The 72089-nt window shown below is 42.1% G+C and overlaps 1 protein-coding gene across 1 annotated transcript; it reads right to left on the reverse strand.

Annotated features, from left to right (window-relative positions):
* Positions 1–21671: 21671 nt before the first annotated feature.
* On the reverse strand, positions 21672–45138 carry SPTSSA (serine palmitoyltransferase small subunit A). Its single transcript, XM_059371249.1, has 2 exons — positions 44950–45138; positions 21672–22819 (listed from the first exon to the last, which is right to left on the reverse strand). Exons 1-2 carry the CDS (start codon positions 45050–45052, stop codon positions 22716–22718), a joined length of 207 nt encoding a protein of 68 aa, XP_059227232.1. The 5' UTR covers positions 45053–45138; the 3' UTR covers positions 21672–22715.
* Positions 45139–72089: the final 26951 nt, after the last annotated feature.

The following is a 72089-nucleotide window of genomic DNA, read 5'->3' on the forward strand; positions in this document are numbered from 1 at the left end:
CTCAGTGGTCACATTCAGCCCATGTGAGGACAAGACCAGTTCATTAACCTTATTCCACAGACTGGATCATAAAAATGCACCTTCAACATCATAAGAACTTAAGTTGGCCAATGCGACTGAAGGTCAATTTAGTAAGTCATGCACTCGTTCAGTTACTCCTCCATGGGGGTCATTTGTGAGCTGTAATTAACATGCAACAGTGAGACAGAGGACTCCCCAACCAAGAGAAGGCAGTGTGATGGAAAGTATACCAACCAGGAGTCAGACGGGTTAGCTCTGTGACTTCAAGCAAGAATGTTAAATTATCTAGTATCTGTCTTCTCTTCTCTAAAATGGTGAGTGTCATGTGTAACATTCAGGAAGAGATTGTGTAAAGAAAGGACGTCCCCTGGAACTAGGACACGTTAGTTGCTCAATAACAGTGGTGGTGGTGATAGTAGTGATGATAATGATTATAGTATAAACAATACTTTGGTTGTCTTTCTTTTTTTTCTATCTGCTCAATATGATTTTCCTCCATATTCTAGTAGTGGCACCCATCTTCTTTGGGTAACTGCCCCTCCAATTCTTTATGCTTCTGGATGAATGCCAGATCACAGTATCTCACACCCTTGACCATAGGGATTAGCTTCTGATCCAGGCCTTTGTAATCAAAGTTCCCCTTCTTCTTGGCCCCATGAATTACAGGCAAGGGAGTGAATTAAAACAAGGACAAATTAGTAAAGCAAAACCAATCAGAGCCTTTCTCTCTTTCTACTTTTTCCTTAAGTAGGCTTCAAGCCCAACATGGAGCCCAATGCAGAGTCCAACGTGAAGACTTAAACTCATGAACCTGACTCAGGATCCTCAAGCATGGAGCACAATGTAGAGTCCAACTCAAGGCTTGAACTCTTGACCCTCAAGACCTGAGCTGAGATCAAGAGTTCAGATGCTTAGGAGGGAGGAGCAAGATGGCGGAGGAGTAGGAGACATAAATATCATCAGGTCCCAGGAGTTCAGCAAGATAGTTATGAAACCATTCTGAACACCTACAAATTCAACAGGAGATAGAAGAGAAGAAGAGCAGCAATTCTAGGAACAGAAAATCAACCACTTCCCGGAAGGTAGGACATGTGGAGATGTGAATCCAAGGTGACATACAGGAAGATAGACGGCAGTGGGGAGGGGCCGGCTCCCAGGAAGTGAAAGAGCAGCAAAGCACGAAATCAGAACTTTTAGAAGTCTGCACCACTGAGGGATGTGGCTCCAGAGGCTAAGCAGGGGGTGGAGCCCTTGCGGGGACAGTGTGATCTCAGGACCCACAGGGTCACAGGAAGACTCAGGGTGTCTGAGTGTGGCAGAGATCCCAGGTATCAGAACAGGGAGGCCGGCTGCAGAGAGGGAGCCGAGGATCGAGCTCTCAGCTCAGGGTTACCTTGAACTGGGATCCAAGGCAGTCAGGTCATTGCTCTTCGAGCAGGGACACTACAAGTGGAAGATCCAAGGACAACCCTTACTTCTTCCTCTGGGAGGAGGTACGGGAGCACACTACAGGAATCAGCTGGGTTTGGAGACTCCAAACAGGGTGGTGCACCAGAGATAGAAACACTTGGTCACAGGCAAGGTGAACACGGAGTGCAGCTGGAGACCAGGGAGACAGGAGTGACTGAGCGCTTCTCTCCGAGGGCACACTGAGGAGTGGGGCCCCAAGCTCTCAGCTCCTCTGGCCAGAAATTGGGAGGCTGCCATTTTCATTCCCATCCTCCAGAGCTCTACAGAAAGCAGAAAGCATTCAGGGAACAAAAGCTCCCAAGAGGGAACCCAAGCAGATTACTTAGCCTGGCCCCTGGCAAGGGTGGGGCAATTCTGCCTCAGGAAAAGACACTTGAGAATCACAACAGGCCCCCAGATCAGTGAGAACATCCCGCCAAGACCAAGCTCACTGACCAAGGAGAAGAGCGGAATACCAGAGGAGGGGAAAGCAAAGCATGGAATTCATGGCTTTCTCCCCATGATTCTTTAGACTTGCAAAGTTAAATTTTTTAATTTTATTTTTTTCTTATTCTAATTTTTTAAACATTTACTCTTTCTTCTTTTAATGTTTTTTAACTACTTTATCTTAACAATACCTTTCTTTAAAATAAATCTTTTAAACCTTCATTATTATAGTCTTTTTTTTAGCCTTTTTTTTTTAAGATTTTATTTATTTATTTGACAGACAGAGATCACAAGTAGGCAGAGAGGCAGGCAGAGAAAGGGGCGGGGGGGGGGGGGGGGGGAGCAGGCTCTCTGCTTAGCACAGAGCCCGATGCAGAGCTCTATCCCAGGACCATGGGATCATGACCTGAGCGGAAGACAGAGGCTTTAACCCACTGAGCCACCCAGGTGCCCCTATTATAGCCATATTTTATCCTTCATTGTATCTAACTTTATTTCTTGTATACATACAGTGTTTTTTCTCCTAAAAATTTTTGGGATACAACTCCTCCTAATAAAACCAAATATACCCTAAATCTAGCATAGGCCTTTGTTCTAGTCTCCAGCCTGAGCAAATTCTCTCCACTTTCTTTTTCTTTCTTTTCCCAACCAACTTATCTTATCGACTCCGTTTTTAGAATTTTTTTTAAATTTTCATCTTTACAGTCATATTCCATCCCTTCATCATGCTTACCCTTATTTGTGTGTGTGTGTATATACTTATCTATCCATAGATAGATAGATATGTTTTTTCTTTCCTTAAACTTTTGGTAGGTAGTTTATCCTAAGAGACCAAAATACACCCAAAATCAAGTGGGTGGCTCTGTCTATTCACCAGTCTAAAACATATATATATATAATTTTTTTAATTCTTTTTTTTTTAACTTCCTCTTACCCTCTTTCTTCTCCCCACAATTTGGGGTCTCTTCTGATTTGGTTAATGTACATTTTTCTGGGGTCTTTGCCACCCTTTTAGTATTTTATTCTATCATTCATATATTCTTATCTGGATAAAATGACAAGGCTGAAAAACTCACCACAAAAAAAAAGAGCAAGAGGCAGAACCAAAATCTAGGGGCATAATCAATATGGACATTTTAATGTCAGGTCTAGAGTTCAGAATGATGATTCTCAAGGTGCTAGCTGGGCTTGAAAAAAGCATGGAACATATTAGAGAAACCTGTCTGGATAAATAAAAGCCCTTTCTGGAGAAATGAAAGAACTAAAATCTAACCAAGCTGAAATCAAAAAAGCTATCAGTGATGTGCAATTGAAAATGGAGGCTCTTGGGGACGCCTGGGTGGCTCAGTTGGTTAAGCAGCTGCCTTCGGCTCAGGTCATGATCCCAGCGTCCTGGGATCGAGTCCCACATCGGGCTCCTTGCTCGGCAGGGAGCCTGCTTCTCCCTCTGCCTCTAGCCTGCCACTCTGTCTGCCTGTGCTTGCGCTCTGTATCTCTCTCTCTCTCTCTAACAAATAAATTTAAAAAAAAAATCTTTAAAAAATAATAAAAAAATAAAAAAAAAATGGAGGCTCTTGGGCGCCTGGGTGGCTCAGTGGGTTAAGCCACTGCCTTCGGCTCAGGTCATGATCTCAGGGTCCTGGGATCGAGGCCCGCATCGGGCTCTCTGCTCAGCAGGGAGCCTGCTTCTCTCTCTCTCTGCCTGCCTCTCCATCTACTTGTGATTTCTCTCTGTCAAATAAATAAATAAAATCTTTAAAAAAAAAAAAAAGAAAAAGAAAATGGAGGCTCTTACTGCTAGGATAAATGAGGTAGAAGAGAGAATTAGTGATATAGAAGACCAAATGACAGAGAATAAAGAAGCTGAGCAAAATAGAGACAAACAACTACTGGACCATGAGGGGAGAATTCGAGAGATAAGTGATACTATAAGATGAAACAATATTAGAATAATTGGGATTCCAGAAAAAGAAAGAGAGAGGGGGGCAGAAGATATATTGGAGCGAATTATTGTAGAGAATTTCCCTACACTGGCAAAGGGAACAAGCATCAAAACCCAAGAGGCACAGAGAACCCAACTCAAAATCAGTAAGAATAGGTCCAAAACCCATCACCTAATAGTAAAACTTACAAGTCTTAGTGACACAGAGAAAATCCTGAAAGTCTATAATATAGGACAAAAGTCTGTAATATACCATGGTCTGGGAAAAAAGTCTATAATATACCATGGTAAAAATATTAGATTGGCAGCAGACTTATCAACAGAGACCTGGAAGGCCAGAAAGAACTGGCATGATATATGCGGAGCACCAAATGAGAAAAGCATGTAGCCAAGAATACCGTATCCCAACCAGGCAATCACTGAAAATAGAAGGAGAGATAAAAAGCTTCCAGGACAAACAAAAACTAAAAAAATTTGAAAACACCAAACCAGCCCTACAGGAAATATTGAAAGGGGTCCTCTAAGCAAAGACAGATCCTAAAAGTAGTAGACCAGAAAGGAACAGAGACAACATACAGTAACAGTCATCTTAGAGACAATACAATGGCACTAAATTCATATCTCTCAATAGTTACCCTGAATGTAAATGGGCTAAATGCCCCAATCAAAAGATACAGGGTATCAGAATGGATAAAAAACCAAGACCCATTAATATGCTGTCTACAAGAAATTCATTTTAGACCCGAAGACACCTCCAGATTTAAAGTGAGGGGGTGGAAAACAATTTACTATGCTAATGGAATCAAAAGAAAGCTGGGGTGGCAATCCTTGTATCACATAAATTAGATTTTAAGCCTAAGACTATAATAAAAGATGAGGAAGAACACTATATCATACTGAAAAGGTCTGTCCAACAAGAAGATCTAACAATTTTAAATATCTATACCCCAAACATGAGAGCAGCCAACTATATAAACCAATTAATAACAAAATCAAAGAAACACATTGACAATAATACAATAATAGTGGGGGACTTTAACATCCCCCCTCACTGAAATGGACAGATCATCCAAGCAAAAGATCAACAAGGAAATAAAGGCCTTAAATGACACACTGGACTAGATGGACATCACAGATATACTCAGAACATTCCATCACAAAGCAACAGAATACACATTCTTCTCTACTGCACATGGAGCATTCTCCAGATGATATCACATCCTGGGTCACAAATCAGGTCTCAACTGGTACCAAAAGATTGGGATCATTCTCTGCATATTTTCAGACCACAATGAGCCAGAACTCAATCACAAGAGGAAAGCTGGAAAAAATCCAAATATATGGAGGCTAAAGAGCATCCTACTAAAGAATGAATGGGTCAACCAGGAAATTAAAGAAGAATTGAAAAATTTCATGGAAACAAATAATAATGAAAACACAACTGTTCAAAATCTGTGGGACATAGCAAAGGCAGTCCTGAGAGGAAAATATATAGATATACAAGCCTTTCTCAAGAAACAAGAAAGGTCTCAAGTACACAACATAACCCTACACCTAAAGGAGCTAGAGAAAGAACAGCAAAGAAAGCCTAAACCCAGCAGGAGAAGAGAAATAATAAAGATCAGAGTAGAAATCAATGAAATAGAAACAAACAAACAAACAAAAAAAAAACAGTAGAACAAATCAATGAAACTAGGAGCTGGTTCTTTGAAAGAATTAAAAAGATCAATAAACCCCTGGCCAGACTGATCAAAAAGAAAAGAGAAAGGACCCAAATAAATAAAATCATGAATGAAAGAGGAGAGATCACAACCAACACCAAAGAAATACAAACAATTATAAGAACATATTATAAGCAACTATACGCCAGCAAATTGGACAATCTGGAAGAAATGGATGCATTCCTAGAGACAAATAAACTACCACAATTGAACCAGGAAGAAATAGAAAACCTGAACAGACCCATAACCAGTACGGAGATTGAAACAGTCATCAAAAATCTCCAAACAAACAAGAGCCCAGGGCCAGACGGCTTCCCAGGGGAACTCTACCAAGCATTTAATGAAGAATTAATTCCTATTCTCCTGAAACTGTTCCAAAAAATAGAAACAGAAGGAAAACTTCCAAACCTATTTTATGAGGCCAGCATTACCTTGATCTCAAAACCAGATAAAGACCCCATCAAAGAAGAGAATTACAGACCAATATCTTTGTTTAACACTGATGCAAAAATTCTCACCAAAATACTAGTCAATAGGATCCAACAGTACATTAAAAGGATTATTCACCACGACCAAGTGGGATTTATTCCTGGGCTGCAAGTTTGGTTCAACATCTGCAAATCAATCAATGTGATACAATACATTAATAAAAGAAAGAATAAGAACCATACAATACTCTCAATAATACTGAAAATGCATTTGACAAAGTATAGGATCCTTTCTTGATCAAAACTCTTCAAAGTGTAGGGATAGAGGGTACATATCTCAATACCATCAAAGCCATCTATGAAAAACCCACAGCGAATATCATTCTCCATGGAGAAAAACTGAGAACTTTTCCACTAAGATCAGGAACATGGCAGGGATGTCCATTATCACCACTGCTATTCAACACAGTACTAGAAGTCCTAGCCTCAGCAATCAGACAACAAAAAGAAATTGAAGGCATCCAAATCAGCAAAGAAGTCAAACCCTCACTCTTTGTAGATGACATGATACTTTATGTGGAAAACCCAAAAGACTCCACTCCAAATCTGCTAGAACTTGTACAGGAATTCTGTAAAGTGTCAGGATATAAAATCAATGCACAGAAATCAGTTGCATTTCTATACACCAACAAGATAGAAGAAAGAGAAATTAAGGAGTCCATCCCATTTACAATTGCAGCCAAAACCACAAGATACCTAGGAATAAACCTAACCAAAGAGGCAAAGAATCTGTACTCAGAAAACTATAAAGTACTCATGAAAGAAAATGAGGAAAGACAAAAGACAACTGACAGAATGGGAGAAGATATTTGCAAATGACATATCAGATAAAGGGTTAGTATCCAAAATCTATAAAAAACTTAACACCCAAAGTACAAAGTACAAAACTCAACACCCAAAGTACAAATAATCCAATCAAGAAATGGGCAGAGGACATGAACAGATATTTCTGCAAAGAAGACATCCAGATGGCCAACAGACACGGGAGAAAGTGCTCCACATCACTCGCTGTCAGGGAAATACAAATCAAAACCACAATGAGATACCACCTCACACCAGTCAGAATGGTTAAAATTAACAGGAAATGTTAATTACAGGATTAACAGGAAATTAACAGGAAATGACAGATGCTGGAGAGGATGCAGAGAAAGGGGAACCTCCTACAATGTTGGTGGGAAGGCAGGCTGGTGCAGCCACTCTGGAAAACAGCATGGAGGTTCCTCAAAAAGTTGAGAATAGAGCTACTCTATGACCCAGCAATCGCACTACTGGGTATTTACCCTAAAGATACAAATGTAGTGATCCAAAGGAGCACATGCACCTGAACGTTTATAGCAGCAGTGTCCACAGTAGCCAAACTATGGAAAGAACCTAGATGTCCATCAACAGATAGAGAGATAAAGAAGATGTGGTATATATATACAATGGAAATGTATTCAAAAGAAATGAAATCTTGACATTTTCGACGTTGTGGTTAGAACTAGAGGGGATTATGCTGAGCGCAAGAAGTCAATCAGAGAAAGACAATTATCATATGATCTCTCTGATATGAGGAATTTGAGGGCAGGGTGGGGGTCATGGGGCGTAGGGAAGGAAAAAATGAAACAAGATGAGATCAGGAGGGAGATAAACCATAAGAGACTCTTAATCTCACAAAACAAACTAAGGGTTGCCAGTGGGAGGGGTTAGGGAGAGGGCGATGGGGTTATGGACCTTGAGGAAGGTACTTGCTATGAAGTGTATAAACCTGGTGATTCACAGACCTGTACCCCTGGGGCTAAAAATAAATTATATGTTAATAAAAAATTAAAAATTTAAAAAATAAAAACTGAAGTACCTTCCGAGGGGGAAAAGATTATGCCGTGTTTTTGCTAAACTCAACATAAATCTGTATATGTCTCATGAGCCGGTGGAAGAACCAAACTGAAATTTATTTGGTAAGAGCCTTGAGGATCTTCCTGTAAGAAAATTTGTCCTAAAAGCAAGGAACTGGCACCATGAACCAATACAACAAAGAAGCTTTGGTTGTTAGAGGCTGGGGTGATGCTGAAAACAGTAGGGTCTGCAGTTTGGATTTAGTAATTAAGACAGTGGACCAGAGGGACACCTGGGTGGCTCAGCTGGTTAAGGGTCTCCTTTTGGCTCAGGTCATGATCCCAGAGTCCTGGGACCAAGCTCCGCATTGGGTTCTTTCCTTCCTCAGCAGGGAGCCTGCTTCTCCCTCTACCCCTCCCCCTGCTTGTTCTCTCTCTCTCTCTCTATTTCTCTCTAAATAAATAAATAAAATTTAAAAAAAAAAAAAAAGGATAGTGGACTAGAGGTCAGACTGCCAGTATTAACTAGGTAATCTTGGGCAAGGAAATTAACTCTGAAGCCTTGATTTCCTTCTCTGTAAAATGGAAATAATAGGATCTAGAATTAAAAGGAATAATTATTAAAGGGCTTATCGCACAGCTAAGCATCTATCAAGTGCTCAATAACTGTTAACTATCTATAGCAACAATTAGGACACTCCCAAGCCCATCTCCCCACCCCACCACCCCTGTGGATGCATACCTGGGTCCTAAGGGACACAAGTAGCATAAAAAGGGAAAAGCTCTGGTGGTAAATCTGGGCCAGTCATGCTCTGCAACCCCTCTAACTGAGAGCAACATCAAGCTCCAAGGTCAGAGGGCATCCCTCCCCACCTCACTGATGATGCACAGCTCGGGTCTATGAAAAGCCTAGGGCATCTGAACAGTATGGAAACTCGAGACTCAGATGCAGGCCCTGGGACCCAGTAGGAGCCAGAAGGACCCAAAAGGCAGGCACCCTCTGGGGTGGCAAGGCAGCAGCAGCACACAGCAACACGAGGCTGGAGAGGGTTCATTTGTGTGCACTTAAGAGAAACCTCCTGGGGACTTCCAAAAATGTTTAGCAGGGTGAAGCCCTACTAGAGTGGGTGGGAGAACAATCAATGTCATTTGGGTCATTGGGACCCATGCGATCCATTTGAACGTAATAGGCAGGTATCTTGGGTCCCATGGGAGATGTTGCCTAAGCATCGACCATAAACAAGAAGCTGCAATCAACATTATCTTTGATGATAAGAGGCCTCGTGTTTACTGGGGCAGCCAAGGCATGCAGCCTCACTTACCTATAAGGAGTCCTCATTTTCCTGAGCTCCAGAAACGTTTAGCACACAGTAGCTTTATTAGACAATAAAGTTGTGTCAACACAAAAACTAATAGGAGTTCATCTGTGGATTGAACTTCAGATACATGTGAACTGAAATCAAGTAACCACCGAGCAAAAGTCAGCAGAAAAAATATATAAAAATGTATCATCATGGCAGGGCTGTGTATCGGGATAAAAGATCACTTCCTGCCCCCAGTTACTGTCACATGTTAATATTAAATCTGGTATTATCCATGATTGGGTATTTTAGAGGGGGTGTCAGGAGGTTTCCCCTTTGGACAGCCACAAGCCCAAAGAGCTTAGCTTTAAGGGTTCCTCAAACTCCTAAGTGGTAACTTCTTTAAATGAGGGGATCCAGACTATTGCATCATTATTTCTACTGATGACTAAGATATCCTTTGATCCTGGAACCTACAGAAAAGTAAGTGTGGGTTTCCCTTTGCCCAGAGTTTCAGGGTGTTATGCTAGAGGGATGAAACTGTGAAATATTCCAGAAGGTCACCAATACTAGTCATTTCTTTTTTTTCTCTCAAATTCATTAATGGGGAAACGAAATGCCTTGGCTAAGGCAAGAGCTGACCCTCTCCTAAATTTATAGAAGAAAATCCCTCTCGGCCAATCCAGAGCTCCTTGAATCGAGGGACAGTGCAAGGTCGCTGCTTTTATAGATAACAAATGGGTTCAGTCAAGGAAAGACTGTAGATCTGACAAGGAAAAAATGGCCTGCTCAAGAGAAGATGAATTTTTACCATATCTCAAGATAGAAGACCACAGTGAAAGAAAAGTGACTTCATCAATCCCATTCTGGGAGCCCTGGTGAGGCTAAGGATAAAAGGCTTTCGCCTCTGGAACTGGCTTCCTGTCGTCTAAGTTGCATCCATTCAATTTAGAGGGACAGACGCAATCACAGCTGGCAGCAGATAAATCACAATTATCAAGACCTGATTAGTACTGCCCTAGAGTTAAAGAGGGTCATTTGCTTCTATCAGATAAAAATTGATTGCTTTGTATGGGCAACAACTTATAAGGCCAAGGTCAAGGTATGGTGATGGAAAATTAAGTTAGCTATCATAAATCCTCCAGCGCCAATCCTTCTTATCTGAACAAGAGTGCTATAAACTATTAGCTCTGAAGACAGGTTTGTGGGAAATATAACGGAATCCAGAATCATAGCAAACTTTCTGATGGATAATATCGTATATCAGAAAAACCTCGAGAGATTGAACTTTCTTCACTTGAGAAGGGAAAAAGAAGAAAATGGATTCACCCTGCCTTGATGGCACACGGGTAATTCTTCAGACCAGCAAGTACTCAGCACAAAGCGTGAAAAGACACTTCATGGAGGAAAGATACTCTCATTTCTCCTCTTCTTCTCTTGCTATGATCCAAGAGAACCCATACCCTGAATGAATGGCTCTTAATTAGCAGATACCACAAGGTTGGCACTGACCAAATGGGGAGGATAATTCTGTTACAGTGTCTTTTTGTCTCTGTAACTAATCACCAAGAAGCAAACTAACAAAAAAATAAGCAAAAACAAAATACAATTCTCCACTGCCCAAAGATGTATTGTAACTTTTTAGAACTGTCAGGAAATACTACCAATTTATAAACCTGAGGTACTAAGCATAGTGTTACTTATACCAGTTCTTCAGCTTTTCTGACTCAAAGTATTCTGATTAAGAAGTTGGAAAAAGGGGCACCTGGGTGGCTCAGTTGGTTGAGCAACTGCCTTCAGCTCAAGTCACAGTCCCGGAGTCCCAGGATCGAGTCCCGCATCGGGCTCCCAGCTCCATGGGGAGTCTGCTTCTCCCTCTGACCTTCTCGCCTCTCATGCTCTCTCTCACTGTCTCTCTCTCAAGTAAATAAGTAAAATCTTTAAAAAAAAAAAAAAAAGAAGTTGGGAAAAGATCTTGTCATTATTGGTACTAAAGTAAAAGTAGCTGGGGTTTAACCCATGAAAATAATTTTTTGTATTCAACTTTGTTTTTCTTTTCTTTTTTTTTTTTTTAAGATTTTATTTATTTATTTGACAGAGATCACAAGTAGGCAGAGAGAGAGAGAGGGCAAAGTAGGCTCCCCACAGAGAGCCCAGTGCGGGGCTCAATCCCAGGATCCTGGGATCATGACCTGAGCTGAAGGCAGAGGCTTTAACCCACTGAGCCACCCAGGTGCCCCTCAACTTTGTTTTTCTCATAGTTACTTGAATTTTTACTGTCATAATAAATGGTATCTAATTTTATATATACTAAAGTTTTTATGTCTAGCATTGTAAAAATGAGAAATAGTTATAAATCAGCATTTTCACAAAAAATAATCAATGAACCCACCCATGACCTTGTGTGGTGATTTCAAAAAACTCTGAAGACAAAAAGGCAAAAATAATGTTATCCCTATAATGGTCTTTAACATAGGTGAGTTGAGGAAAAAAATGAATCAATTTTCTAAGCTTTACGAAGCATAAAGTTTTATTAAATCCATTAGAAACAACCGCTATTTCTCAAACAAGTCTTATTCACAAATGTTACAAACTAGAGATTGTTGTTAAAAATTAATGGGAATGAGAATGAATCTGATAAATTCTCCAAGCTTAGGAAGGGACACAAGAAAATTGGATTCCTAGCTAGTTGAATACACCTTGACACCAATCAAATTTTTCTTAAATCAAAATTGAATTTTTCTACAGATTTCTATAAAGGCAGGAGAAAGCTTCAGAAGCAGGTGTCTACGAAAACTTTCAAAGGTCCAAACTTTAGTACTTTGCAATCTCCCACTGCTTTCTCCCACGAGCACAAGCAGAGGGAGTGGCAGGCAGAGGGAGAAGCAGGCTTTCCCACTGAGTAGGGAGCCCGTTCGGGACTCAATCCCAGGACTCTGGGACATGACCCGAGCCGAAAGCAAACGCTTAACCAACTGAGCCACCCAGGGATCCCTGCCAGCTAAACTTTAATGGTAAATAACAAAGTGAGCTTTTACTTTGCAGGCTCCTAACTAAAAGACTGACATTTCAGGAAAGATTCTTTTTTAAAGATTAGTATGAGAGGAGTGCCTGGGTGGCTCAGTCATTAGGCGTATTAGAGGAAAGGGAGCTGTGGCCTTGTGCTGATCCTTGGGTTTACAAGCCTCGTGTGCCCTGAGCTCTGGGGTCTCTGGGGTGATTCTCTGTCCGCTGGATGGCCCAATATAACCTGTCTGCTAGATCCCCCTGAAGACTCATGGTCTATTCTTTTGGCTCACTCAACGTTCTCAAGGATTATTGGCCAACTCCTTGTTGACTGGACTTCCTCTCAGCTTCTGCTGCCTCAGTACACCCCTTCAATTTCTCACGGTAACCACCACGGGGTCCTAGCCTGGAGGGGCCTCTCCATAGCCTCCTCCCTACCTTACAGAGACACCTTCCCCTGCCTTAGGAGGTCCTCTTTTTTTTTTTTTTTTAAGATTTTATGTATTTATTTGACAGAGAGAAATCACAAGTAGATGGAGAGGCAGGCAGAGAGAGAGAGGGAAGCAGGCTCCCTGCCGAGCAGAGAGCCCGATGCGGGACTCGATCCCAGGACCCTGAGATCATGACCTGAGCCGAAGGCAGCGGCTTAACCCACTGAGCCACCCAGGCACCCCTAGGAGGTCCTCTTTGATTCCCCAGTCTGTCTCTTGGCAGTTTCTGGGTCCCATCTAAACCCCAAGAGAGCTAGAGCAGCCCAGGGAGACATAAATTCAAGGCCTCCCTCTGCAGCTCATCACTAAGTCTCCTTTGCTCTGGCCATGTCCTAAGTGGACAATGCACAGCCTGAGAGGTAGTCTTACCTCTCCCAGAGCCCTTCTGCTTCGAACTAACACAGCTCCCCACCTCCAGGTCAGAGCCTCTGAACCACTTCACTCTCCACCCTTCTCTTGTATACAATCCAAGACTCTCAAGCCTATTTTGCTGCACAAACTTCTTTTGCACTTCTAGACTTTTGCTCTAATGTCCAGGGGCAGGGTTTTGTTTTGTTTTGTTTTTAATGGGATGGTTCTATAAACCTAGTTTGTAACTTTTTAATGTGTTTTTTTTTCCTCTTTCACAATATATTATGGATATCTTTTCAAGTCATTTCAGAGAAAGTTAGCTCACTCTTTTCAATAATTGTGTGGCATTTCATCGCGTAGATGTACCACAATTTACCTACCAACCTTACTAATGAACATTTGTGAGGTTTCCAATTTTTCACTACTAAAAACAATGCTGTAATTCTTATACACTGCTAGTAGGAGTATAAATTAGCATAGCAGAATGAATAAACAGGGGGCATCTGGATGGCTCAGTGGGTTAAAGCCTCTGCCTTCGGCTCAGGTCGTGATCAGGGTCCTGGGATGGAGCCCCACATCCAGCTCTCTGCTCAGCGGGGAGCCTGCTTCCCTCTCTCTCTGCCTGCCTCTCTGCCTACTTGTGATTTCCGTCTATCAAATAAATAAAATCTTTTAAAAAAATGAATAAACAAATTGTCCTGTTACCCACAAAATGGCATACTACACAAAGCAGCAAAAAATGAATGAATTATAATTACATGTAAGAGCAGGCTTAATTACACAAACACAAAAGAAGCAAGATATGAAAGGATACATAAAACATTTCCATTTATATAAATTTTAAAAATAGGTGAAACTGTTATTTTATGGATGTGTGCAAAGACCATAAAAAATCTAAAGAAAAGGAAGAAAATTATTATCAAAAAGACAAGATAGTGGTTACTGGTAGAGCTGTGCTGTCCAAATGAGTCACATAAATAGCCATGTAATTTTAAATTTTCTAGTAGTCATATTAAATGAAGGTGGGAAGCAGGTAAAATAAATATATATTTTATTTAACCTAATATAGTCAAAATTCTGTCATTTCAACATGTAATCAATATTAAAAATCATTAAAGAAGTGCTTTACCTTCTTTTTCTTATACTAAGTCTTCACAGTCCAGTGCAAATTTTACACTTACAGCACATCTGAATTCCAACTAGCCACATTTCAAGTGCTTCTTTGCTGTGTGGCCAGAGGCTAGCTACCACACTGGACAGCCAATTGTAGCAGACATGAAAGTCTGGAAGGAGGTTAGCTCTACAGGGGAAAAGTAGGGCTGTAACTGGGAAGGACATGTGGGAAATTCTGGGAAACTGATATTGTTATCTTCTTTGAGATGAGTGTTGATTATGTATTTGCATTGTAATTATTTATTAAATCATATATGTGAATTGTGTGAACTTTTTTAATGCATTTTAGCAAAAAAAAATTAAAAAATACTGAATGCATATTCCTTACATGTATCATTTTAAAATTGAGTGAGTCTTTCTGAAGGATAGATTTATAGAAATGTAACTATTGGGGGCACCTGGGTGGCTAAGCATCTGACTCTTGATTTTGGCTCAGGTCATGAACTCAGGGTCATAAGATCAAGCACCTCATCAGGCTCTGCACTCTGCATGGAGCCTGTTTACGATTCTCTCTCAGGTGCCCGGGTGACTCAGTTGGTAACGCCCTCGGCTCAGGTCACGATCTAGGAGTCGCAGGATCGAGTCCTGCATCAGGCTCCCTGCTCAGCGGGGAGTCTGCTTCCCCCTCTGACCCTTCCCCATCTCATGCCCTCTGTCTCTTCTCATTCTCAGTGTCAAGTAAATTTTTAAAAATCTCTTTCAAAAAAGAGTCTCTCTCTCCCTCTCCATCTCCCCATTCTCTCTCACTCTCTCAAAAAAAATTAATAATAGAAAATAAAAATAAAAACAGAAGTATAACTACTGGATCAAATGATACAAATGTTAAAACATTTACTAGTACTAAATTACTGTCCACATGGTTATACAAATTCTCACTCCGACCAGTAACAATAAATGGAAACTCCCATTTCTCTAATTACTTAGCAACACTTCAATTTTAAGACATTTTTGACAGGTGTAAGAAGATATTGGAAGAGTTAGAATCACGCAACGACTATTTCAAGAAATTACAAAGTATATTTCATTCAGGACAAGCTCTTTCAGCATATATAGGCACTAACAATCAGGTGGTTGGTCCTTCCCATGCCTCTAAAAGGGATGGGGCACCTGCATCCCAGGGTGGCCATGGCCCTACACCAGCAACTTCACCCCGCACTACAGAGGGAGAAGCAGTGTTCCCACTGATCAGGGAACCCGACATGGGGCTCAATCCCAGAACCCCAGGATCATGACCTGAGCCGAAGGCAGACACTTAACCAACTGAGCCACCCAGACTCTCCAGGACTGAACATTTTAGACTTGGATACTTCATTTCAGGGCTATTCACGCCGTCAAGTGTTGGCTTGAGTGGTGGTCACATGCAAAGACCTCAAAGCCAACGATGACCTTGACTCCACAGAATTTTTAAAAGATCTTTCCATCCTGGCACTAGCACAACCTCCAGAACATCATCACAGTCCTGTCTCCTTTTATGCGACAATCTAAACTGCTTTAAAATAAATGTTTGGATCTCCCCTAATAAAACTGTCTTCAGAGATGGGTTATCAGTCATTTTAAAAAAATGAAATTTATTACTCTTTTATTTGTCAGATTCTTTTCCCTCTCCTCCTCCTTCTCTTTCTTCTGTCCCTTTCCTCTTCCTTCTCTCTCTCCCTTTTATTTCCCAATATTGCTTGGCTTCATTGTAACCTCTCCTTCCCTGCTCTTCAACTTGAGCCCACAACCTAAGGATCCCAAGAGGTCACAGTCCCCAGGCAAGATGCCCCAGGATCAAACCATGGCAGCACAGAAGGAAGGAATCCTGAAGATAAAATGAGACCTTAACCATAGAAGGACACATAGAAGGAGCGTTAGCAAGCAGATCTATATAGGAGGGCTCCCAAGTTCAATGCTTATTTGCTGGCCAGAATCAATACCAGGAGCACAAACAACTTGACACCTTAAGTGAAATGATCAGATACCAAGTCAGGCCTGCTTATACTTTTCTCCTAAATTAAGAAGAGAAGACTGTCTGGTATTGTAGAACTAGTAACTATAGAACCACATAACTAATAGGGGATTTCGAGCTCCGTGCCAGATCTGAATCGGAACCATCAGGGACCATCACCCTGGAGAGGAACCCCATGACAGAGGGAGGCACTCAGAGTTTCTAGCATGATAGCCGTGGGCATATATCTGCAGACACATACATACAGACACACACACACACACACACACACATCACTTATGAGTGTGTGACCTCTGAAAGTCTCTCCTAACCTTGCTTTCCTTACCTATGAAATAGAGATGATACCGAACACACAGGACAAGTTAAGGATTCCGAGTGTCAAGTACTCATATGTAATAGATTTTCAACAATAAGTACTGATGATAATAGCATGATGATTTTAACAAAATGTGCTAAGTGCCATCCAATCTTGCTGAAATTTTGTCTAGTAGATTTCTATCATTGTTATGCTTGGGGGAAAAAATTAAAGGTACTTCTATTTTTAATGCGTCATGCTTTTTCAAAAGCATAGTCTTTAAGTATCCATTATAGAATCTGCTACTAAAATTTTAAGCTGGAAGGGGAATATGGTTCCCTGTCATGGAATAGCAAATAGGGGAAAAAGTAATTTTCATATCTTCAAAACATAAGTTTCTTCATTCCAGTTATATTTACAGATATTAAAATAGAAAAGAACAAGACAAACATAAGACCTACTCTCACAGTTTTTATAGACTAGTAGCAGAGAGATGACTTGTAATACAAATCACTGAAGTGTGCTAAGTGACCCTGTATCCCAGGGCCCGTCCCTTGGTCTGGAGTGTCACAGAGCTCTCCTGAGGAAGAGACACCTATACTGGGTAGACCAGAGAAAATCTAGAAGGAGGGTGGGGGAGGCACCCTCCAGGAGAAGGAAAGAGCCTAGGTAACACCCTGAGCCCTGAAGTGGAAAGAAGGCCAGGAAAGTGATGAGGAGTTGGGTAAGAGAAGAAAAGGCTTGTGGGAACACCTGGCTGGCTCAGTCAGTGGGGCATGTAACTCTTGATGAGTTGTGAGTTCAAGCCCCATGCTGGGTATGGAGATTACTTGAAAATAAAACCTTAAAAAAAAAAAATTAGCTGCTGGGTGGCTCAGTTGGTGAAGCATTGGCCTTCAGCTCAAGTCATGATCCTAGGGTCCTGGATAGAGCCCCACATCTGGTTCCGTGCTTAGCAGGGAGTCTGCTTCTCTCTCTCCCTCTTCCCCTGCCCCTGCTTGTGATCTCTTTCCCTCTCTCTCTCTCTCTCTCTCTAGTAAATTAAAAAACTTTTAAAAAATGTATTTGAGGGGCGCCTGGGTGGCTCAGTGGGTTAAGCCTCTGCCTTCGGCTCAGGTAGTGATCTCAGGGTCCTGGGATCGAGCCCCACATCGGGCTCTCTGCTCGGGAGCCTGCTTCCCGCCTCCCTTTCTGCCTGCCTCTCTGCCTGCTTGTGATCTCTGTCAAATAAGTAAAATCTTTAAAAAAAAAATGTATTTGATAAACCATATACTGCCCTGGGAATATTAAGTAATATATACCATTTACCTTCCTAAATATCCCCAAAATGAAGTATTTATATTACCAGAGGTTTTCAATAAGGGGTTATGGAACTCTATTCTTTATTGATTTCCAAAATGTTTTTGTAGATTAGGAAAGTAAACCCTTTCTCATAGATTTTTCCAGTTTTCCCCCTTTTCTGTCATGTTCCAATCTAGCTTATAGTACCATAGGTTTTTTAATTACTAATTAGTTCATGTCCGTTGCAAAAAAAAAAAGAAGAAGAAAGAAGAAAGAAAGAAAATACAGATTATGATAATGGGTCTTAATCAAATCAATGTTGACTTTAAAAATCTGATTAAAGTAATGGGAAATTTCCTCAGAAAATTTACATATAATTTGCCATATGCTTTTAGGAGCTTTAATAGGCTTAGGCACCAGTTTATGAACCTCTGCTTTTTCTAAAATGCTCTTCCTAGGAACTTCCATCCTCTCCAAGGGATGATCCCTTTTCAATCATCATCTATCCAAGACAGGCAAATATATATATATATATATATGTTATATATTGACATCTCTATTTATGTATCTATACCTATATATAGTGTCAGCCCAGATCCACTTCCTGATTATATCTCCATATTCATCAGACTACTAAATATGTCCACTCAAGTATTTCACTAACATCAAACTCAACATATCAAAAATTGAATTAATTTCCTCCTACGCCCAACTCATTCATCTCTTTAATTTTTAATGAATGGAATCACTAACCATTCAACTGAGTCAGCCAAAAATCCGATCAACAACCATGACGTCCATCTGTCCTCTCTAATTTTCTTTCTTCTCAAATCGGTATCTCTCAGTTTCATCCACTTCTCATCTCCCCTGCAACAAAGTAAGTTTTGGTCACCATGCATTGCCTTAAATTTTTAACAGCCTCCTAAGTAGCCCTCTTAACAGAGTTTTTATCCCCTCCAATACATGTTCAACCTCACAACCTTTCTAAAATACAAATCTGTTAACACTTGCTCACTTAAAACTCTTCAATGACTCCCCACTGCTCTAGGGATAGTGTCCATACTCCTTAACATGGCTTACAGGGTCCTTTACCAACTACGACCCACTGAATTCTGATCACCCTATACCTGACCCCTTCCCCCAGTCACTGTGAAATGTTACCATTTACCAAGTGGCTCAAGACAGAAGCCTGGCCTCTCTCCTTCCCATCATCGTATGTATCTAATTAGTCACGGAATCCTGTGGTTTCTACCTCCAGCACCACCACCCTGGTCCAAATTATCATGTTTTTCTCACCGGCTACTGACCTAGCCTTCTCTCAATGAGGACAGAATGAAACAGATAGTTCTCACGAATAACCTGACCGACCAGGCTCCATCATCTTCTCCTTAATGAAACTGAAGTCAGGGTAGAGGAGAAGGGAGCAGAGGGCACGAAGACAATGAGTGGCTCTAAGCCAATAAGCAAGGCTTTGCGTTCAATTCCAGTGGCCACTCCTACATGCTCACCTCAATGAAATTTTAATGTTTTTAGGTCTTTATTTTAAAAAAGTTCCTCACTGCTGATGCCATTTATTTCAGTTTTTGAGATTCTTTTGCTTAGTAGCCACAGCCACATTGTCTTTAGAGTTGTTCCATTATCATAAGATTTCTTCTCCCATCTGCCCAACAATGAAGGCAAATTTTAGGCAGCTTGTTCCAATCCTACTCCCTACTCAGGCTCTAATCATTAACAAGTAGGTAATAGGGGCACCTGGGTGGCTCAGTGGGTTAAAGCCTCTGCCTTCGGCTCAGGTCATGATCCCAGGGTCCTGGGATCAAGCCCAGCATGGGGCTCTCTGCTCCGCAGGAGCCTGCTTCCTCCCCTCTCTCTCTCTCTCTGCCTGCCTCTCTGCCTACTTGTGATTTCTGTGTCAAATAAATAAAATCTTAAAAAAAAAAAAAAGTAGCTAACAGGGGACCCTTACTCCCATAACCCACCCAATACTTGGGAAACAGCATTTACTACCAGATCACAAGGAGGAGGCTCCACCCTGGGTCTGGCCTGTGGGGTCACTACCCATACTCTTCTAGAGACCATGTCTCTGTCAGCTTCTCATCCTCATCTCCCAAACTGTCAAGAACTGTGAAGGGGCTGAGACTTTACCCTACTTGCAAGCTAACGGGTTAGTCTGGCCCCGTTCTGTGAGTGATGGCAGAAAGACTTGAGATTCTAGGGTTGGACACAGAGGACTTTATTACTCACAGCAACAGCCAAAGTATCATTGTCTTGTTCTGGTTCCCAAGCCCCACTTCCAACAGGACAATCAAAGGAAAGGCCAGGTGATATGTATACATGCAGAGGGTGGCACTTCAGGGAGGAACCCTGAGCATAGGGAACCCGAATCTTTTATAGTGCCCTTTGCTCCAGAAGGAGACACTCTCTCATTAAATAGCCTTCTACTTAACAGACTTGTTCCTATTTCTGACTCAAGAGTCTCTGTAAAGGGCACCTGGGTGGCTCAGTGGGTTAAGCCGCTGCCTTCGGCTCAGGTCATGATCTCAGGGTCCTGGGATCGAGTCCCGCATCGGGCTCTCTGCTCAGCAGGGAGCCTGCTTCCCTCTCTCTCTCTCTCTCTCTCTCTGCCTGCCTCTCCGTCTACTTGTGATCTCTCTCTGTCAAATAAATAATAAATAAAATCTTTAAAAAAAAAAGTCTCTGTAAAGCTAAACTTCTCTTCCGTCTATCTCGTATTTCATAGGCCAGTGTTTCAATCACCAGCTATGCAACAGCAATTTAATGGATTTCAGAGAAGAATGAGGGTGAATTAAAGATTTCCGTGTAGAGGTCTAGGATAAGTCATCTATACCTATCTAAACTAGTGAGTCTCAATTTTTCCTTCCTTCAACTCACCAGAAATTCAGGTAATAGACAGCCACTTATCAGTGGTTCTCTATGGGAGGGAGGGGGGCAGTGGCCGAAGCCAAATTTGAGCATTAATGGAACAAATTCAAAGTTAATTCCTCATATTCATTAATTTGCTTGAATACTGAAATGAAATATTACAAATTATCCTCACCATCTGTATTTAACAGTAATGATATAAATTGACTCTGAAAATACCCAACTTTTATATATTACTCCATACCTCTAGGCTAGAAAACACTTCAAAAGGCTAGTCCTTAAAAATTAGAGCCAATGCTTAGCGAAATAAGTCAAGCGGAGAAAGACAACTATCATATGATCGCCCTGATATGAGGAAGTGGTGATGCAACATGGGGGCTTAAGTGGGTAGGAGAAGAATAAATAAAACAAGATGGGATTGGGAGGGAGACAAACCATAAGTGACTCTTAATCTCACAAAACAAACTGAGGGTTGCTGGTGGGGAGGGGGATTGGGAGAAGGGGGGTGGGGTTATGAACACTGGGGAGGGTATGTGCTTTGGTGAGTGCTGTGAAGTGTGTAAACCTGGCGATTCACAGACCTGTACCCCTGGGGATAAAAATATGTTTATAAAAAATAAAAAATTATTTTAAAAAAATTAGAGCCAAAAATACTTATATTTTTTGAAATAGTAAAACTTATTATGGGAGGCATGTTAAAACAAGTCTAGTTTTGTTTTTGTTTTTTTTTTTAAGATTTTATTTATTTGACAGACAGAGATCACAAGTAAGCAGAGAGGCAGGCAGAGAGGGAGAAGCAGGCTCCCTGCCGAGCAGAGAGCCAGATGCGGGGCTTGATCCCAAGACACTGGGATCATGACCTGAGCAGAAGGCAGAGGCTTAACCCACTGAGCCACCCAGGCGCCCCCAGGTCTAGTTTTTTTAACAAGCAACACTTTTACGTTGAGAGAATGTTAAGATATACTTATTGCTTACCTGTCCACAGCAATTTCAACTCAGAAATTTAAATACTAGGCCAATATTTAACAGTCAAAAAAAAAAAATACACTGCTACATCAGCTGGTTTTTCTTTGAATTTAATGAGTTTACATCAAAAAATCAGGTAGTCATTTTACATTTAAGGAATAAAAATCTTTAAAAAAAATACAAAGAGTGAAAGGATTTTAACCAAGTTTACATTTCTTTTTGCTATAGTTTTTAACAATTCATCTCATCTTATTGCAATGTGCAAATGCATCTGCAGCACCCATTACAATCAGGAAACTAAATTTAAGGAAGTACATTGTTTACAATAACCCTCAGAGGCAACTGATTTACTTTCTCCTAAAAACTCTATGGTATATAAGCATTACATAATAATGCTATTTAACCACCTTTTGTCATTAAGAATCATCACCAAAGTTTTCTGGAAAGGAGTCCGCATAAGAATTGAATATTTAAAAGGTGAAATGTTCCTTATTTTAACTTTAGCAAGATCTTTCTTTTTCATTGTTAAGAAATACTTGAGTAATTTTAAAGCAAAAGCTGTTAAGAGTAGAGTCTAGATAGCTAAAACCATACTCCTGAGTTCAAACTTACAGGTAAGTCTTTTGCAAATAGTTCTCGATAAAATATCCTCCCTCCCCATCCCCCTGCCCCGGATCTTGTATTGTTTCTTACAAAACTTTGGTCCAGAGTAGAAATATATCCAGGCAGATGTATGTGCCATACGAGAGCGAGAACAGTACAGCCCAGCTAATGACTTTGGGTTTTAGAAATAGAAGGCAATTAAAATGTACTCAAAGTTACATTAAGAAAAGCTTTCACGGGGTAATATTGAAACAGTCACAAAGGTTAAGAAAATACTGATATCAAAGTACAAATGACTACAATGTTAAAATAGACAAAAACTACTATACAAGAGCCTCTTTTAAAATTAAAAATAAGGAACACAACACATGAGTCAGGATCATTTTCCTGTTCTACTCATGAATTTTAGTCTTTATATTCATAGGGTTGGTTGTGTTGACATCTAGTAGTTTCTTATGACATCTGATGAGGTTTCATTCCAACTTCAGAGGATGGTCCTTCCCCAAAGAGCCACTCAACTTGGGTCACGTCTTGGTCACTGTACAAGTTCAAAGTAGTGCAGTATCGCCATGATGTGCTGAGGCATGAAGACGTAGCCGGTGTACAGGGCCATCCCCACGATGGAAACCAGCATGGAATCTGAATTGTAGTTAAGGAAACAACTTACCTTTTCTCCATTGATTCCAAAGGAAATGCCCCGATCTTTCCAACTGTTTTATGCTGGAGTACCAGTTCGCTTAATGCTTTCTAATACATGTCAAGAACTAATCATTACGGCCACTAACATTCACTATGCCTGGCACCATTCTAAGTTCTGTAGCTCACTTCACCTTCAAGACCACCTTCCAGGACAGGTACCTGTTTGCTACTCTCCCTGTTACACTTTGAGACACAGACAGCTTAAAACGAAGCACAGAAAGTGACACTGTTCAACCTAAGAAACAGAAATATGTAAGAATAAAATTATATTTAATGATTTCAAAAGGTCTACCAACTTCAACAATAATGTATGAAAAAAAAAGAATGTATGATCCAAATTTAATTTTTTTTTAAGATTGTATTTATTCATTTATTTGACAGGCAGAGAGAGAGAGAGAGAGGGCTCCCTGCTGAGCAGAAAACCTGATGCAGGACTTGATCCCAGGACCCCGACATCATGACCTGAGCTGAAGGCAGCGGCTTAACCCACTGAGCCACCCAGGCGCCCCCTAATTTAATTTTTAAATTTAGACTATTTGGCTAAATGCCCTGGCTTTTAGAGTCTAAGCCAAGATCAGTCATGTACCTAATGACACATAAATTCACAGCACCTCTAGTATTAAACATTTATAATTATTATCACAAACTTTGCAACATCAAATAAAAGTCATCCTGACCACCCAAACAATAAACATTTTTTTAAAAAGATTTTTTCATTTATTTGACAGAGAGAGAGGGGATGTAGCAGGGGGAGTAGGAGAGGGAGAAGCAGGCTTCCCACTGAGCAGGAAGCCCACACAGGGACTGACCCCAGGACCCTGGGATCATGACCTAAGCTGAAGGCAGACGCTTAACAACTGAGCCACCCAGGCACCCAACAATAAACATCTGTACTGGGTTCCTTTCTCCCAGTTCCAGAGGAACGGAAATGGCATACATGCAAATCAGCAAGGAGTCCTCTTCTTGGGCCACACAAAATACTGCTAACAAAAATCATGTAAACTCTAAGGGCCTTCTGCTTTGCTGGCAGGTAGCCATGTTCAAGGGGACTGGGACCACGTTCTACTGATCCATTCCTTCACATTCTCTCTCTCTCTCCCCATCCCCCCGCTCCTGTCTTTCAGACCTTTCAACTCTACATACTAGTAGTTCCACACCGCATGACACTCCTTCACCAAATGATAGGGCTTAAATAAACAACGTGCTTACTACCAACTATTATTTGTATAACAGTTCAGTTGACAAACTTCTTTTATGTATTATCTCGCTTGACCCTAATAGCTTTCCTGTGAAATGTCGGCCATGACAATTACTCATCAGAGCCTGACAAAACAGAGTGACTCGTCCAGGGCCCTACAAGGGGTTATCTCTAGAACCAGAGCACAAACTGAAGCCACCTGACTCCAACCCCCAAACAAGGATAAAAGTCTCCCATAATCATTTTCTAAATTTACTTTTTAGCCTCCCTTAATCCAGTTCTTTCTAAAACTACCACTTTCTATTTACTCCTTAATTTCTTTAAACACACACAAACACACACACACACACACACCATTCTGCTTTCACATCATTGCCCATTACACAAACATCTAAATTCTACCCCTGGGGGCGCCTGGGTGGCTCAGTGGGTTAAGCCTCTGCCTTTCGGCTCAGGTCATGATCCCAGGGTCCTGGGATGGAGCCCCGCATCGGGCTCTCTACTCCGCCGGGAGCCTGCTTCCTCCTCTCTCTCTCTCTCTCTCTGCCTGCCTCTCAGCCTACTTGTGATCTCTGTCAAACAAATAAATAAAATCTTTAAAATAAATAAATAAATAAATTCTACCCCTGCCGGCTAGAGACACTGTTCTCGGGTCACCAGCGGCCACCCATCAAATCCAATGGCTTTCTGAATTGACAGTTTTCGTCCTTCCTCTCTAGGACTCTCCACCCATCTCTCTCACCATTCTCCTGTGTCACTGCCTCTTTTCCCTACCTGTTCCTCATACGTAAAATAATCAGAATGAATTCTTCCTTTTGCCCAAACATCCACTCCACCCCCCATACACACCTAGTGTGACAGTCTTGCTCTTCAGATGGGCCTAAGCTCTCCCAGCTCCAGCCTGCTGATTTGTGACCAATCAGAAAACCCTTCTCTTTGTAACAATGCCCACCTCCTCGAAACTGATCAACCAGCTCCAAGGTTAGTACTTCTACCAGGAATTAAGGAACACAGATTCTCTCTCTCCTTCTGAATATGTAGTTTGCTAATGAAATCCTGGAATCACCAGAGTCACTTTGCCTCCCTTGAAAAACAACAAAATTTTGGGATGCCTGGGTGGCTCCATCAGTTAAGCATCTGCCTATGGCTCAGGTCATGTTCCCAGGGTCCTGGGATCAAGTCCCATACTGGGCTCCCTGCTCAGAGAGGAGCCAGCTTCTCTCTCTGCCTGCTCTGCCTATTCTGCCTGGAACTCTCTGTGCTTCTGCTGACAAATAAATAAAATCAACCAAAAAAAAAGAACAAAACTGACACATGGAGGTGGTAGAACAAAAGTAATCATAGAAAATGGAGCCAGAAACTTCACCTGAACACCTGAAACCTACCCACCACTGAGTTTTCAGATACTGAAGCCAATAACCCCCTTTACTCTTAAATCAGTTTTAAATTTTATGCTTGTAGCTGAAAACATTATAAATGACAAAATGGAATCCCCAATGTTTTGTCTTGGGTCCCACAAACTAATTCCTGTTTGACCCTAATGTTGTTGACCTGAACCCACCTTCTGTACTACAACTTCCTGAACATTTTCACCTATGACCTATGACATTCCACAGAGTCAAAACTGAACTCATTAACTCTTTCCAAAACTACCTCTTCCTAGGAGTCTTATTTTTTAACTATTTGAAATAGTTGATAGAACTCCTGATGAACTATTTGCCTAGTCACTCAATCTAGAAACTTCTCTGATTCCTCCTCCGTAGATTCAAATTATCTAAGACTTCTCAGTTCTTCCCAGTCCCTACAAACAACTTTTCTATCTCCTGTTCCCCTACCCTAATCAATGATAAATGAGTGAGGTATTTATCACTCCTTAGTTATGTCAAAGCTCCTATCTTAGGCCTCTACTCACTTTCCACTCCACGCCACTCTTTACTCAAGTGATCCTTTTAAAATACATGGCACTTGGGTGGCTCAATGGCTTAAGCCTCTGCCTTCAGCTCAGGTCATGATCTCAGGGTCCTGGGATCCAGCCCTGCATGGGGCTCTCTGCTCAGCAGGGAGCCTGCTTCCCCCTCTCTCTCTGCCTGCCTCTCTGCCTACTTGTGATCTCTCTCTCTCTCCGTCAAATAAATAACTCTTTAAAAATAAATAAATAAATAAAATACATTAGGTATCCCAATGCAAAAGGACAGCACTTGGAATTCTAAGCCAAACATCCAAGGACTTTCCCAATCTAGTCCGAAGTACCTCAGGTTGGAGTCCACAGAAGTCGACAGAAACTAAGAGATAAATAAGGACAGGGATTCTTGTACAAGAGTTTTAGCAGAAGGGGGGGGGTAAGCAGAGCAGAACTAAGTGGGGAGAAAAAGGTAAGTCGGTTCAGGGGCTCAGCTCCCACAGGATGCTCTGGAGCACCAATTATACCACGTGCTGGTTTTGGTCTGAGGCAACCCTTCAGCTGTCAATCACTGGCTGCAGAACTGAGTGAGAAACCCGCACCTGGGTAAGACAGCTGCCTTGGGCCAAGGCCAGGACTCTGAGGAAGGGGGCAGCTAGAAGGGGTGAGCAGAGGACGGGGGAGAAATACATCGGCTAGTGGAGGGCATCGAGGAGTAGACCGAGTGCATCACCTACTACACTCGTTTCCCCTTGTAACTTTCAACACTCAAATAATTCCCGACAGACACAGCCTACTCACAGCCATAGGATGTCTCAGAAAACAGTGCTTTATATTTTCAAACTGTTCTGCTTTGGCTTGTGGTTTAATAATTAGGAGTAAGAATAAGAGCGATATATGCAGCTTTCATTTTGTGAGCGTCCAGTGTGTGCCCAGCACTGCCTTAACCCTTCAACAAGTTTAAGTAATCCCAAATCTTGAAATCAGAGTTAGCAATAGAGCAAATTCCCAACCAAATCCGTCAAACCAAAAATCTGTGTTCTCAACCACTATGCTTAATACCTTCCTGTATGTGAAAAATCCTATTCCTTCGAATAAAACCCAATCATTCTCAGAGCTCGGTTAGTTATCCTCTCTCAAACGAGGCCTTCCCTAACTTTCCTATTTTTCCCATTCTTACACCCTAACCTCTTGACCCTACTGCTCATAAAGCTCTTCAGTCATATAACTTGGCCCTTATTACTTGATATTACCCACTTTTTTATGTATTTATCTCATCCAGATTATCAACTTCTTGAGCATAGGAACAATGTCTTTCTTTTTTGTATCTCCAACATCTAACATAACACACGCTTAATAAATATTTGATGAATAATGAAATTTCTCAAGAAACATTATTTAATTCTAGATTCACTGTGTCAATTTCTACACATTTCACACACATTACCAGGATGAAAACCTTTATAGTGACAACAGAAATTGCGGGAGTCTGACTCTGTACTCAGTGGGGAGTCTGCTGGAGATTCTCTCTCTCCCTCTCCCTTTGCCCCTCGACCCACTACCAAATAAATAAATAAGTAAAATGTACACACCAAGTAAATGAAATGGTAAGATCTTCAGATCAATGGCTCAAATTCAACTCAACTAGGAAGTGATTAGTAAAAACAGCCATTTGAATGATTGCATTATATACTCTTTCTGGCACTCTAATTCTTTAATTTAGTATGGAGAATATATCAGTTAGGAAACATGTATAAATTACCTTAACAGGTTACCTTACTGTAAGACAATTACTAAAGTGTCAAAATTTTATTTTTTATTTTTTAAGATTTTATTTATTTATTTGACACAGAAAGCACAAGCAGGTAGAGCAGCAGGCAGAGAGAGAGGGAGAAGCAGGCTCCCTACTGAGCAGAAAGCCCATTATGGGGCTTGATCCCAACACCCTGGGATCAGGACCTGAGCCAGAGGCAGACACTTAACCAACTGAGCTACCCAGGAACCCCCAAAATTTTAAATCCCTCCTGTATGCATATCAAATTATGTTTTGCAAGTGAAACAACAATTTACCAAACTTGAAAAGGTCATCTGCCTGATTAAAACCTAAGGTACTAGAGGGGCACTTGAGAGGCTCAGTCAGTTAAGTGTCTGCCTTCCACTCAGGTCATGATCTTGGGGTCCTGGGATGGAGCCCTGAATCAATCTCCTCACTCAGCAAGGAGCCTGCTTCTTTCTCCCTCTCCCACTGCCCCTTCCCCTGCTTGTGCTCCTTCAGATAAATAAATAAAATCTTTATTAAAAAAAAAATCACAAGGTGCTAGAGTTCATGTCTTTATATAGCCTTATGCTGTGATGCATGTATATGTGGAATAAAAGCAGTAGGAAATAAATGATAATTATATATGCTAAATTCAGGATGGTTACTTGGTGAGGTGAAATGGGGAGAGGAAGAAAGGAGAAGTGACTGAGAAGGGGCATAAATGAAGTTCACAGTATGAGTAATTTTTTTTTCACCAGTTGGTAGCATATGCACACTCACTATATTATCTTTATGGAGGTTCTGTATGCCTGAATAGTCAGTAACCTTTTTTTTTTTAGTAAGAACTGTAAAGGACAATGAAACTACATACAGTATTAGACTAAAAACTGTTTCGTGTGAAGGATCCTCCCCCTTTAAAAAATCTGAGCTAGGGGGCGCCTGGGTGGCTCCGTGGGTTAAGCCTCTGCCTTCGCCTCAGGTCATGATCCCAGGGTTCTGGGATAGAGCCCCATATTGGGCTCTCTGCTCAGCAGGGGGCCTGCTTCCCTTCCTCTCTCTCTGCCTGCCTCTCTGCCCACTTGTGATCTCTGTCTGTCAAATAAATAAATAAAATCTTTAAAAAAAAAAAATCTGAGCTAGACATCATTGGGTCTAATTTGTTACTAGGAAATAAACAGAAAGCCTCAGCTCTCAAAAACAGAATAAACAATTATTGATTCTGGCCAGATAAACAGAAAACTACTGAAAGTCACTTGAACCTAGATGCAAAAAATCCCAATTTATAAGCTGCTCAAAAAAAGTATTTAATAACAAAATTTAACCTAACCCTCTATCCATAGTCACTTATTAAACTTTATCCCATGTCTCTCCAAAAAAAAAAAAAAGGTTTCTATATATTCTGATCCCATTTCTAATTATTTCCAGAATCACAATAATTAAGTAGGCCTCTAAATGTACATTTTCTGTACAATTAAATGTCAAAATTATTCCCAAAAATTATCTTAAAGCTCTGAAACATAATATTTAAAACCAACTTAACCATACAATGACACTCACACAGAGTAAGTAGATAATGGGACCATGAGGAACTTCTACCAGCCTCAATAACCACCGTTCCCAAAAATGCAAAAAGAAGGCACCTTTTATAAGTAGCTTTCTACAAATGCAATTTAAGCAATGTAGTTTAAATAGTTCCCATGTAACTCAGTTGAATATTCCTTAATATTATGCTTGACACCACTTAAAATGGTAGTTTTATTGACACTCATAGGCACCGGTTTTATTGTGATGTTTGCAAGGTTCATACTGAGAAGTGTTCTCACAAACAGAGCTAACCATACACCACTTAGAGCACAGACTACCTATAATTTTATCTGGTACTTGAATGGATTTCTCAAATCACTGCATTCTTTAACACACCTCTCACAGTTTAAAGTATCCTTCACATACTGTGAAATGCAAGAAATGGGTACTGGAAACACCCCGGCCCTGGAGGAAACCTAGGTTTGAGCTGTGACTCTACCAGTCCCTAACTGTGTCAAAAACTCTCTGATCACCAGTCTCCGTGTCTATAGAATAAGGAAACACATCACCTCCCTTTCAGGGCCAATGTGAGAATTATGAATCAAATCCATTTGGCAAAAAAGACAATATAATCCTTATTACAACTATTGTTCTAGTGCTCAGGCATTTAACATCATGACTTAGACAATGTTTGGGAATCGCCCAACGTCACCCTATGACTGATTTGTTATTAATTTACAGTACAATTCTGGGACATCATGATCCCCCTGGAACCAAGTTTCTTCTCCATAAGATGAGGCTACTTCCTACCTTATTTTCAGATCCCACCCACATCAAGAGGGAACTTAGGCACCACCTTGCAATCACCCTTAATGTAATCTTCTGTTTCTCACACAGAGAAAATGTAAACAATCAATGTTTCATAACACACATATGCTGGAAGGTAATACACAAAATGATAGCGTAATCTATCTACCAAACTCTTATGGTTGTCTGCAAGTAATACATACATCAGCAGCTGTGCACAAATTAACCAGGACGGCATTCTAGAGGGGGCTACATGATTTGAGAAGTATAGAATAAAGTTAGTGAAATCAAGAGTATAATAAAAACAAAACAAAACCTTAAAGACGGAAAAAAAATTTTTGTGTGTGTATGCTTATAACAGTCTCTACCACTGAATTCTAAGTACTTAGGAGTGAGCACCTTGGCTTGACTACTCCTTTGCTTCCAGCGGCAGGAGGCAGCTAGATAAAGCAGGTACCTCATAAATCATTTAAGAACTAAGCAGACAATGTGCCAGGATATGTGCAGGCACTGAAGATAAATGTTTGTTCAAGGACTGAATGAACAATCAGATGTTACTTTGAACCTGGATATAACATAAATATTTTACAGGTTCCATGGATTTAAAAACAAATGAATTTAAAGGTTTTTTTTTTTTTTTTAAGATTTTATTTATTTATTTGACAGAGATCACAGGTAGGCAGAGGCAGGCAGGGGTGGGGGGGAAGCAGGTTCCCTGCTGAGCAGAGTGCCCGATGCAGGGCTCGATCCCAGGACCCCAGGATCATGACCTGAGCCAAATGCAGGGGCTTTAACCCACTGAGCCACCCAGGTGCCCCTAAAAGCAAATGAATTTAGAAGCATATGTGAAACCATATATCTGTATTTTGTTTGCTGTTTCTTTAACAGGGATCCCCAACTAATCATGAGCTGGTAAGTTTCCAGACTCTGATAGGAAAAAATAACGATTTCTTTTGCCCATACAAGGGCCATCCCTTTTCCCAGCAACTTGAAAAAAAAAAAAAAAATCCTGATAACAAAGAGAGGAAATGCTTTAAAGATTAAGTACAATATGTCAGAAGCAAGATGACAGTAACTAACACTTTCTGTCCCAACCAGTAATGCACTATCACCGCCTACCTTAGTAACCTATTCACAGGATTTTAGAGAAAGCAAAGTAGTTTCTCATTGGGAAAAATCCAAAGACCTTTGTTCCAGCAGGTGTGACTTACACCTCTTCACTAGTCTAAGTAATTTCAAAGCTTTAAGTCTCTGATTGCGCTATTCACTCAAAAAACAAAGCTAAAATGTCACTTAAGACAATCCAGTCTTCTTTTAGTCAACTTGCTTTTATAAAGTCAATTCTGAATGCTACTTTTACCCTGAAATACTCCAAAGTTCTGACAAATCTAATTTATTTTAAGGAACCATCTTAATAAAAAAAGAAAAATCATTTTATAAAATGTTTAGAGAAAAGCAATAAAAACCCTAAGTGAAAACAATTGTCAACTACTGAATAAGGCTCTAAAAAGGAAATATTCCTGATTACTATGGGTTTTTTCTCCCTTGACCTCAAAAATCTGGGGATCATCTTATACAGTTCAACACCCCAAAAACAAATAACCCAATTTTAAAATGGTTAGAAGACATGAACAGATATTTCTCCAAAGAAGACACACAGCTGGCCAACAGACACATAAGGAGATGTTCAGCATCACTCATCATCAGGGAAATGCATATCAAATTATAATGAGATATCACCTCACACCTGTCAGAATGGCTAACATCAGAAACAAGTATTGACTACAATATGGAGATAACAGGAATCCTTGTGCAGTATTGGTGGGAATGCAAACTGGTAAAGCCACTGTGGAAGACAGTATGCAGATTCCTCAAAAAGTTAAAAATGGAACTACCCTATGATACAGTAATGGCACTACTGGAAATTTACCCAAAAAATACAAAAACGCTAATTCAAAGGGATACATGCACCCCTATACTTACTACAGCATTATTTACAATGGCCAAATTATGGAAGAAGCCCTAGTGTCCATCAACAGATGAACAGATAAAGACAACGTGGGTGTGTGTGTGTACACATACATACACACACACACACACACACACTGGAATATTATCCAGCCATTAAAAAAGAATGAAATCTGTCCAACACAGACAGACCTAGAGAGCATAACGATAAGTGAAATAAGCCAATCAGATAAAGAAATACTATATGATTTCACTCATATGTGGAATTTAAGAAACCAAATGAGCAAAGGAGAGAAACAAAAAAGGATAGAGAAACAAACCAAGAAACAAACTCTTAACTATGGAGAGCAAACTGATGGTTACCAGAGGGGAGGTGGATTGGGGAGATGGGTAAAACAGGTGAGGGGATTAAAGAGTACATTTAGGGGCGCCTGGGTGGCTCAGTGGGTTAAAGCCTCTGCCTTTGGCTCAGGTCATGATCTCAGGGTCCTGGGATCGAGCCCCGTATCGGGCTCTCTGCTCAGCAATGAGACTGCTTCCTCCTCTCTCTCTCTCTGCCTGCCTCTCTTCCTACTTGTGATCTCTGTCAAATAAATAAATAAAATCTTTAAAAAAAAAAAAAGTACATTTATCAGGGCACCTGGGTCTCTCAGTCAGTTGGCCAGTTTGGTTTCAGCTTGGGTCAGGGCCTCAGGGTCATGAGATCAAGCCCCCAAGTCAGGCTCCACACTCGGAGCAGAATCTGGGATTCTCTCTCCCTCTCCCTAACTGCTACTCTCTCTCTCAATAAATAAACAAAATCTTTAAAAATAAAAAAAAGAGTACATTTATCATGATTTATACAGAATTATTGAATCACTATATCATATACCTGAAACTAACTCTGTATGTTAATTACACTCGAATCAAAATTTAAAATTTATTAAAAAAAAAAAAAAAACTGGAGATCATCACCAAGAGAAGTGTTAAGAAACTGTATTGTTACCAAAATATCAACTATCTCATGATACTTTTCTAATTGTCTTAAAATGAAAGCAAGTGGAAGATACTGATACTGTTACAGTCTGTGTATGTTAGCCAACTTGATATCCGTGGGTTATATTAAAGGACATCACACGAGCATCAGAAGTTAGTATTTAGCAAGTAAAATACATTCCCTGACCTTTCTGTCATGCGTGGATTATACCAAAGTATAGAAACTCATTTTACAAACTAAAACTTGATAACGAACTCTTTAAAAACTAAACAAACAAAAAAAGCATGCTGCTGAAACCAGTCATGATCATGTTCAATTCTGAACCAGTCCTGGAAATGGTTTGCAGCTCTGAGCCCGGAGACATTAAGGCTACATATTACTGTGTACCTTTATAAATAAAGCATCTGTTAATTTCATGCAGATTTGAAGTCCCAAGGTCAAGGGGGAAAAAAAAAATCCCAGTGAGTTCTGAAATATAATCTGTTCGGCTGTTAATACATTTTGGAACACCGGCTAGCTCACACCTGACCAGTAGAGCACAGGAGCTGCACTGTTTCCCATGGGACTTTTCATAAATTAGGGGAAGAAAAATTAGAACCTTCTTCAGGAAACATCCTTTAGTTCAGTTGCTGCACAGGCAGGAATTCTTTGAGATCTATCTTGGGTGGCTCAATGTGTTAAGTCTCTGCCTTCGGCTCAGGTCTTGATCTCAGGGTCCTGTATTTGAGCCCCGTGTTGGGCCCTCTGCTCAGTGGGGAGCCTGCTTCCCCTGCCCCTCTCTCTGCCTGCCTCTCTGCCTACTTGTGACCTCTGTCAAATAAATAAATAAAATCTTAAAAAAAAAAAAAAAGAAAGAAAGAAAGAAAATTAAAAGTCAGCATCTGCCTCCAGTCTCCCTCTCCAGAAAGGCACACCTCCGGTCCAACACAGCTCTCAGCAAGGGCAGGCCACAAGACCTCCTGACCTCCTCAGGGGCAGACCACCCCATCAGCACTCCAGAAGCCTTTCCAGTCAATCCTGTCCCTTGAGGCACCCTCCAGCCGGCCTGCCTGGGCTATCCAGGTTATCCCCCAAGATGCCAGTTATTATTTCAGTTAGTGCTTGATGACTAAGTTGCCTTGACTTTGAGGAGTCTGCCCTAGTGCTCTTTTCCCATAAAACCTATTATTTGGGGATTTTTCAGGAACACATGATGGCCAAAAGTCTTGTTTTAGTAGTAATTCTACGCTTCATAGCTATGATCATAAATAATATCTTTCTATCATTTCACAACTATTATTTTTTAAGCATTCCAATTTATGAAAAGAATATATGCTCTATTAAGTAGATCTTCCAGAACATATAGTTTTAATTATTGAATCCAAACGTGGGAGTTTGGTTTGGTTTTTTTGTTTTTTGGGTTTTTTTTTTTTTTTTAAGCGAATGTATCTATTTTTGTTCCTATGTACCACGAAAGTTACAACACTCAAAGCCTAGGGGGTGAGGTGGGTCACGAAGTCTTTAAGAATGTGACATAGTGGGGGCGCCTGGGTGGCTCAGTGGGTTAAGCCGCTGCCTTCGGCTCAGGTCATGATCTCAGGGTCCTGGGATCGAGCCTCGCATCGGGCTCTCTGCTCAGCAGGGAGCCTGCTTCCTCCTCTCTCTCTCTGCCTGCCTCTATGCCTACTTGTGATCTCTCTCTGTCAAATAAATAAATAAAATCTTTTAAAAAAAAAAAAAAAAAAAAAAAAAAGAATGTGACATAGTGAAAAGGGACCCCTGGCTGGCTCAGTCTGTAGAGCATGTGACTTGATCTGAGTCACAAGTTCAAGCCCCCTGGGTCTCAAGCTTACTTAAAAAACAAATATATATACATATATATGAGCTACAGTCACCTCTGCTGACAACTCACTGGTACCACATGCTGAAACACTGCAGAATATCTCCGTACGTTCTGTCCTCACAGCCAGCCTCCTGTGACTTGCCCTGCCCATGCTGGTACAGACCACTCAGTTCTTGTGTTATAGTTTTATTCACCTTCCACCCTTCCTGAAAGCTACTGAAGAAGAAATTAGAATATCCTAAGAAGTATAGATAAGGGATATTCTAACATTTTCCCTTAGCCAACCAAACACGGAGGCAGGATAAAACAGGCTAGAGCAGCTGGCTTTGAGCTAAAGCCCAGAAGCCTCAGACAGACCAAGACGACTTTCCAGCAAGTTCGGATGGGATAAGGGGAAGGGTTTACAGATCTTCAGTGGCCACTGTACTCTCTCCTCAAACTGATCTAACAATTACGAGGACCTGCTAGTTCGCCTTCCCATAGCCCTTACAACTTCATTTCTCCTCCCACTTTACTTCCTGACTCTTACAATCATGCATTTCCCCAGGGGTATAAAATAACTTCTGGGACAGCAAACAAAGGAATAATAACTAACTTGAGTTGTACTTTATTGCATGCAGGCAACAAACTCCTGGCACAGCTACAAGCCTCAGCTATCCATCTGATCATCTGAATTCAGAGGTGAGACACCTTTCCAGCCTGGGCCTGACAGAATGACTCCTACAAAAAAGGACGGCGAGAAGAAGGGCCTCTCTGCCATCAGTGAGGTTGTGACCAGAGAACACACTGTCAACAGTTACAAGTGCACCCATGGACAGTGGGCTTCAAGAAGCGTGCCCTTCAGGCAATCAAAAAAAAAAAAAAAAAAATCTGGAAATTTGCCATGAAGATGAGAACTCCAGATGTGCACACCCACATCAGGCTCCACAAAACTGTCTGAGTCAAGGGAGGGAGAGATGTCCCACAGGATACCCACGTGTGGTTGTCCTGGAAACATAATGAGGATGAAGATCCACCAACAAGCTTAATACAGTGTTTGTCTATGCACCTCTCACCACTCAGAAAAATCTATAGTCGATACAGATGAGAACCAACCACTGACTGTCAAATCAAGTCATAAATTTAAAACAAAAAAAGAGGAGGAGACAGGAGTTAAAGTGTTTAGGTAACAATTTTTTGAGCAGAAAAATGGCACCAAGCTTTTTCTGAAAGAAATTAAGGTTGATTTTGCCTCTTTGGCTTCATGATGAGGGTTGGCTTTTTGCCAATTAGATTATGTGATGAACCTTTTCTATGACTTGTACAAGAAAAAAAAAAAAAAGAGGTTTAAGGTTTTAACAAAAATATACAATAAATGCACATAAGAAAAGCCAGGAATAAAATCCTTTCTAACTGTCTAAGTTTACTATGAAATATTTCTGATGTTAATTTAAATGAACAAGATGATATCCAGTGCAGCATGGTTTTTGTGCTTGTAGAGGCTACACAAACAAAAAGTCTGAATGACTCTGAGGTGGAGGCTTCCAAGTTATTAATTTCCCAGTTACACTTACTCTTCCCCTGCCTTCAGCCTTTCCTTGTAACAGAGACTGCATTCATTTCTACAAAAGGAAGTTCAAAAGGAAGTGGCATAAAACAGAAAACACTGAAGATTACTGGGAAGAAATTCTTTTTTTTTTCCTTAAGTTTGAAGGCAATGTTCAGGTTCTTTCTGTGTTATTCTGAAGTCACATTTTGTTTGAAAATACCTTGATAAATCTTACCAAAAAGCATTAAACTGATTTGCTAACAATATTTTTCTAGAAGTAATTTTCTCTGACCTTAAGAATTTTCCATCAAACCACATGCTGATTTTTACTGGAACTCTTAAAGTGTCAAGAATTCTGTATATACAAACATAAAGTGTCAAGAATTCTGTATATACAAACATCTTCTTCAAGAGGCACTGATTAAGAAGAAAGTTCTAGTAGAAGACTCTGGTGAATTGAGGGTTTTATGGTAATTTCTTCTACTCAATAGCTCAGAGGAAGCTCTGCCAAAGACAAAGAAAGTGATCTAAAGGTCCCTGGCCAAAATATATGGTTTTTCTTAGTCAATTTTGTTTTGTTCGTTGTATTTATTTACAAAAATATTTTATGTAGGAAATACTCAGAAAGAGAAACTCAATTATTAAGACCCCCAGAAGTGGCATGGTCAAATATATTCCTCAATCACCTCTCTACTGGCTTATAAGAACTCTGACTTCACCAAACCAGGCACTATTAAACATGGATGAAGAGCATTTTCCAGGTGTTCATAGGTATTTCAGGAGAGATCCACAAGAAACTGGACACACTGATTGTCTGGCGTGGCTGGGGTGGAAAGAAAACTTTTAACATCTACCTTTTTGGTGCCTTTTGAGTTTTGAACCATGAGGATGTATAATCTACTTTTATTTACAATTTAAGAATTCATATTCTCTAAACTCCCCAATATTTTAGTATATTGAGATGCAAAGAAAAATTCTCAATCCTAGCTATAAGCACTTGAGGATATGGCAAAAATCTAAGAAAATAGATTAACTTAGCTGCTACTGAAATAGCATACACCATGAATTTTGCAATGCTCTTTTTTTTTTTCACTATCATGCAAAGCCCACCTCAATCCAAAATACCTACCTTCACTTCTACCCTTGCTTCCTCTCACCACCCTTAATCTATCCCAAACCCTACAGCCAAAGTACATGCTTTCAAACTTACAATCAGATTAGATCACTCCTCTCTCAAAACCTTTAGAGGGCACCCTTTTCAACTACGATTAAAAGCCAAGGGGCGCCTGGGTGGCTCAGCCAGTTAAGCGTCTGCCTTCAGCTCAGGTCATGATCTCAGGGTCCTGGCACTGAGCCCCAAATCAGACTCCCAGCTCAGCGGAAGAGTCTTCTTCCCTCTCCCTCTGCCCCTTGCCCCCCACGCACCCATGCACTCTCTCACTCTTGCTCTCCCCACCTTCCCTCCCTCAAATAAATAAAATCTTAAAAAAAAAAAAAAAAGAAATCCTCCAGGATCTGCATGGACTCTGACCTCATCACCTACTGCTCTCACCCAACTCCAGCCACATCTGTCTCAATGGTGGCCTTCACATATGCCAGCCAGGCTCTGGACTCTTGGCACTTTGCACTGACTGTTCCCTCCACCAGCTATGCTCTTCCCTCAGATTTCTACCCTGCAATCCCCATCACTTCCTTTATGTTTTATTCAAATATCCCTTCTCAATGAAGCCTCTCTCAACAGCCTCTTTAAAAACAGCATTATGGAAACCAGAAAGTAGGTCAGTGGGGTAAGAAATGTGCACTGACCTACTTTTCTGTTTTCCTTAATGCTTACCACCTAGCATATTATACAATTCAATTAGAAAAAATCCACAAGGACAAGGATCTTTTTCTCATCTGCTCAGTATATCTCAAGGTACCTCAGATGCACTAAGTCAGCATCTGGTACCAGGTAAGCACACAGAAGTACCTGGTGAATTAATAAATGGCTTAACCTGCTTTTTCAACTTTATTTCACACCTCTTCTGCCTTAAAGAATCCCTGTTCCAAACAGTCTGGTGTACTCATCGTCCCAGCACACCTCTGCACCCCAGTCCACACCTTCTTCCCATTCAGGGGAACAAAAAAACAAATCACTCAAATACCTCCCTGCAAGTTCTCTGAGCACTCCCAGGCCCTGTGTTCCAAGGCACTTTCTGCCCAGCTCACTCTACTGCAGCGACCCAAGGGTGGATCCAGCTGAGAATGTGTATAAATCCCAATTTCCCTTAAAGCCTGGCTCTAATTTCCTTGAAATCCATCTTTGGATTTCAAATCCATCCATCCTTGAAATCCTTTAAGTCCATCTTCTTGAAAATCTGTTATAGAACTCAGTATGTTAAAAATGAAAAAATAAAAATAAAAACCTGTTCCAGGATGTTATTTTTTTTTCCATTCAAAATGAAAACAGCTTCAAGTCTCATGGAGAAATTTATGTTTTTGTGGCTTCTTTTCCTAGTTTATTAAATATTAAAATACCAATGAGAGAATTCTTACTGGATTTGAGTGACTCTACTCAAAAGGTATGAATACCTCCTCTACCTCCTAAACTCTGAATCCAATGTCCTATATTAGATTGAATCCAAAGTCCTACATCCAGATCCTACAGGATCTGACCTCCTCTCCTGATACCCTCCTTCATTCTGCCCCCCTCCCCCACACTGGCCAGAGGGCTATCTGTGAAACAGGACAGACATGCTTTGGGACATTCATATTTACTGTCCCTTCAGCCTAGAATGCTCACTCCCCTGGAATTCTCTCCCTGCTGAAATCTTTCCGAATGCCCTTCCTGACCACTCTAGCTAAAACTGAAAAACACTCACTCTTCCTTCCTTCCTATCCTCTTCTGGTTTATTTTTCTCTGTAACAGTTATAACAATCTAATAACAGTCTATATATATTTTTTTACCTATTTATCTAGCGACACTAGAATAAATAACGTGATCTGTTTTGTTCAGTCATACCCCCGCTATCTAGAATAGTATCTGGTGATTAGGAAGTACCTAATACTTGTGAAATGCAGAATTCAGCAAACAGATATATTGTACAAATGAATAGGCATAACAATGCAAATTTTGTTAATCTCTGTTAAATCAAAGAAGTTCTTTCAATCTATAGCATTTTCTTCCTTTTAAAAATCTGAATTCTAAGAACTGATTTCTGTTCATCAGAAACAGCCAAATTCCAAAGCTACCCTAAAAGTGGTTTAAAATCAGGTCTCTTCTACCATTCCCAAATACTTCTGCAATTCCTTCAAAATGACAAATCAATATACAAACAAATGTTCCTCAAGCACTATCTGTGTGTCCAGCACTGAGGTTTAAAAAAAAATTTTTTTTCCTGGGGCACCTGGGAGCTCAGTTGCTTAATCGTCTGACTTCAGCTTAGGTCATGATCCCGGGATCCAGGATCAAACCTTATGCGGGGTTCCAGTATGAGCTTGAGATTCTCCCTCTCTCTCAGCCTCTGCCCCTACCCTGTCCCCAAATGGTGTGTGTGTATGTGTGTGTGTGCATGCACATGCTCTCAAAAATATATATATATATAGTAATAATAAATTTTTTTATTTCCTTTAAGAAACAAAGAAACAGACTATCTTTCGGGGGAATCTAATTCCTAACACAAACCAAAAAACTGCCCACATTTTGCTTAAAATAAAAGTATAAAATGTCATGGAAACATAAGAAGCCATAGAAAGACTGCAAATATAGCTCAGTGACGACAGAATAAATTTTTTTTAAAAAGTCTAAATAACTTTTATTTAGGCTTCAAATAATTTTAACAAGGTATTTTTAAATTTTCCACACCTCTCCTCAACAGCATGGTTACAATGTGATTCAGTGAGGCACTACAGGGAGTGTCTCACTAGTTACAAAACCTGTCTCTGTTACAAAACCTGGTCTTCTCCTCTCCCGCTGATGGCTGCCAGTAGAGAAAGGGGGCTTTAGAAACATAAACATGTTAAACCTTCTACTCTGGAGTAAGCTCAATGGACTTTGGTCTGCACAGGTCTCCTGTAGTAATCATTGTAATACTACCCTGCATTTACTGAATTCACTTTATTGTTAGCTTCTGTTTTAATCAGGTGTCATATCCCCTTTTCCTGCATGGTAGAAACCATGTCTACACATGGTAAAAGTTCAAATACTGGCTGACAAAGCAAAAGCTAACTTATCATCTCAAATGTAGTAACAGAAAGCAGATGATAAGAGAGAAATTTAGGATATAGGCCCTAGCATGGAAGGATTTACAAAACAGATTTTTAAATCTTACTGTTTCAAGAACCATTTATGGTCTGCCTGACCTGACACAGATGCATTTCCTTAAAAACATATTGAAAATTATTTTTGGTGACTCACAATTCCCTTAGAAAATTTCAAAAACCCTCATATTCAACTGGGATTGACCTTTCAATTTATAACAACTGTTAATTAACTTCTAGCTTTTAGATTTGGGAAAGAGAAGCAAATTCAGATGTTCAGACACCCCTAGAAAATGTGCAGAAGTAGTTAATACCGAGGTATCAGTCAGTGTTCCTGAAAACAGGGACAACTTCAATTTATTAAAGGAATTATAGCAGCGACATGTAAACTAACGCAATTACCTTTTTTGAGAGTCTTTTTCTTAATACCTTTGATTTTTTTTTCAAGATTTTATTTATTTATTGACAGAGAGACACAAAAGGGAGGAACAAGAGAAGGAACACAAGCAGGAAGAGTGGGAGAGGGAGAAGCAGGCTTTCCATTGAGCAGGGAGCCCAATGCAGGGCTCAATCCCAGAACCCCCGGGCTCGATCCCAGGACCCCAGGATCATGACCTGAGCCAAAGGCAGATGCTTAACAACCGAGCCACCCTGGTGCCCCCTCTCTTAGGACCTTGCAACTCAGAGGCCATTTCTCAGACCGCCAGACAAATTTCTCTTACATGAAATCTTAGGTTGCTGGCAGGACAACCATTTTCAATGGAATTTTTAAGAAAGAATGTCTCTTTCCAAAACCATTTAACTAGCCACAAAATTGTTCTATGTGAAGCTTACTAACTACTAATGAATTTATGAAACTCAAACTAATCCACAGTAATTAAAGCTCCTGACTGGGGGGGAAATCCACTTTCTCATTCAGCCCCTTCCTCCACCCTAGGATGCAGACTTATCTCAAGTCGATGTTCCAAACTATACAATAATTAAATGCCTGACTTTAACTCTAGACGTTGAGTTAGAATAACAAAACAGCTGATATTAATTTAAGATTGGGTTATGTCAAAAGCATTACATTTCTACCTTGTATTAATTCAATCATGTGAGCTTTGAAATAAGTTTTGTTTTGGTTTGTTGTTGTTGTTTTTTAAATCCTAGGCTTAAAACCGTAGACTTCTATAGGACCCAATGCTAGTTGGTTGCAGTTCTTACTAGTTTCTTAAAAACTGAAATCACGTGGTCACATAAACCAATGAGAAGTCAAAAGCTTCAAAACAGGGTGACCTGGGTGGTTCAGTGGGTCAAGCCTCTGCTCTTGGCTCATCATCTCAGGGTCCTGGGATCCAGCCCCACATCAGGCTCTCTGCTCAGCAGGGAGCCTGCTTCCCCCTCTCTCTGCCTGCCTCTCTGCCTACTTGTGATCTCTGTCAAATAAATAAATAAAATCTTTTTTTAAAAAAAGCTTCGGGGCGCCTGGGTGGCTCAGTGGGTTAAAGCCTCTGCCTTCAGCTCAGGTCATGATCCCAGAGTCCTGGGATCAGGCCCCACATCGGGCTCTCTGCTCGGCAGAGAGCCTGCTTCCTCCTCTCTCTCTGCCTGCCTCTCTGCCTGCTTGTGATCTCTTTCTGTCAAATAAATAAATAAACAAAATCTTTAAAAAAAAAAAAGCTTCAAAAGGAAAAATCTATAGACACATTACATTTCAGTTCATAATTTACTCCTCCATCCCCCAAAAAGCCATCATCCAGGTTACTTATAGGATGCTGTTACTATTACTATGTAATACAGAAAAACCTTAATACCACTGACACTGTAGCATGTATCCACATGCAGACAAAAGCTTTACAGTGTAAAAGATTTAATAAACTCTAGCAGTGGGCTCTACATTCAACTTTTGACTTAAAAAGTGTCAATTTAGGGGGGCCTGGATGGCTCAGTGGGTTAAAGCCTCTGCTTTCGGCTCAGGTCATGATCCCAGGGTCCTGGGATCGAGCGCCGCATCAGGCTCTCTGCTCAGCCGGGAGCCTGCTTCCTTCTCTGTCTACCTCTCTGCCTACTTATCTGTCAAATAAATAAATAAAATATTTTTTAAAGTATCAATTTAGTGCAACATTGTTTAAATTCACTTTCAAGATGATTTTTAACTGAGGGACACCTGGCTGGCTCAGTTGGGAAAGCATGTGGCTCTTGATCACCTGGTTGTGAGTTTGAAGCCCACAGTGGGTGTAGAGATTACTTAAGTAAATAAATGCATACTTTTTTTTTTTTTTAAAAGAAAAAAAAAGGGACACCTGAGTGGCTCAATGTGTCAAGCATCTGCCTTCAGCTCAGGTCATGATCCCAGGGTCCTGCCATGGAGTCCCACATCAGGCTCCCTGCTCAGCAGGAAGCCAGCTTCTCCCTAAGCCTGTCATTCCTCTTGCTTGTGCTCACTCATGCTCTGACAAATAAAAATCTTTAAAAATAAATAAATAAATAAAAAGGAAAAAAGATGGCACACCTGGGTGGCTCAGTCAGTTAAGCATCCAACTCCTTACTTCAGCTCAGGTCATGATCTCAGGTTCCTCAGACGAGCCCCTACTTAGGATCGGAGCTGGGCATGCAGCCTGCTTAAAATTTTCTCTCTCAGGCGCCTGGGTGGCTCAACCGGCTTAAGTGTCTGCTCTTCAGCTCATGATCTTAGGAGTACTGGAATCAAGTCCTACATCAGGATCTCTGACCAATGGGGAGTCTGTTTCTCCCTCTCACTCTCCCTTTGTGTTCTCTAAGAAATAAATAAAATCTTAAAAAAAAAAAAAAAAAGATTCTCTCTCCCTCGGCCCCCCCTTAAAAAAAAAGACGATTTTAAATGAGTCAAGAAGCATGTGCTTCTATATTTTAGTATACATTTTAGAAAGATAAGTTCATGAGCTCTAACCTATAGAACTGCAACAACAAATAAATGGTTCAGGAAATCAGAACATACTTTACACTGAGACTTTAAATCCAAACTACGAATTACAGTTCTTAAGTTCTGGAAAGCTTTGGAAACAAGTAAGATGATAAATTTCCTTGCAAGCAGCTTAAGATTCCTCCAAAGTGTTGAAACAAAAGACATCTTTGAGTACAATCTTATGCTAGTTCAATACGAATAAACAGACTTACTAATGCTTGGAATGAAATCATCTCAGTCACTCCACCTAAATACAATAATGCATTTACAAAGCTGTTCTGAAGCTACTCCGAACTAAACCGCACTGAAAAGGAAGCCGTGTAACATACAGCGTTGTCAAATCAGTGTTGTATACCTAAAACTAAAGTAACACTGTGTTAACTATACTTCAATTTAAAGAAAATGGGGGACTCTGTATAAAGTAGATATGTTATGTGAAATGTTCCATATCGGCCTCCCAATTTAATAAAAAAAAGGAAGAAGAAAGTTATAGCTTATTATTAATATGTATTCTGCAAGAACAGTATCAAGGGATGTCAACACCGACAAATGATACAAATATCGCAGACTTCAGAAAGCCTTTTTTTCACAATCTTGCGTATTAAGTGAGGTTGTTATAAAGTTAGATGAGTTAAGATATAGGCAAACAGCTTAGCACAATTGCTGGGCTCATAGTGAACCTTCAGTAGTATCATTAACAAGTATCTATCAGCTATCTATGAAAACACAGTTTCAAACACTATCTACAATTAACCACAGATTCCTTTCTTGGCTCGACTACTATGGACTGTGAAAACAGCAAGTTAATGAATAAAACACACTCTTTAAACTCCCCATCTCGAAAACCAGAAAGGTACAACAAACTGTTTTCAAAGACTATACTGGGGTGGCATAAACACAAGTTCACATGATTAAGAGTCTGGTGAACACTGGTTAGCATTCTCATTAGGACCAAAGTCAGCTAACTCGGGGACAGTTAAAGGTCAAAGGCGTCCCAGCCGGGAACGATTTGCTCCATTTACACGGTCCCTGCCTCGCCAAGACCAGGGGACTAAACCAAAGGCAGGCGCGGCCGAAGTGCAGGCGAGGACAATCCTGGATAGACATCGCCCTGGGGGATTTCCTCCAATAGTAAAGCCGCTTCCACCTCCTTTCAAGCCACCCACAGGCCCCTCGTATCTCAAGAGTTCTAGCCCCGATCCTCCCCAACCTCGGGAGCGCTGCCCCCCGCCCCAGATCTCCGCCCCGCGCGCCCACAGCGAAGGGGCGAGTCCGCGCGCGCGCCGTCCCCGCAGGGCCGCCTCTCCGCCCTCCGCCCCCCAGCCTCCACCCCGCACCCCCTGGCGCCTGGGCCCGGGAAGATGGGGCCCGGGCGCCCGCTCGCCCACCCCGGCCCCCGCGCGCGCGGCCTGGGCAGGATACTAAACACAGTCCGCTCCCAGGGCTCCAGCATGTAGAGCGCCGTGACCAGCAGATACTGGTAGTAGAACCAGGACATTTGCTTCCAGGCCCGCGCCAGCGCCATGCCCTCCGCACGCCTCCCTCGTTGAGGCCGAGCGTCAGTCTGGCCCGCCAGCCTCCGGTTAGCGTCCTCCAGCCCCCGGCCGCGAGGCCCGCCCGCCCGCCACCGTGCGCCTATTGGCCGGTCCGGCCCGGCGCGTCACCCGTGGGCACGCCCAGCCCCGCGCGCCCCCGGGCAGCCGGCGGCGAGCCCCGCCCGGCCGGCGCTCATTGGCCCATGTGAGGCCACGCGTCGTGCCCGCCCCTTCCCCGGTTTCCCCCTCTGCGGGCCGCGCCCACGGGAGCGGGAGAACCATCTGCGCGAGAGCGCCCGCCGCGCGCTGCCGGCCGCGCCCTACCGGCCGCGCCCTACCCGCCCCGCCTCGCCCGGCCATTGGTGGGTGGGGAGTTAGTCCCGGCGGGGTCGCGGCGCCGGAGCCTGCCGCGGCCGCCCGGGGGTGGTCGGTACCTGCAGCGCGACCCAGAAACGCTCGTTGAAGACATATTTGTGGAATATCTGGCATCCTACTGGGCAGGGGGATTACAGGGGTGAGCAGGAACATAAGAGGTTCCTTAACTAGCGCAGGGTACGATCTAGCGGGGGCGACGGGCACTAACCACACGAATGCAAGTCCCAGCTATGATGGGTGTAGAGAGAATAAGATGCTCTTCAGGGTGGCGAGGCGGACGTCACCTAATCAGAGAGGTCAGGGAAGGCATCTCCGAAGAAGTGATGCACACATTGCCTGCTTCCTCCCTACCCCGGCGAGCGCGCACACACATACACACAAACACCCACATCGACCAGCATACCCACCCCATGCACTCCTTAACCTAAAGACAAAGATTACCTTAACTATATCGGCATACCTCTTTTAGTAGCCTGGCCATAGGTACCCTGTAGGTCAACGCCAGGAAAACGACGCTGATCTGGGGGTTCTGTAGGTGACAGGCTAATAATCCGTCTGTAGGCATGGAGAAGCCCTTGTAAATATCCAGATCTTTCCACTTGGCAGATGGGTCGACACTATTGCCCTCACCTTCAGGAACAAGATAAACAGCGTGTGAAATGACAATTAAATGGCCTGCTGTTTAAATGCGAAGAAGTTTCTTTTAAATATCCTACCGCTTAAACTTTAAAACTTTCATGGTTGATCATTTTTATTTATTCATTTAGAAATATTAGCGGCTGTTTATGAGCTAAATATTGGGGATAGCCAGCTAGATGGAGATCTGCCTTCATAAAGGACCCAGTCTACTAAGGATGAGAAGCAAGTTAACTGATGACAGATGTAGTGAAGGGTAGTTTTATGTTATGTGTAGGCTGCCATGAAAGCCCAGCGAAAATCAGATTGGAAGTGTAAACGTCTTCTGGGAAATAGTACTTGAGCTTAATATTGAAAGAAAGGTAGAAATGGCAGAATGAATGAGTTTAGAGAGGAGAGGGTAAGACAGATATTCCAAGCACAGGCACATGGAACCATTACAGGAAGGTGGGATGTTTTTAAAGGCTGGAAGAACTTTCCCGTGGCTGATGCAAAAAGATTGCATAGTCAATAGCAGGAGATGGAGCTAGATAATGAACAGGGACCACATCCTGAAGCACCTTGGGTAAGAAGCCAAGGAATTTTTACCTGGATATACAAAAGTTAAAGAGCCAGTGGCTTAATAAGATTAAACAAGCCTTGGGAGTCGACAGTCGCCTAGAAGACACTTAAAACAAAGAGGATCATGGGGTGCCTGGGTGGCTCAGTGGGTTAAACCTCTGCCTTCAGCTCAGGTCATGATCCCAGAGTCCTAGGATTGAGCCCCACATAGGGCTCTCTGCTCAGCAGGAAGCCTGCTTCCCCCCACCCTCTGCCTGCCTCTCTGCCTACTTGTGATCTCTGTCTGTCAAATAAATAAAATCTTTAAAAATAAAATAATGGGCGCCTGGGTGGCTCAGTGGGTTAAGCCGCTGCCTTCGGCTCAGGTCATGATCTCAGGGTCCTGGGATGGAGTCCCGCATCGGGCTCTCTGCTCAGCAGGGAGTCTGCTTCCTCCTCTCTCTCTCTGCCTGCCTCTCTGCCTGCTTGTGATCTCTCTCTGTCAAATGAATAAATAAAATCTTTAAAAAAAATAAAATAAAATAAAATTTTTTTAAAAAAGAGGATCAGGTCGGAGACATTACAGAGGGAGAACCTATAAATGGAAGCAACTATAACCCATATGCCCTCCGGGTCTCCCTACCCTGAAGAGATCTAAGTACATTTGGCCTTCCCATTTCTGAATCTTAACTGTATTGGGCTTCTCTCTGTCCTCATTCTTCTCCAAAGTATTTCTTTTCAGATCTGTTTGGGTATGTGCAAGCTTTGTTCCTTTTTCTTCAAGAACTCCAAATACCTCAGCACTTAGTGATGCTCAGTTAAGTTTACCCAGCTACCCTTCCCTCACTGGGCAAGCTCCCTCACTGCCATTCCCACCACATAGTTTTCCCCAACTTTTGTAGCCCCTCAATCCACAGCATCTCTTTGGGAGTACAGCCCTACCAAGCCAATCTGTATCCCTCACCTTCCCTGGGAATCTAGGGAGCAAAAATTCCTTCATCATACTATTACAACTGACTAGAAAGGGGGAAAAGAGACTAGGATCCTAGATGATGACAATATTCAGAAAGCATCCAGGGGAAGAAGCTTGGCTGAAAAGGCATGAATTCTGTTACAATGAGACTGAGGCTAAAGTACCTGGGGGACATTTAGTGGGCAGTTGGGCATATGGCCTAGAACTCGGAAGAGAAGCCTGAACAGGACCTAGAGGAATGTGAGTTTTCAATAAGACCCTATTAACTGCAGCTGTGATTGCAGATAAGGTCACCCAGGGAAAGCACACAGCCCAGGAAAAACAGTACACAATAAACCCAGCCACTCAGGCATTTACGGGAGGAAAGTCCAAAGGGAGCCAATAAATTGCACTCAAGAGAAGCTGAGATCTGATAGCAAAGACCAGGGACCTAGGGGAGAAGCCAAGAAAAGAAGGGACAGCTAGGAGATCAGGACAGGCAAAAGGAGGAAGGGAAGAACCAATTTGTTTTGTCCACTTGGGGCTCAACTGATGACTCATTCATTGTGGAATGATAGGGGCAAAAACCGGATTAGAGAGGGAGCAGGGAAGTCAGGAGACAAGGGAGCAAATCAGATTTATCTTTGCCGGAAGCTTGCCTGGGAAGAGAAAAAGATAGGATGGTACCAAGAATATTTGTTGTGTTTGATTTTCAGATGGGAGAGGTGTGAGCAAGTTTATGGGCTTAACGATACAGGTGAAGATGGTGGGCTGGGGGATCAGATCTACAGCCTTAAGAAACTGGAGCCAGTAGCTCTTTTCCTAAAAGGGCAAGGAGGGAAAGCCAGGACATAAACACAAGAGCTTAAGTTAAGGAACTCCCTACTTTACAGCCTCGGTTTTCTTACAGAAAAAGAAAGGGCTTTTCTAAAGTAAGGCCCTCTGTTGAAAATGAGCAAGATGTTGAGGTAAGGGGTTTGAAAAAGGAAAAGGGGAGTGGGAGACTCTCTCTAAAGCTTCTTAGGGATTGGCAAGCAAAAATCATGTAATTTTCACCTGCAATCCACAAGGACCCCTGTATGGAACTGGGGAGGATGAATTAGGAGACTTGCTCCAAGGTGGAGGTCCTGCTTGGCTGAGCCCAAGAGAGAAACAAAGAAGCAAGAAGGTTAGTGGGGAGTGCACAATCCTAATACCAGCTGCAAGAACTGGGTCAGAGTTCCTCTTAGCTTCAATAGAGTTGTACCTAATCTGTCCACAGCTACCCTGTCCACCTAGACTTTGAATGTCACTTTTTGTCACAGCACCTCAAGAGTCTCCTCTCTTCCCACACCCCCAGCTTCCCTGCACCCTCCATACATTTCTCAAGCAATCATTCTTCCCCTATTTTTCCCTCCAAATCCTTTTTGGAATAATAGTATAAAAAAATTTATGAGCTGTCTTCCCTTTGCTGTTAAGTTGTGGTGAGTCCCTGGGCCATCACTTCCTGTCTTTCAGTAGTCTCACCCACCCTCCAAAATATAGAGTCTGGGCTCTACCTCCAACCTCCACTAAGACCAGTTACTCAAGTTTACCATATCCAAACCAAATTAATCATACCTCTTCTTACTCAGCCTCTCTCTCTGTGTAGCATTTGATGCTGAACATTTCTGGCTTCTAAACCTCCTCCACACTCTTGGTTTCTGGGGAGTTTGATAAACCTTATTTTCTCTCCCATCCCTAAAGGGCTGCTGACCCCTCAAGCTCTCTCCAATGATACCTTCTTCCTCAGTTGTCTCATCCTCCTTAGATCCCAAGTGCCACTTCAAGTCTTTATTCTAACTGCTGGCAGAACATATCTAGATATAGTTAAAATAATAATAAAGGTTATCATTAACATAATTGTCTAGTCCTTCCCTTTTCAAATTTCAAAGTGCTTTCACATCATCTCATTGCCTCAGAAAGAGCAAACACAGCCCCTATTTTATAATTATGGACTCTGGAGTTCAGAGACCTGTTCAAGCCCAAACTAATCTGTACCTCCTTTCTTATCTCACTTTCTTATCTCTGCCAGCGGCAAAAAGTATCTTAATCTCCAGGGCAAAAACCTTTTACCAGTTTTAATTCCCTTCTCCCAGTATCTCAGGTGTGCCTTCTTTAGTCGAATCTGCCATTTTGGAGATCCACACACAACTTCACTCTATCAAGATAACAAGCCTAAGGAGAGTCCTCCCAACTTGGCTGACCAGCTACCATCAGTGCTTCCTGCTTGCTAACTACTAACTTGAGTTTCAAGAAAACTTTCATCCCAAAAATCCTTTTTTTTTTTTTTTTTTAGATTTTATGTATTTATTTGACAGAAATCACAAATAGGTAGAGAGGCAGGCGGCGGGGTGCGGGGGTGCTGGGGGGGGGGGCCGGGGGGGTGGCGAGGGGGGGTGGCGGGGGGGGCGGGGCAGGGAAGCAGTCTCCCCACCGAGCAGAGAGCCCGATGTGGGTCTCGATCCCAGGACCCTGAGACCAGGACCCGAGCTAAAGGCAGAGGCTTAACCCACTGAGCCACCCAGGTGCCCCCCTGAAAATCTTTTTCATTTATGAGAAAAGAATGACAGGTTTTCCAGAAACTATTCCATGTTTTTTGTGGGGTTTTTTGTTTTTATTTCCTGAATGTTTTCACTTAAATCATCCCTTCAGTTCAAGGGAGACAGTCATTCACCAAACCATTCACTCACTTCCCACTGCACTGTGCCCACAGTGGGCTGGGTTACAGGAAGACCAGCCCATTGGGACCTCTGCTCTCAGAGTTCATGGTCTCATAAGAAACGTGTCCATATGTCCCTCAGAAAGAATGTTATAATTAAGTTTAACCATAGTAAGTACCTCCCTTTGCCAGGGGCCATGGGAGTGGTAGGGCAGGCCACACAGAGCCAGCATTTAAGGAGTTCCTGGCCCCGCAGAAGAGACAGGAAGACACTGAAACAGAGGAATCCTAGGTATTTGTGACATTCTTGGACCAGCAGCCACAGTAATCTTGGGGTTCTTGGCCCACGTCTGTCTGGCAGGGGCTGGGCAGAGCCTCTGGAAGCTGAGTTATTCCAGGAGCAGTGAGGGAAACGTTTGTGGGTGAAGGAGAAAGAAAAGAAGGTGAAAAACAGATGGGCTCTGGGGAGGGCAGAGGTGAGAGTCCACAGGGTAGAGAAACTGCTGGTATGGTGGCTTGGTATGGGAGGAAAGGCTAGTCAGTTTGAATACGAAAACGAAGGAAAACCCTCCAAACCGTTGTACAGTCCCTCAAAACACAGTACAGGCGTGGTAAAACTTTTGTGCAATTTTTTATCATAGCACATACACAAAGGTACAAAGAAAATAAACATTTATTTATGACAGAATGACTATCAACATTTCCACCATACATAATTTATTCAAATGGATTGTTTCTGTGGAATCAGAGTTCAGCAAATGGATGGGCTTCCAAATGGGGGAGAATGAATTTTGGAGTTTCCTTCAGCAATGTTATGTTTAAAAGTTGCCAGCCTTCAAAGCACATTTTATCTGATGCAAAATGGGTTTATTCGGGGATAACAGGAATTACAATTCAGGACAAGCAAGCTATAGCAAAAGCCGCAGGCAAGTGCAGAGAACAAAGGACAGGAATGCTCTTTTAGAGAGGGAAGGGGGGAGTTGGGAAAGGCTGTTACAAACAAAAAAATTCACTAAAGTAAACTGTGAGTTGGAAGTGTTGTGGCTTTTCATTGGCTTAGCTGTGACAGTCTTGCCTTGTGGGGGCCATTGCTGGACAAGGAGACAACCTTTCTTTCTCTTGCTGGGGTAGTAATGTTGGGTCCGTAATCAAAGGAACGAGACTAATACAAAGCGAAAGTCAAGCAAAGCTTTATTTCGCGCCAATCATCGAGAATCAAACCGACCGTCCGGGCCGCCTCTTAACAGAGAGGGCGACCCCTCTCAGCCTCACAGACTAACTTTTTTAGAGCAAAGGCCATGTGGTTGAGCCTGGCCACACACAGGTGGCCAATGAGATTGTAACACACAGAGAGAGCTGCACAGTCACGCTAGGTCACAAATGGGTGACCAATTGAATTACAATTTACCCCATAGTAGCTAGTTGAACTAGCCTATCACCTTGGTCAGAATTGGCGCCCAAAAGAGTGGGGGGTAGGGTCAGTTTAAGTTTTACTGCATAAACAACAAAATCACTGTTTAACTGGATGGAATCACTCCGGGTAAATAGGCCCTTACAGTAAAGTGGGTTTCCTCCTGTTGAGAATGCAAGGTACTTAACAACAACAAAAATGCAAGGTACTTCACTTCTCTTCCTGATGGGTCTACAAAGTCTGCAATCAGTGGTAGGGTCTGAGGGCTCCCCTTCTGGCCTCCCAACTACATATTTTTTTTTTTTTAGGATTTTATTTATTTATGACAGAGATCACAAAAGGGGGAGTGCTGTGAATTGTGTAAGATGCAAATAATACATTATGTGTTAATAATAAATAAATAAAAATTTTAAAAAATTAAGACATCTTGAAATTTATAAATAAATAAATAAATAGCAGGCCATTCCTATTACGGCATTCTTTGTAGCCTTTAAAATAACCTCTGAGGGAGCAAATGTAGAATATAAAATAATTTACCTCACTACTTTGAAGTTCAGTGAATAATTCTGATAGGTGATCAACAGTTTTAGGAGGCTATATTCTTTTTAAAAAGATGTTATTTATTTGTTTGAGAGAGAAGAAGAGAGTAAGAGAGCAGGGGGAGAGGGCCGAAGCTAACTCCCCACTGAGCAGGGAGCCCAACATGGGGCTGGATCCCAGTGGTGTGGTTTTGGAATATAGGTGAGGTTCAGTGGGGTGGAGTCCAGAACCAACGATCAAGAAAGATTTCCTGAGAAATCTTTGGTGCAAAATGGTGGCTTATTAAAGCACGGGGACAGGACCATGGGCAGGAAGAACTGCTACCCTGGAGTGTAGGGGAGGAGGTGTGATTATATACTATGGGGTTGGAGGAGGTAAGGAAAAAGGGAGGTTTTGCAAGAACTTTCGTGTTAAAGAAGACACACAGGATACCATAGGCTTTGCTCTTTGTCAAGTTAAGGTTGCTTTTCCTTCTAGTAAGGCATTAACAGTAAGAGAGTTGGGAGCTTCTCCTATCACCTATCCCTACCAGTGAGTGGTAGGTTTAAAAGAAATTCAGTTTTATTTACATTTCCTTCTGCCTCAGCCTCCCTCAGTTTTATGGGGGAGCATGATGTTAGGGCTTGAGAAAACTGAGTTATGGGTCTCTAGAAATTAGGCTGTTGGTAAGAAAGCTTCTTCCTTGTAAATCACCAGGATATTTGTAAGCTGAGGGAGACTCAGGTCTTGCAGGATTATGATCTGTACAAGTTAACTATTTGTTTTTCCTTTGCAGCAGCCAAGAGCGCCTGAGGAATGTCACAAATATCCCACGGTGGGGGTGGCTTATAGGGTTTCAGCTTCTGCTTTGTCCTCAGATTGTCTTCCAGTCTCTCATCACCTCACCAGGACCGTTAGATCATGACCTGAGCCAAAGGCAGATGCTTAACCAACTGAGCCACCCAGGCTCCCCTAGGATGCTGTACTTTTAAAGTCTAAAATTCATATGCATGGGATTTGACTACTTAGGAAGATATATGAACTGATTAGTAGCTCACCTATGAGACAAAATTCTACAAAACAATCATTTGATAAAGTAAAATAACTTCCCTCTACGACTCTGAAAATTATATCAAATAGGCTTTGGACCAGGCTATTTAATCTAGACATAATTAACTAAGGTCTGGAAGAGCTTGTCCAAAACGTAAGGTGGAGGTGGTTTCCAACTATTGGCTCAAAAATGCATTTCTGCTCATTAAAGCTAACTGGTGTTTTCAGTCATTAATGCTAGATCTAGTTGGGCTTCCTACTGCTGAATTTCAATCCCATATGGAACAGATATTATGCAGGACAGGGATTTAGGTGCCTTGAATCATGATGTCATTTCATAATAATTTTATAAATTATTTGTACAACAAAAGCTGGATTATCTGACATTGTCCTAAGAAGTCCTAGGAATCTTTGGTTGTCTCTAATGTGCTACCAAAATAAATCTTTATGCTAGTTGACTATTAATACTGAAATTCAGCCAGTATCAACACATTTTGAAGACATGTCAGAGTCATCTCAAAGTCTTTAGCTAAGTGGAGGAAGGGAAAAAAAATAAATCTTTCTCCTAAAATTCAAAAATAAGAGAAGCTTAAGAGATTCATAAGATAATCCTTTTTAAAGAAATAAAATGTGATTTAGGATACAGGGCTATTGGATTCTATGCAGGGGATGTATGCTTAAAGACTTTATATAATTTAAAACATTAATTCAAAACAGAGCCTGACAAAGGGTGGCCTTTATTTTTGCTTATCTTCTAAAGAAGAAATGTCATGTAGCAATACTTAAATGGAATTTACTAAGCCAACTTCTTTTAGAATATATGATTCCTGATTATTTTTTAATTTGGGAGGATTTTCATTGTTTCAAACTTTGCATGTTAAGCATAACTTAATATCTTTATAATGCTCTATTTCAAATACAATGAAAAATACATTAAATGTGATTACACTACAGAAGAAACCAAAGGAGGTTATAGAAAAGGAAAAGAAACTGAAGGACATTCATTAAAATAATCTGGTTTGGTTACCAACTGCAATTTTTCCTTCATAATATTTGCAGCATATATGATAAAGAACCAATTTGCCTAATAATATACAAAGAATTCTTACAAGTCAACAATAAAAAAGATAAATTAGGGACATAAATCCTTCTCTCTACAGAATCTTCAGTAAAATCCACTTTAATCCTTAAAAAAAGATAAACTATATTTTTAAAAGGGTAAAAGAAATGGAAAAAAAAGTGTTTCACAGAAGAAATACATCCTATAAAGACTGATAAATAGCCAGTGTTATCATAGGTGGGGGTCAAGGATGGGAGAAGACTTTAATCCCTGTTAATGAGGATGTAAATTGTTACAACCTCCAAAAGAGGGTAATTTTGGCCATCTATGTGAGAACCAGAAATTTCACTTGTGGGAATTTGACCTAAGGAAATTAAGCCAAAAGGAGGAGCAAATGTCCATGAACATTGTTTACAAGGCCCAGGATGTGGCTGCCAGCCTCACCCATGAAGACTGACTCAGGTTTTCCAGATGCCAACTAGCACACCTTAACTGACCCTTCAGCAGCTCCCACCAGGAATCCAGCACAAAGAAAACACAGGGATTTCTGTAGCTGCTCTGGACTGGGTAAAAACATAGGTGGGATGTCACATCTCCCAGAGGCATTTCACTGAAAAACCCCCCAAAGATCTGCCTCTTCACTTGGGCCTCTGGCCAACCCTGTGGCTCCTCCCAGGTCACTATTATTCAGGAAAACTGGTAGCCCTCCTTAAAAGCCAGCCCCAGGGGCTGGCATTCCTGCTATAGTCACAGCTTACCAGACCACCTCTGCCTGGGAGACAGGATTGCTTTCAATGGCCACTAAGAACCTGAAAATGTCCCCGGTATTATGTTGGTAACACTGAAAAGCTAGGCCATGAGTGTCAATGTGCTCATATAGGGGGTCAGACAAATTATGACACAATTATCGAATGGACTAGCTTTCAAAAGGAATGAGTAGGATCCATTTCAGACTAAAACAGAATGATGTCTAAGAGATACAACTAAAGAGAAAAGACTTGCAGAATAGGATACAGGCCTCCTTGTACACAGAGGTACCCCAATGTCTGAAACAATGTCTCGAACAAAGGAAGTGCTTGATTATCCGTTGAATGGACGCAAGTTTGTAAAGAGAAAAGTCTAGAAGGCTTATAATCGTGTCTACCATGTTCCCTGCAGGCTTCCAGAAGCTGGAAAATTACCTAGTAGCTCAGGTAATCCTATAGCATGTCTTTAAAAAATACACAACAGTTACAGCAGCTAACCCTGAGAAGAGGAAGACAGCAGGAGGAAGGAAAAGAGACCACTTTTTGCTTTATGTGGTCCTATGTTCTGTAGCTTTTCTTTTCTTTTTTTTAAGATTTTATTTATTTAGGGGCACCTGGGTGGCTTAGTGGGTTAAAGCCTCTGCCTTCTGCTCAGGTCATGATCTCAGGGTTCTAGGATCAAGCCCCACATCGGGCTCTCTGCTCAGCGGGGAGCCTGCTTTCCTCCTCTCTGCCTGCCTCTCTGCTTACTTGTGATCTCTGTCAAATAAACAAATAAAATCTTCAAAAAAAAAAAAAAAGATTTTACTTATTTATTTATTTGACAGAGAGAGAATGATCACAAGTAGGCAGAGAGGCAGGCAGAGGAAGAGGGGAATCAGGCTCCCCGCTGAGCAGAGAGCCCAACGTGGGGCTCAATCCCGGGACACTGAGATCATGACTTGAGCCGAAGGCAGACACTTAACCCACTGAGCCACCCAGGTGTGCCTGTTCTGTAGCTCTTCTTACAAGTATGTAACACGATGGCAACCATTTACATAGTATAGAAAGATAGCAGAAAGCTTGAAGTTTTTAGAAAAATATGGGTAAACAATAGCCAGACTATGGAAAGAGCCCAAATGTCTATCAACGGATGAATGGATAAAGAAGATGTGATATATATATATATATATATATATATATATATATATATATATATCTCTACCATCAAAAAAAAAAATGAAATCTTGCCATTTGCAACAATATGGATAGAACTGGAAGATATTATGCTAAGCAAAATAAGTCAATCAGAGAAAGACAATTATCATATGATCTCACTCATATCTGGAATTTAAGAAACAAATAGAGAATCATAGGGGTAGGGAAGGAAAAATAAAACAAAATGAAATCAGAGAGGAAGACAAACCAAAGAGACTCTTAATCATAGGAAACAAACTAAGGGCTCTGGGGGGAGAGGGGTGGGGATGAGATTACTGGGTGGTGGACACTGGGGAGGGCATGGGGTGTAATGAGCACAGGGTATGATATAAAACTGATGAATCACTGAACTTTACCTCTGAAACTAATAATACACTATATGTTAATTGAATTTAAATTTTTAAAAATATATGGGCAAAATAAGTGTATGTCCTACAATCTGTTATCCTTCTAATCTCGATTTAACTACTTCACTACAGCCATTTTGTTCTAAGTCTCTAAGTGATCTAAGAAAAACTTAAAGTTAGCAACTGTATGACTCCTTCTCTGTGTCTGTTTACAAGAACAATCCTTTCCACATCTATTTCTAGGTCCACACGTGTTAAGTCTGGAGTAATCGGAATTTTGTGTACCTAAAAACTCCTGTTCCTCCAACACATGAAGTAGCTAAAGCTTTTAACATGGCACAAATTAATATTCAGGGGTTTTATGAAAAGGACGCCGGTGGGTGATGTGGAAAGTAGAGAGTGTCCCTTTTTTACCTTCAGTGGAGTGCTGCTGATGCAGTGACAGTGGGAGAGGAGTTGGCCGGAAATGTCCTCGCTGCCCCGGTCGGTGTGAGCCATGTGACCTTCCGGCACCGCCATCCCAAGTCTGTGAATCTCCTTAACTCTCCTCGCACCGCACACAGAGAGCGTCTCACCCACCCTTTCCACCACCCTTTACCGCTGAGGTGTCCCAGAAGTCTTGGGGGGGTGAGGGGAGGTGACTTCACCCCTAAGGCGACAGAGAGGCCAGCAAGAACAATTGGCACATTTATTTGAAACCCCATTCTAAATTTGCGTTTGCATTCTGTTCAAGACCATGTATCTGCATTTGTTTGTTTTAAGATTTTATTTACTTGGGGCGCCTGGGTGGCTCAGTGGGTTAAGCCTCTGCCTTTAGCTCAGGTCATGATCTCAGGGTCCTGGGATGGAGCCCCACATGGGCTCTCTGCTCAGCAGGGAGCCTGCTTCCCCCTCTTTCTGCCCGCTGCTCTGCCTACTTGTGATCTCTCTCTGTGTCCAATTAATACATCTTTTTTTTTAAAAAAAGATTTTATTTACTTATTTTAGAGAAAGATAATATGGGGGGATGCAGGGGACAGAGAGAGAGGGAGAAGCAGACTCTGTGCTGAGTAGGGAGCCTGAATGGGGTTCGATCCCAGGACCCCGAGATCATGACCTGATCCAAGGCAGCAGGGAGATGTTTCACTGGCTGAGCCACCTGGGAGCCCCTACATCTGCTTCAGTATAAAAGTACGTAAGTATTTTCCCCCACAACCTCCCAAATAAATCCTCTGTGCCAGGAAGATGGGACCTGTGAAGATGGTGGTTTCAAGCATCCCCAGCACACACACCAACTGAAATTTGAGTTGCAAACTAATGGCGGCCTGTCCTACTTCACCTTCTGCTCAGACTTGATTATCAAAGTTAGCTCCCAGGACTCCAGGATTCCCAGACTTCAGTCATCTACACACACACACCCCCCCCCAGGGCTGTCTCATCACTCTTCTTGCTACTCAGAAAGCACAGAAAGCACCTCTTTCTTCCTTCTGCATTTGGCACGAACTGCTGTACCATGTTCTCCCAAATCTCCACAGTTGGGACGGCCCCCTCCGACTACTGTAGTGCCCACACCTGCTGGTGGTCCCACACTCACAACGACACGCCTCCATGTATAAACATGATGTGCTGCTCCCACCTTTATGCCTGGAATTTCTTTACCACTCACCTCTAAATGGCCCACTCATGTTCTTCCAGACCCAGCTTAAGCTTTCCTTCTCAAATGTAATGATTCCCTGCTCTTCAAGAATGAGGAGGCAGCTAACTAACAATTTGGCAGGTCGCTTGATTTTTTTTTAAAGATTGTCTTTATTTATTTGACACACAGAGAGAAAGAGAGACCACAAGTAGGCAGAGAGACAGGCAGAGAGGGGGGTGGGAAGCAGACTCCCCACTGAGCAGAGAGCTGGATGCTGAAGGCAGAGGCCTGAGATCATGACCTGAGCTGAAGGCAGAGGCTTAAACCACTGAGCCACCCAGGCGCCCCAGGTCGCTTGATTTTTTTTCTCACATTTTGGGTCATGCCTTACCTCTGGTCCCTAAGCCCCCCTGAAAACATCTCCCCCAGCGCCTTCTCCCACTCCCCCCAGCGCCATGCCAAGTCCCTGTCTTGGTCCCTGACTACCTTGTCTCTCCAGCCCTTCCAGTGATCCTGGCCCTGAACCCCAGCCCTTTCCTGCTGGTCCTCTCTGATGCCCACCTACAGCTTCTTCCCCGGAGCCAGGGCGTCCTGCCCCTTGTAGCCTCCTCATGGTGGGCTCTGGGTTCCAAACCTTCCCAAGCAGATAGAACATTGGTTACTACATTTCTGAATCCTGTACACTTCAACCAAATGAATTAAACTTAGGCTGTTTCCATAAGTGAATAATGGCATCTCAAAGATGGGTCTATGCAGCCTCTATTAAAAGAGCACACAGTCTACTAGAGAAAATGGGCCGGGAGAGCCAGGGGTTCTTTAACTGCCTGTGACGTGAGAGTGTCAAGGAGACAGAAGGAGCAATATTTGGCCTGGGTCTCGAAAGGTGTGTTACGATTCCTTGGCCTGAAGTTGGAAATGGTGGGGGTGGGGGAGACATGGGGAGACATTCTAGACAGAAGAAACTGCCTTGACATTGAAAACATGAAAGGCCAAAGCCTCTTGAAAATACCAAACACACTAGCTCAGTTCAGGACTGAGTTTTCACTAAATCTTTCCTGTTATGATATGTTTTCCTAGTTCCAGATAAAAGAAAACATTTTAAAGAACAGGGTAGAGCTGGGGCATGTTCTCTTGCAAATCCTTACTGGAGGGTAAACCTGATCCTTTTTTGTAAATATCCCAAAGTGAATTAAAGGATAATCTAATGATTCATGTGGGTTACCAAACTGGTTCATTCACTATGGAATGAGAAAAAGGAATACTAAATGAGTCATCTTTATGCTCTATAGACTGAGTAAAAAACGAAGGACTCTGATCTTGACCCATGAAAGGTCTCAGAAAGCAATTCTTTTCTCTTTTTTTTTTTTTTTTTTTGAAGATTTTATTTATTTGACACAGAAAGAGACAGCAAAAGAGAGAATACAAGCAGGGCAAGTGGGAGAGGGAGAAGCTGGTTCCCTGCTGATCAGGGAGCCTGATGCAGGGCTCGATCCCAGGACCCTGGGAGCATGACCTGAGCCAAAGGCAGATGCTTAACAACTGAGCCACCCAGGCAACCCTCACAAGGCAATTCTTTTAAAGATTTTTTTTTATTTTATTTTATTTTTAAAGATTTTATTTATTTATTTGACAGACAGAGATCACAAGTAGACAGAGAGGCAGGCAGAGAGAGAGGAAGGGAAGCAGGCTCTCTGCTCAGCAGAGCGATGTGGGACTTGATCCCAGAACCCTGGGATCATGACCTGAGCTAAAGGCAGCGGCTCAACCCACCGAGCCACCCAGGTGCCCCAAAGATTTTTTTATTTTAAAGAGAGAGAGTGAGTGCACATGCAAGGTGGGTGGGGGGAGAGAGGCAGAGGGAGAGGGAGATCTCCTTTCCCTAACTTAGGTTAGCCATTGATTCTCACCTGGATAAACCGAAGGTGCAACACAACTAACATATTCTCTGGTTGGGTAGAAGGTAGGGGAAGTCAGGTTATCATTTTCTACATTGAAAAATGTTGGGGCATCTGGTTGGTTCAGTCAGTGGAGCATGAGACTTTTTTTTTTTTTTTTAAGATTTTATTTATTTTTGCAAAAGAAAGAGAACATGAGTACATACGACCGTCGGGGGAAGGCTAAAGGGAGAAGCAGATTGCTGAGCGGGGTACACAATGAAGGACTCCATCCCAGGATCCTGGGATCATGGCCTCAGGTGAAGGCAGACACTTAACTAACTGAGCCACCCAGGCACCCAGAGCATAAGACTCTTGATCTTGGAGTTATAAGTTCAAGCCCCATGCTCGGTTTAGAGACTATTTTTTTTTTAATTTTTAAACATTTTTTAAAAAATGTTTAAGGGTGCCTGGACAGTGCAAACAATTAAGTGACTGACTTTTTGATTTTGACCCCAGGTAGTGATCCCAGGGTCGTGAGATCGAGCCCTGTGTCGGGCCCTATGTTCAGCATGGACTCTGCTTGAGATTCTCCCTCCTTCTCCCTCTGCCCCTCCCACTTGCACTTTCTGTCTCTCTCTCTCTCAAATAAATAAATCTTTAAAAATAATGTTTAACTGCTATGTTCTTGCAGGACAGATGGAACTATAGGCTACATTTCACCATGCACGTCAACGGTTCACATACTGGATGGTTCTAACATGTTTCTCAGAATTACAAAGGTATTTCACACCCCCCCCAGGAATTTGGGGGTGCAGTGCATATTCCTTTGGGCACCTCCCACAGTGCCACCCAACTTTGTGCAAATGAGCAGTGGTGACCTCCATACTTCCTCTCCCTGTCTTGTCCCTGAACCCAGTCCTTCCTCCTCACTACTGTAGGAGTGAACTTTCTAAGAATCTTTCCATGATTCTTTATTATCTCAGCACGACCGACAAGGTTCTGATCTGCCCCATCTCTCCCCCACACACTGAAAGATTACTACTCTCTGCGGAACACACCCTCTCGGTACCTTGTGCCTACACGAAGGAACTGTTCTTCCTTCTGTCAGGAAGCCCGTGAGTCTCCACCCTCCCTTGCATCCTGCTGAACTCCAGTTCACCTTGCAAGGGTGAGCTCCATGTTGCCTCTCTGTCTCCTTCAGACCCCAAGCAGCCCTCCCCCCTCACACCCACCACAATGAGCCAGCACATAACTCACCCCACCCCTACAGCACCTTCTACCTACACTGTCACTGTCCCTGCGCTGTCACAGCTGCCCCACCATTCGGAGAGCTCCTGAGGACCAGCCCTAGGCTTTTTCATCTTTTTTTTTTTTTATGATTTTATTTATCTATTTGAGAGAGCTAGACAGCACAGGTGGGGAGGGAGGGCAGGGAGAGATGGAGAGGTTCCCTGGATACGGGGCTCAATCCCAAGACCCTAAGATCATGACCTGAGCCAAAGGCAGAGGCTTAACCCACTGAGCCACCCCAGTTTCCCCCATGGGCCTTTTCATTTTTATGTCACCTGCAGTGCCTAGGACAAAACGCATTCTCGATAAATGTTTGTTGAAGGAATAAACAAAAGAATGAAGAGCTCTTAGAATATTTTACCAACAATAGCATCAGGAAAATAAGCACACAATTTCACAAAGTCACTGCTGTTAAGAATAAAATTAATTTTTAAAAATAGTGCCATATTGGGATGCCTGGGTGGCTTAGTTGGTTCAGCATCTGCCTTTGGCTCAGGTCATGACCCCCAAGGTCCTGGGATGGAGTCCCGCATCAAGGTCCTTGCTCAGTGGGGAACCCACTTCTCCCTCTCCTTCTGCCTGCCACTCTCCCTGCTCATGCCTTCTCTCCACCCCCCCATCTCTGACATAAATAAATAAATAAATCTTTTTTTTTTTTAAGATTTTATTTATTTATTTGACAGAGAGAGATCACAAGTAGGCAGAGAGGCAGGCAGAGAGAGAGAGGAGGAAGCAGGCTCCCCGCTGAGCAGAGAGCCCAATGTGGGGCTCGATCCCAGGACCCTGGGATCATGACCTGAGCTGAAGGCCGAGGCTTTAACCCACTGAGCCACCCAGGCGCCCCTAAATAAATAAATCTTAAAAAAAAATAAAAATAAAAAGAGTGGTACATTATACTTACATTGGATCTTGCAGGGGAAAAGTCATTTTTTTAAATACAAAGATTTCAGTGATACCATCACCTGACTTAAAAAGATATTAAAAACGTGTCATATTTAAACACCTAATAGCCATGACAAATCAAGCAAGAAATTATCACCTTCTTCTTCCTGTTCTAGCCTGGGATAAAGATAGAAATCAGAAGGTATGAAAATCTGATGACTAGCAAGGAGTTGTTTGGAAGAAAAAAAAGTAAGTGTCTGATTTCCTGATATCACTCTAAGTACTTAATTGGATATGCATCAAACCAACAAACTGGGAGATTTTCCCCTTCTCTGTCAGCTTTTCCTTCCTCCTGCTCAGGCCAGCCCAGCCAAGAGCTCATTTAACGAACTTCATCAATGTGCTGGGCAGGCACCATGCTAGTAAGACTTGCAGCCCGGCCGAGACACGGTCCCCGGATGTAATGGCTCTGACGCAGGCTTACTGGGGAGCCACTGAAGCCCAGATGGGAGGCACCCGGCCCAGCGAGGGACACCACCCATTCCCCAAGGAGCTCATTTTGTCACTTTACTTCATCAGCAGGCTGCCTTTGACTTCATACTTAGAACTTCCACAGAACTTGCATTTTTTTCAAGATGTCCCTAAACCACCCCTTGTGAACAGAATTCAGCTCTTCTGCCCAGCTTCACGAACATTCGATCCTAGCACTCCCCATTCTAACCAAGAGAATCTCACCACTTCCTAAGTATTATTTGTTCATGCCCCGATTAGTGCCTCTGTAAGCACCCTCCTCTGGCAAGCATCTCTCTCAGGCAGTCCAACGTAGTCCCCTCCTGTAAGTCAGTGGTTCTCAGGCTGGGGTGATTTTGCCCTCCGGGGAGTATTTGATAATATCTGGAGACATGTTTGGTTGTCAGAGCTAAGGACTGCCACTGGCATCCATTGCTCCTTGGTAGAGACCAGGGATGCTAGGAAACCTTCCACAGCGCACAGGACAGCCCCACCCCACACACAGAATCACCTGGCCCCAAAGTACCAGTGGTACCCAGACTGAGAAATCCTGCTATGAGTTAGTCTATTTCAATCAGGAAATATTCCCAAATTAGCCATTCCCAACTCTGTTTATCCCTTTGCTCTGTACAACCTCAGAACGTATCGAGGTATACGTTGTTCTATATTAACTCGGATATGAGCATAAGAATCAGAGGCTCAAGATCAGATAGGACTTTGAGAGTCACCACTTCCTTGATGACTTTGCTTTGTAAGTGTCTGTTGCATGTGAAAACCTTGTCTTTCTTCAACTAGATTATAAGTAGTTCTGTTAAAGCCTTCTACATTCATGTGCTCTGCAAACATTTACTGAGCTCCTATTCTGTACCAAGCACCATCCTAGGCACTGGGGAATGCAGTGATAAATAGACGTTATTTCTACCCTTGTGGATCTTAAACTTAGTGGGGGAAGACTTTGTTTTTTAAGTCACATAACTTCTACTGTAATAAGCGCTCTAATAGGAAGAATGTGGTTTACCTGATAACAGAGGTGCCTAACCTGATCTGGGGCATCAGACAACGCTTCTCTGAGGATGGGACCTTTAAACACATAGTAGGCACCCCAACAAAAAGGAGAATTATAGACCAATATCCCTGATGAACGTGCATGCCAAAATTCTTACCAAGATACTAGCCAATAGGATCCAACAGCACATTAAAAGGATTATTCACTGTGACCAAGTGGAATTTATTCCCGGGCTGCAAGTTTGGTTCAACGTCTGCAAATCAGTGTGATACACCACATTAATAAAAGAAAAGACAGGAACCATATGATCCTATTAGTGGATGCAGGAAAAGTGTTTGACAAAATACAACATCCTTTCTTGATTCAAAGTCTTCACAGTGTAGGGATAGAGGGAACATATCTCAATATCATAAAAGCCATCCATGAAAAACCCACAGTGAATATCATTCTCAATGGAGAAAAACTGAGAGCTTTTCCCCTAAGGTCAGGAACACAGCCAGGATGTCCACTCTCAGCACTGTTTCTTCATTTTGTTTTTAAAGATTTTATTTATTGAGAGAGAGAGAGCAGAGAGGAAGAGGGAGAAGCAGACCCCTGCTGAGCTAAAATTAACCACTCAGGAAATGACAGGTGTTGGCAAGGATGTGGAAAAAGGGGAACCCTCCCACACTGTTGCAAGCTGGTGTAGCCACTCTGGAAAACAGCATGGAGGTTCCTCAAATAGCTGAAAATAGAGTTACTGTATGACCCAGCAACTGCACTACCCCAAAGATACAAATGTAGTAATCCGAAGGGGCACCCGTACCCCAATGTTTATAGCAGCCATGTCCACAGTTGCTAAACTATGAAAAGAGCCTAGATGTCCATTGACAGATAAATGGATAAAGAAGATGTATATATAGATACATATATATGTATCTATATATATATACATAGATCTATCTATATATATGCATATTACATATATATAATATCAAAAAAATGAAATCTTGCCATTTATAATGACATGGATCGAACTAGAGGGTATTATGTTAAGTGAAATAAGTCAATCAGGGAAAGAAAATTATATGATCTCATATGTGGAATTTAAGAAACAAAAACCAAGGATCATAGGAGAAGAGAGGAAAGATAAGATGAAATCAGAGAGGGAGACAAACCATTAGAGACTATTAACCACAGGGAACAAACTGAGGGTTGCTGAAGGGGGGAGGGGGGTGGGGGGATGGGATAACTGGGTGATGGGCATTAAGGAGGGCACATGATGTAATGAGCACTGGGTATGATATAAGACTGATGAATCACTGAACTCTACCTCTGAAAGTAATATATGTTTAAAAAAAAAAAAAAAACCCACAGGGGCGCCTGGGTAGCTAAGGCATTTAATTGTCTGCCTTCGGCTCAGGTCATAATCCCAGGGTCCTGGGATGGAGCCCCGTATGGAGGCTCCCTGCCCAGCCGGGAGTCAGCTTCTCCCTCTCCCACTCGCCCTGCTTGTATTCCTTCTCTCGCTGTTACTCTCTCTGTCAAATAAATAAAATCTAAAAAATACAAAAAATAAAATAAACCCACATACTAGGCCTTCAGTTAGTATTTGTTAGATTAATACTAATACTATTATAATACTAAGGGGAAGCCTGAAGGATAAACAGAAGTTATCCAGCTAAAGCATGCAGAGGCCAGAGGGAGACAGCTGGAGAGCTGAAGGACCATGATGAGTTTGAGATGCCCTATGAGACCTCAAGGTGAAGAAACCACAATGGCCATTGGATGTTTATATCTGGAGCCCAGACAGGGAGGCTGGGACCACACCCAGGAAACTCTAACTCCAACATGTTAAGTCAAAAGGGATGGCAGAACCAATAAGAAACTGAGAAGAGGAGGCCAGAGACAGAGGCAGAAAACCCAGAAAGCTTTTCAGGAAGAGGACAGCCAACCTGCAAGACTGACCAGGAGGCCCATCCTCTTGCTGCCGTGTCTCCTCAGCATGAGGAAGTAAAGAGCCTAAGCTAATTACAAGGCATCCTAGAGGATGAAAAAACTACTATTTTTATATTTCATTTTTGGGTTTTGGGGGTTTTTTTGTGGTTTATTTTTTGCTTTTTTTTTTAATTTTTATTCATTTATTTGACAGAGATCATAAGTAGGCAAAGAGGAAGGAGAGAGAGAGGAAGGGAAGCAGGCTCCCTACTGAGCAGAGAGCCCAATGTGGGGCTCGATCCCAGGACTCAAGCCACCCAGGCACGCCTGTTTTTATATTTTGAATTAGCATAAAATCTTCTCCTGATGAATCTTCTACTTCAAAGTTGACCGCATGGATTTATCCATCAGGATTAGATTTTGTGGATGTTTTCATTTATGACACTGAAATTTTACCATCATTTTAAAAAATTAAGTCTAGCTAATTTTAGTTTCCTTTTAGGCCTTAGTATCACAGTGTTCTACCAGGTTAGGGCATCAATGAGAAAGAGTTTGAGGTTGGCATCTCAGTAGCTTAATAAATAAAAGATGCATCTGGCAACATACAATTAGATCTTGATAACTGGTACAAGTGAGGGGTAGGAATTTGTGAATAAAGTTAATGGAATCTAAAACACCAAGTTCAATCTTTTTTCCAATTAAATACTTACTTTTTTTTCAAATTATATTTTATTTTATTTTATTTTAATTAATTTATTTTTTTTAAGATTTTATTTATTTACTTATTTATTTGACAGGCAGAGATCACAAGTAGGCAGAGAAGCAGGCAGAGAGAGAGGAGGAAGCAGGCTCCCTGCTGAGCAGAGAGCCAGATGCGGAGCTCGATCCCAGAACCCTGGGATCATGACCTGAGCCGAAGGCAGAGGCCTTAACCCACCGAGCCACCCAGGCACCCCAATACTTACATTTTTAAAAATTGCTAAACAGCAGGGATGCCTGGGTGGCTCAGTTGGTTAAGCGGCTGCCTTCGGCTCAGGTCATGATCCCAGCGTCCTGGGATCGAGTCCGCATTGGGCTCCTTGCTCGGCAGGGAGCCTGCTTCTCCCTCTGCCTCTGCCTGCCATTCTGTCTGCCTGTGCTTGCTCGCTCTCCCTCTCTCTCTCTCTGACAAATAAATAAATAAAATCTTTAAAAAAAAAAATTGCTAAACAGCAGCAAAATCGGATAGTAATCTCATTCTAAGTTCCTTTTCACCCTGATCTGGAAGAGATGAAGCTGCTAAGAAGCCACTGAAATGAGGAAAAATTAATAAGGTACCCAGCTAATCTAGAAACTGAGAAATCAACTCCTCAATAAGGTTAAGTATAACAACCTCTTATTGTATAACATTAGATCCACAAAGAGTACTCTCATTTCTTTTTTTTTTTTATATATTTTATTTGAGAGATGAAGGGAAAGAGAATAAACACAAGTCGGGAGGGGCAGAGGGAGAGGGACAAGCAGACTCCGCTCATCAGGAAGCCCAATGTGGGGCTCGATCTCAGGACCCTGAGAACATGACCAGAGCCAAAAGCAGACACTTAACTGACTCAGCCACACAGGTAACCTTCCATTTCTAATTCTTTAAGAATGAGTTTTTATTGAGTACCCAACACAAGAATTATGAGATGAGCAAGACAGTATCTTGCCCTGAGACTCCACCAGAGAGACAACAAAGTCTAACTGCAAAGGGCTGACAGAATCACAAAATGGAAGCCCAGAAAAGGGAGTAAGTCATTCCAACATGTGTGGCAAATGACAAAAGAGATCACAGAGGGCAGGGTTCCTGGGTGGCTCAGTCGTTAAGCAGCTGCCTTCAGCTCAGGTTGTGATCCCAGGGTCCTGTAATTGAGCCCCACGTCGGGCTCCCTGCTCAGCGAGAAGCCTGCTTCTCCCTCTCCCATGCATCCTGTTTGTGTTCCCTCTCTCGCTGTGTCTCTCTCTGGCAAATAAATGAAATCTACTTTAAAAAAAAGAGATCACAGAGGGCTTCATGGAAGATAATGGGAGGTAAGGGAAGAGCATTCTGGGTAAAGGAAGAAAGGAACAGGACCTTTAAGTTACTCTGTGAGCCCAAGTAAAACTCGTGATTAATTTGGCTGAAATGTGCAGATGCATAAGGAAAATGGTGGAAGAATGAGCAGGAAAACCTATTACAGTCAAAACATAGAAAGTCTCAAAGATCTTGAGTATGGACTGTATTTTTCATGAAAATGGAGAGGCTTTCTGAGAACCGAAGTGCCAAGATTGGCTCTGAGTTAGAAATGAAATTGTGGCAACAATATAAATCGTGGACTTAGGATAAGAGAGATGGAGATAGGACAAACCCCATTAGGAAGTTATTGAAATGACCAGGTCCAGGATTGCCCAACATGTTCTAAGGAATACTGGTATTCTCAAAAGAAAGGGGTGGGGCTCCTTCTTGGAGAGCTTTAATGCACATTAGCACACAAGCTGCTCTTAGAAGTCCTCTGTTCAACCCAATGTGTCCCAAACTCAGCTGACCAAAGCATCTCTGTTGTTATGGTGATGGTTGTTATAGAATACCTACCAATACTGCGCAAGGCACTAAGGTATAAAACAGAAAGCAACGTGAGTGTACTAGAAGATTAAGTTGAGAAAATCTCCCAGAAAAAAACGAAATGACAAAGAGATGGACAATGGATCTTCTACATGGTGGCTAACTGAACATAATAAAAATATGTTAAACATTTCTTTTTCTTTTTAAGAGTTTATTTATTTAGTTGACAGAGAGAAACACAGCTAGAGAGGGAACTCAACAGGCAGGGAGCCTGGTGCGGGGCTCAATCTCAACACCTTGGGATCATGATCCAAGCCTAAGGCAGACACTTAACAACTGAGACACCCAGGTGCCCCTAAAAATTTTTTGAATAAAAAAGAGATGGATGATACTTATCCTGGCTGGAATAAAGACAAACAGATGAACAGATTTTTATCCATTCATCTTCTAAAGCAAACGTCAGAGAATAAGAATAAATCTAAAAGGTCCTACATCTGACAAGAGATTCTAAAAGAGAAGAGAGCCTAGTGGGAGGGAAATTATAAAGAAACAGTTCTACAACTGAAGATCCAGACTGAACGGGCACCTGAGTAACCACTCTATGGAGTAAAGGCACATTACTGTGAAATCTCAGAATATCATGGGAAAAAGAAGAGGGGTAGAATACAGGCTCTCATAGGTTGTGTATCTCCAGAAGAACACCTTGAACCTGAATACAAGTAGTTTATTTAGGAGATGACCTCAAAGAAACCTTAGTAGGGAAGTAGTACGATAGAGAAAGTAGACAACTCTGTCCCACAAGGGACGTTTTGGAGACAGTGCAGAACACATTTCAGAGCTGTCCTACCCCAGGGGTACTAACCACCCACTCCTGTAATCACTGGTTGCAGGCTACTCAGAAGCTGCCTGGCACTTTATCAGCTGGTGGGCATGGGCATTGCGAGCTCCAAGGCCTAGAGAAAGCCCTGGGGCAGAGCTGCTCCAACGTGTACAGGGAGAAATGTTTAACATGTAGGGAAAGAGGGGTGCCTGGGTGGCTCAGTGGGTTAAAGCCTCTGCCTTCGGCTCAGGTCATGATGGATCGAGCCCCACATCAGGCTCTCTGCTCGGCAGGGAGCCTGCTTCCTCCTCTCCTTCCTCCTCTCTCTCTGCCTGCCTCTCTGCCTACTTGTGATCTCTGTAAAATAAATAAATAAATAAATCTTAAAAAAAAAAAAAAAAAAACATGTAGGGAAAGGGGCTAGTGGAGGGATTACAAATGGGATCTCACAGTATCTGCACCATCACATACAAAGAAATCAAAATGGCCTCTGATTGCAACCCCAGATACTAGAGTACAGACAACAATGTCTTCAAAATATTTAGTGACCATTATTTCTTATCAAAATTATTTTTTTAAGAGACAGAGAAATAGATCACAAGCAGGCAGGCAGAGAGAGAGGGGGAAGCAGGCTCCCCACCAAGCCGAGAGCCTGACGTGGGGCTCCATCCCAGGACCCTGAGACCATGACCTGAGCCGAAGGCAGAGGCTCAACCCACTGAGCCACCCAGGTGCCCCTCTCATCAAAATTATTTTGAAATATTTATTTTAGAGAGAGTGAGCAAGAGAAGCGAGAGAGAGAAAGCACAAGCCAGAAGAAGAAGGGGGTGGGGGGCACAGGGAGACGGAGAAGCAGACTCTCCACTGAGCAGGGAGCCTGACATAGGGCTCCATCTCAGAACCCTGGGATCATGACAGAGCCAAAGGCAGATGCTTAACCCACTGAGCCATCTGGGTGCTCCTCTCATCAAAATTCTTAACTGGCCAAACTTTCTTACATGGGACCTATCTCTTAGGTCCCATATACCCTTTCTCAGGTATTAAAAGATATGCTCTAGCAAAAAAAAAAAAAGAGGGATTAAGCCAAAAATGATTAAGTCCTAGAATCCCAGAAGCAAGGTTCAACAAAGGAGAGAAACAAAGAGAATTTCCCATATTATGGCAAAAGGGAAGTCCCAGAATGGCAAGTGTATGGCAGAACCAGAGAGAGGTAGAGTAAGATCAAGGATTCCAGGAATATAGTTTCTAGGAAACCTGGAAGGGACAGTTTATCTGTCAGGTTTGACCACATGGAATGATTCACTTAAAAGCAGTTAAAGGTGTGGGAAGACTTGCTTAGTTAAAGGTAAAGAAAATTAAGCAAATGAATAAAGGTAATTTTTAGGTTTTAAGATTTTTATCTTTAGGGTCACCTGGGTGGCTCAGTGGGTTAAGCGGACCATTTCGGCTCAGGTCACAATCTCAAGCCCTGCATAGGACTCCATACTGGATGTAGAGCCTGCTTAACATTCTCTCTCCCCCTCTCCCTCTGCCCCTTCCCCCCCCCACACACACACACAAAAAAAACATAAGATTTTATTATTTATTTTAGAGAAAGCGCGCATGCACATACCTACACAAACAGGATGGTGGGTGGGAGAGATGTCTTTGTTGCTCTAGGTCTTTGTTGACCAGACAGAAAATAAACACTATTACCTAAAGTTGATGAATCCAGAATCCATGGTATAAGCATATTATATAGAGTAAATACCGGAAAAAAAAAAACAACTAAATTGGAAGGAGACGTCTCTAGACAGAAGCAGCATAGCTAGAGGAGAGAAACACTGTTTTTGTACATTAGTATTATTCTTAAAACAGTATCTGTATTAACTTGATAAAAACTAAAACTAAAAAGTTCCCCCCAATTTTTTTTTTAATTTCAAGATTTGCAATGATAAAGGACAAAATTTTAGACATTATCTAAAGACAGAGATCAGGGGAGACTGGGTGGCTCAGTGGGTTAAAGCCTGTGCCTTCAGCTCAGGTCATGGACCCAGGGTCCTGGGACCAAGCCCCACATAGGGCTCTCTGCTCAGCGGAGAACCTGCTTCCCCTTCTCTCTCTGCCTGCCTCTCTGCCTACTTGTAATCTCTGTCTGTCAAATAAATAAATAAAATCTTTTAAAAAAAAAAATAAAGACAGAGATCATTCTTGTATTCAGGACACATTGACAAAGGACACTTTTCATGCAAGTCTAGAGCATCTGTACAAATCTCTCTTGAGATCTCCAGGTAAAAGCTAACAAAGGCACAAAGTATATTTTGACAGATGACAATCCTCCCTATGAATTATTTATCATGTTATTATATAGCAGAAAACTGCCTTGGCAACGGGTGTATTATGTGCATTACAGATGCACATGGTTAATAAGCAGGGGCTACGATATTTGATTTGATAAAATCATTCTGAACCAAAAGCTGAAACTGGAAAGCTGCAGGTACTTCATAAAGCAGCATACTACAGTAAAATTAGAAAGATTTCTCCAGTCCTAGTACCTGGAGCCTCATGAAAACTGGCATTTCTGCATTGCTAGGGGCCCTGGGTTAAGCACACCCCATCTGACAATTTAAAAACTGAAGGATGGGGCATCTGGGTGGCTCAGTTAGTTAAGTGTCTGCCTTCGCTCAGGTCACAATCCCAGGGTCCTGAGATCAAGCCCCGCCTTGGGCTCCCTGGTTAGCGAGGAGCCTGCTTCTCCCTGTTCCTCTGCCTGTCACTCCCCCTGCTTGTTGCTCTCTCTGTCTCTGCCAAAATAAATAAGTAAGTAAAATCTTTAAAAATTAAAAAATAGGGGTGCTTGAGTAGCTCAGTGGGTTAAGTCGCTGTCTTCAGCTCAGGTCATGATCTCAGGGTCCTGGGATGGAGTCCCACACAGGGCTCTCTGCTCAGCAGGGAGCCTGCTTCCCCCTCTCTCTCTGCCTGCCTCTACCTACTTGTGATCTCTTCCTGTCAAATAAATAAATAAAATCTTTAAAATAAATAAATAAATAATTTTTTA

The sequence above is a fragment of the Mustela nigripes genome, chromosome 13 (assembly GCF_022355385.1).
Source record: "Mustela nigripes isolate SB6536 chromosome 13, MUSNIG.SB6536, whole genome shotgun sequence".
Lineage (NCBI taxonomy): Eukaryota > Metazoa > Chordata > Mammalia > Carnivora > Mustelidae > Mustela > Mustela nigripes.

Excerpts from the sequence above, each read along its gene's own strand:
- SPTSSA (XM_059371249.1), bottom strand. The coding sequence starts at position 45,052 with ATGGCGCTGGCGCGGGCCTGGAAGCAAATGTCCTGGTTCTACTACCAG. Across the intron at positions 22,820-44,949 it reads CTGGGAGCGGACTGTGTTTA|ATTCCATGCTGGTTTCCATC; the intron begins GTATCCTGCCCA and ends ACTACAATTCAG.